The sequence below is a fragment of the Ictidomys tridecemlineatus genome, chromosome 1 (assembly GCF_052094955.1).
Source record: "Ictidomys tridecemlineatus isolate mIctTri1 chromosome 1, mIctTri1.hap1, whole genome shotgun sequence".
Lineage (NCBI taxonomy): Eukaryota > Metazoa > Chordata > Mammalia > Rodentia > Sciuridae > Ictidomys > Ictidomys tridecemlineatus.
The window spans coordinates 36,287,799-36,359,887 of NC_135477.1; the positions used below are offsets into that span (position 1 = coordinate 36,287,799).

General features: G+C 39.1%; 2 protein-coding genes across 3 annotated transcripts; both read left to right on the top strand.

The window, feature by feature from the left end:
• Positions 1-3,602: 3,602 nt before the first annotated feature.
• On the top strand, positions 3,603-37,214 carry LOC101960702 (lysosomal acid lipase/cholesteryl ester hydrolase). Of its 2 annotated transcripts, none has more exons than XM_005333750.5 (10): positions 3,603-3,761; positions 6,644-6,755; positions 8,060-8,177; positions 18,723-18,921; positions 20,919-21,028; positions 22,765-22,901; positions 27,135-27,281; positions 28,595-28,666; positions 34,790-34,861; positions 35,736-37,214. In XM_005333750.5, exons 2-10 carry the CDS (start codon positions 6,651-6,653, stop codon positions 35,967-35,969), a joined length of 1,194 nt encoding a protein of 397 aa, XP_005333807.1. In that variant the 5' UTR covers positions 3,603-3,761; positions 6,644-6,650; the 3' UTR covers positions 35,970-37,214. The 2 variants fall into 2 exon arrangements, with proteins under 2 accessions (XP_005333807.1, XP_040128225.1); XM_040272291.2 differs by lacking the exon at positions 35,736-37,214 and adding an exon at positions 35,289-35,498.
• Positions 37,215-43,073: 5,859 nt separating this feature from the next.
• On the top strand, positions 43,074-45,658 carry Ch25h (cholesterol 25-hydroxylase). Its single transcript, XM_005342995.5, has 2 exons — positions 43,074-43,879; positions 44,203-45,658. The coding sequence occupies exon 2, from the start codon at positions 44,312-44,314 to the stop codon at positions 45,158-45,160; it is 849 nt and encodes a 282-aa protein (XP_005343052.2). The 5' UTR covers positions 43,074-43,879; positions 44,203-44,311; the 3' UTR covers positions 45,161-45,658.
• Positions 45,659-72,089: the final 26,431 nt, after the last annotated feature.

Sequence of the window (72,089 nt, forward strand, 5' to 3'; positions counted from 1 at the left end):
AGTCACTAAAATTATTGAACCCCTAGAGATGGGATGCCTTTCCTGATGATTAACAATGTTGAGCATATTTCCACATGTTTGTTATTCATAAATATTATCTTCAGTATCTTCTTTGGTAAAGTGCTCAGTTTTTTTTAACTCCATCCCCAATCCTTTTTAAATTTTATTTTGGGACAGGGACTCATTAAGTTGCCCAGGCTGGCATCAAACTTGTGATCCTCCTGCCTCAACTTCCTGAGTAACTGGGATTACAGGTGTGCACCACGAAGACCAGTCCTTGACCATTTTTGATTGAGCTTTAAGTCCTATTAAATGGTAAGGAGTACATATTATCATAAGTTTTTTTAAAAAACAGCATGTTGAGATATAATCCACATACCATACAGTTCATTCATTAAAAGTGAGCAATTCAGTGTAATTTACAGAGTTGTACAACCATTGGCACAATTAATTTTAGAACATTTCATTCCCCCAAAAAGAACGCCCTCCATTCTCTAGCTGTCAATCTTTTTTATTTTTATTTTTGGTATTGGGGATTGAATCCAGGGCCACTTAACCACTGAGCCACATCCCCAGCCCTTTTTTGTATTTTATTTAGAGACAGGGTCTCACTAAGTTACTTAAAGCTTCACTAAGATCCTGAAGCTGGCTTTGAACTTGTGATTCTACTGTCTCAGCCTCCCAAGCCTCTGGGATTACAGGCATGCACCATCATACTCAGCTATCAATCCACTTTCTGCCCCTGCTTCCACCATCCCTAGGCAACTACTAATCTACTTTCCATGTATACAGATTTGCCTGGCGTGGACATTTCATATAAATGGTGTAGTAGCCTTTCGTGTCTGGATTTTTTTTTTCATTCAGCATGCTGTTTTCAAGGTTCATCCATGTAGCTTGCATCAGACTTCATTTTTTAAAATTACAGAATAATATTCCATTGTACTGACACATCAAAGCTTATCCACCCATTCTTCAGTTGATGGGTATAAGGTTGTTTTGACTTTTTTATTATGAGTTATACCCCCATGAATATTTTTACAAGTTTTTATGTGCACATAATGTTTCATTTCTCAGTGGAATTTCTGGATCATATAGCAGCTCTCTGTTTAACATTTTAAGGAACTGCCAGGCTATTTCTCAAAATAGCCACATCATTTTACATTCCCATAAGCAGTGAGGGTTCAAATATCCACTCATGGGTACCAACTCTTGCTATTATGTATCTTTTTTATTATTGCCATGTTAGTGGGTAGAATGTGGTATCTTGTAGCTATAAAGTATCCTTTGAAGTACATTTTTTGTATTTTGAAGATTTTTTTTTCTCTTATGGTTGTGCTTTTGTGTTGTATTTAAGAAATTGTGGACAAAATCCAAATTCCCTATGTATTTCTTTATTTTCTTTTTCCTGGAAGGGGTACAGTTTTAGCTCTCAAATATATGTGTGTGGTCCATTTTGAGTTGACTTTTCTATAATATATGAGGTTTTGCACATGGCTATCTAATTGTTTCAGAATCATTTATTATCTTGGTGAAAATCAAATGGAGGTTTATTCTAGTACTTTTATTTTCAAATTGTTTTAACCTAGTACAAATTTTGCTCCAATACTGAGTCAATGGCTTTGTATGTTAAAAGGTTTTCCCATTCTGGCTGATTCCTTGGGGATTTACCCCCCAAGAAAAATTCACCTTTCAAGTGAATGGTTCTTTCCCTTACCTGTAAAATGGGGCTATGGAGCTCTTGTTGAGGATTCAGTGAGACGCTCCTTGTAAAGGGCTTAGTGCAGTGTCTGACTCTTGGAATGTTGCTAATCTGATGTTCATTTCTCAGTGCTCACTCACTCAAGCTATCATTGACAATTCCCTGGGCTGATTATTTTCTTCCTTGAAATTTTTTTTTTCTGCCTAGTGTCATGTATGACACTCAATTCTCCAATTGTCTTCTGTTGAATTTCTCTGTACATATTTTGCTATTTAGACTTATTTTACAGGGGCACTCATCTAAGCTCATGGCCTAAAATTTTGTCTCTAAACTGAATATTCCCAAATTATATCTCTTGACTGGAACTTGACTTTGAATGCTGACTTGTATATCCTGGTGTCTACTTACCATCTCCATGTGAATGTTTTGCTGATCTTTGCCTTTTTTTTTTTCTCAGACTCATTCTTTTTCCTTCCCCTGCTCTATTCTGTGTCTCTGAAGGTGAAAGGGTCTGACCCTCACTGGTCCTCCTCCTCCTCTTCCTCCCCTCCTCTTCCTCCTCCTCTCCTCCTCTTCCTCCCCTCCTCTTCCTCCTCCTCCCCTCCTCCTCCTCCTCCTCCTCCTCCTCCTCCTCCTTCTTCTTCTTCTTCAACAGCCTTGCTCAATATCACAGAACAAGTTTTTTTTTTTTAGTTGTTGATATGTATTTATTTACTATATGTGGTGCTGAGAATTGAACTCAGTGCCTCACATATGTCAGGCAAGTGCGCTGCCACTAAACCACAATCCCAGCCCCTGGCTGCACTTCTTACACTCTTGCAGCAGTCAGCTTTAAGCTGTATTTGCTCTCTAGGAAAGACTAGTGGGAGATTGGTGGGTAGAAGGAAAGGAAAGCATGGTATTTCTGGCTTCCCTCTTTTGTCCTTGAGTAGTGCATCTGGCAGAGGCAGCAGCCCAACCTTTGGTTTCTAATGACAGTATCTCCTTACCCTAGTCCTTCCACTGTTGCTAATAATCTTTGCAATGCCTGCCCAAACTCTGGCTTCCCAGCCATTCCATTACCTATGTAACCATTTTCTGTGCTTGGAAAGCCTCAAGTGATTTCTTTTTCTGCTGTGGCTTCAGCTGGTAGAGTTCTCTAACAGGCATCTCAAAATCAACACATCTGAAACAAACTCTTGAATTCATTCTCAAGCTGCGCTTCTTTCATTGTGTCCATTTTAATTTATGGCACCCTACATTACTAATTGTAGTAGAGCCATCTTTGGCACTTTTCTTTTTCTCATACCAATTGCTACCCAATCCACTAGCAATCCTGTTGGCTTGACTTTATGAACATACTAGGGTTGAGCATCTCTCTTCACCTCCACTGCCATCACCACCCTTGTTTAAGCCACAATATGTGCACATCATTTTCTTCCTCTTTTAAAAACATCTTTAATAATAATAAAAATAAGATGTACAGAAAGACTACTTGGTAATCTGAGCTAATGTGGAGTGTATGATTTGTTTTTATTTATAGAGTTCATGTACTCCATCCCAGAGTGTTCTGTCCCCATCATCACGTGACTCCCAACATATTCTTTCCGGTCTGTTCTCCGATGTCACTTAATCAGAGTCCCTTATTACTGCATATAGCATCTTTTAAAATTATTATCTCTTTACCTTATTTTATTATTCTTCATGGCACTTACCACCACCTCATACATTATATAGTTATGTATTCATGGTGTTTCTTCCTATTAAGATATAGGTGGGAACTTTGGCACAGCCCGCGGGTAGAGCTGGGGATGCGGTGGGGCCTGGCCACCCACACGCGGCCGCCCCTTCTGCTCCACCTCCCACCGCGCATGCTCCTCTGGGGCCAGGCTCCTCGGCCGCTCGGAAGCGACCCGCCAGGGCTAGGGCGGAGTCGCCGGGGCACTTCCCGGTGACTGGCGGCTCTGGTTGGCTGTGCTAATAGCCTGAGCGGGTACCCGCCTTCCCACCAGGGCCGCCTTGTCCCCGGCGCCTGCAAGCAGACCCTGCGACCAGGAACAGCGGCCCGGGACGACCGCACCGGGTGAGTGCCGACCCCAGCTGTGCGGGGTGTGTGCGATTGCGGGTCCACGTGGGGGTTGGCGGCTGCCTGCGTCCACGGGCCTGGAGACGGGGTTCAACGGCCCCGGGTACTGTGTCCCCGCGCGCCTGGGTCTCCCTGTTCGGCTCTCGGTGCATCTTAACCTGAGATGTCTGCGGGTTCCTTTTCTGCGGCGGGTGACCAGAGGCATCCCCGCCCCCCCCCCCAGCACTCTGAATTAGGGGCTTTCCGGAGTGGCTCACTGGTTCTTGGGCTCGCTCCAATTTCCTGCACAGGCTGGGGTCTCCGGTCAGAGAATTTGCCCAGGTCCCCTATTCTGCAGAGACAGCTGAAATGCCTGATGGCCAGCCCTCCTTCCCTCCCCTTATCTCCCCCAGGTAGCCTGCCCTATGTCTCTCGATTTGTTAGCCAATTGAGTGGTCAAAAGCAGACTTGAGCATCAGTCCTGGTTAAAATTCCAGCGATACTGCTGTTTGACCAATGGGCACTTTGTTTCCTATGCCGGTGTGACCCGAAGTTTCCTGAAAAGTGGACTTAAGGGTACTGCCATGGGCTTGTTAACTGGCGAGGCAGCCAAAGCTCCGTTTAAGGTCTGACACACTGCAACAGCTTAGCAGTTATTGTGTTGCTGCTCTTACTAGAGAAGTAAATGACAAGTTGTATTGGGGTCTTTTCTTTTGCCGTGAACCGTTGGACCGCCACATGCCATCATTCAAAACCTATATTGTGCCTAGAATATGTGCTTGACATTTGGCTTGAGTCCTGGGGATACAAAGATAAATCAACTTTAATCTCTGCCCTCTTGCCTGGGGTGAAATGAAGGCGGGCTAGCCAGCAATTAACTGATTATTACAAAGTAAAAGGAACTGAGATAAAGGTGCTAGGAGCCCAGAGTAGCACCCTGAGTTCAATCTAGAGGGTTTTTTGTTTGTTTATTTTTTTTTCCTCTTTGAACTCAAACAATCTCTTCCTTGATTATAATTGCTCATTTAGAATGTTGAGAAATTAAGTGTTGTGGTGGGAAGAAAAGTAACTGGAAGACACTCATTGGAATAAACTTCAGCTGTCACCGTATGGAATGTCCCCTGTTCTGCTGGTCCAGATTCTTTAGAAAAGATGCTATGTGGACAGCAGCTGCTGCCAGAAATCTTCTTTATTTTAAATTCTGGTAATACTTTTTCCCCCTTCTTTTCATTCTACTCCTTATTGTGTAGTTGTAATGGAATGGGGAGGTCATATTTATGATAAAAGGTAGCCCCGGGATTAACAGCCCTTCCTAACTGCATAAAGAAAGATACACTTGTAATTAAAAGCAGTGGGCTTGTGTGTCAATGTAGACTCAAGATGTAACATTCCTTCCTAGAATTTCATGGTTCCCTATTGCTCAGAAAAATAACTCTAGGAGGAATTGCATCAGCAGAAGGGAATCAATTCACTTTTGCAATCTCCTAAGAACCAATTTCTTAAGACTTGTGGAATATTTGATTTAAACACAAGTCTTTTGAGGTATTATTGACACACAATAGCAGGGCATATTTAAATTGTAGAGTTTTTAGTTTTCACAAAGGCATTTACCTGTGATCTCATCAATAAATGGGATCTAAAATGTTCCTTGTGTACTCTCTTGGTAAAAATCCCTCCCTCCTGCCCCTGTTCTCCCCAGGTACTGATCTGCTTTCTTTCAGTACAGATTAGATTTTATTTTCCAAAATTTATATATATGGTATCAAACAATATTTATTTTCTCTCTGTCTTTTTCTTTTTCGGGCTCTTTTTTATATAGCATAATTATTTTGGCCACATTTTTGTGTATTTATTCCTTTATATTGTTAAGTAGTATTCATATTCCATAATTTGTTTATCCATTTGGAACATTTATGTTTTTCTAGTTTGGGGCTACTAACACACAAAGCTGCTGTAAACATTTATGTACAAGTTTTTGTATGGGAATCTGCGTGTAGGTCTTTGTAAGTGATTGTATTTATTTTTAAAAAATGTAGGAAACCTGGGCCAAGTCCCAACATTTCCTCTAACCATTGGGGAATCCTTAGGAGAATCAATCCCTTCACCTTTACCACCCCCTAGTCTTTGCTATGCTGTCATTTTGAGTCAGAAACTAGGATGAGCTTTGTTGATGGTTGCAGAGTTTCAGGAAAAAGAGGACCTGGCTCATTCCTTTGTTCTCTGAAGACTCTCTTGTCTTTCATTTTCACTTTTTCTCTCTTGAATGACAAATTTGAATCCTAACATAATTTGGGGGCAAGAACAGAAGTGAATAGATAATGGGAGGCAAGAGCTAATGGTGACCAAACTTAAAAACATTTAAATCACAGACAGAAAAAGGTGGAAAATTAATAGTTTCCAGAATTTTCATGGCACACCCTTTTTCTCATCCTGTCTGCTTCTAAGTTCTGTCTCTTGCTATCTCTCTCTCTAGGAACAATTTAACTTTGTGGTGAGGAGGCAAGTGACTGTGCTGGGTTCCAAAGGCCACATGTTATCTGGGGATGACATGCTGGAAGGGTTTTTTTGTTGTTGTTTATTTGTTTTTTTAAATATATTTTTTAGTTGTCAGTGGATCTTTATTTTTATTTTTTATTTATTTGCGGTGCTGAGAATCAAACCCAGCACACCACACGCGCCAGGCAAGTGCTCCACCACTGAGCCCTGTGTTTTTGTTTTTGTTTTTTGTTAAAAAGATGTCACCCTTTCTCCTTCCAGATACAGCTACAGTCATTTGCCTCATATTTATCTTTTACTTGCCCTAAACCTGGTTCAGAATGTTCTGTTGGAACCTTGATCTACCACCGCACTTTTGTGTAGTAAAATTGGGGCAAGTAACAATTAATTTTTTAAAAATACAGAGTGAAAATGCAGTTTTTGTGGTTGGTGGCCTGTTTCGTCCTTGGGATCCTGCATTCCGAGGGGCCCAGAGGGAAGGTGGCAGCTGTGGATCCTGAAGTAAACATGAATATAGTAAGTTTCTCAAAGTCACATGCTTTTTCAATGCGACTTATGGTAACTGTTATTTCTTTAAATCCAGTTACGAGAACACAACGACATGAGACCACAACTGTAATGTCTTTATAACTCATTATATTTTTCTCTGAATCTTAGATTCTGTTTGCTAGACTGTTTCCAACAGGTAATATTTAGTTATTGAACCTAATGACTGTTGAAAGTTTCACAGCACCTATTGCAAGAACATAATTTCTGAGTGCTAGTTTTAGAATATATTGAAAAAAAGATCATTGTATAGAATGTTCAGGGAACATACTTAAATACAAAAGTCAAAGTATCTGAAAAAAATTTATTAGAAGAAATAAGCAAAAATAATCCTTTGATTATTTAATGCATTTCAAAGTTTTTAATCTTAAGAAACCATCAAATCTGGAAAAGCCTCATTTTGGCATAAAATATTGGAAAAATACAGGCTAAAGTAAACAGCAACTTTAATATAGAAAATGCAGTGATCAAACTGGAGAATCAGGTAACCCTAGAGACTGAGCAAAATTCATAGTAACCAAGAGAGTATGGCCCTATGATAATAGGGTCTCAAGGTTAAGTTAAGTTCTTATCCCAATACTTTTCTTTTACTTCCCTTTCTTTTAACAAATTCCTTCTCATAAGAATAATAAAATTAAATTCTTCCAAGTACTTATGGCAGAGAGGATAATAAGTACTTTTTATTACATTAATCTGTTAATTCATCTATATTCCATTAAACTACTATGCCCTTTGCAACTTTCCTTATGGAAAAGTGAATTTGATCATAATTTTAGTTAAAAATTTTTAGTTAAAAATTCCTTGTTTTTTCAGTTTTTTCCCCCTACTGCACCTTGATACTCTAGTGTAATTTTTTAGTTCATTGATAAAATTGGATTAATTGTTTTATGCTGTATTTCCTAGGATTAGAACTCTTAAAACAAGGAGATGTTAGCTGGTGTATTTATAAAAGAAAGGCAAAGAGTATTTATCTGTACCTTGTAATCAGGATGGAAACAATGAGACCCAAAGCTATGGTAAAATTTAGATAGCTTTGTGGAGAACATGCTAGAATGATGAAACTGAAGCTGAGCCCAACACCTGTGGCCATGAGAATTTACTCTCATGATGGAATTTTGACTTTAGAGTGAGCAGACTCATATGTGGGTAACAATTGATTTCTTAAATAAAGCCTGGGATATGTCGTTGATGTATTGTCTTCTCCTTTGCCTGTTAATGTGGGGGATTGCCTCAGATTCTGTCCATAGAATGCCCTTTGTCCTTTCTCTTACCAGAGTGAAATCATCACTTACTGGGGATTCCCTGCTGAGGAACACCTTGTTGAGACAGAAGATGGGTATATTCTGTGCCTTTACAGAATCCCTCATGGGAGGAAGAATCATTTTGACAAAGGTATGGGTGTTTTCTGAAGCGAGATAGAAGAGCTCTTAAAAGTAATAACATTGCTGGAATTTGGCTTTAGTGTCAGTAACCAAGTTCAGATTTAACTGGGTGAGTTTTAGGCCAAAGTATTAAATGTATCATATTTATTGAAGGCATAAAAAATGATTTTTAAAGAAGTAAGGACGACTCAACTAATTTCATATTTTGCTTAAAGGTTCACAGATCAAAGTCCTTTGAGGATATAATGAAATGTCTCCTTTATTTGTCTTATAAGGAAGCATCTTATTTAATGAAATATTTTGAGTATTGAGTAGAATGAATTCGCAGAGTTCAAAAATCAAAGAGAATAAAAAGACACACAGTGAAATACCTCCCTCCTATCTCATTCCTCATTTCTTAATTTTTTATGTATGTTTCTGAAATCTGTTTAACATTTTCTGTTTATAAAAATTTTCTTTAGAAATGAGGGTTTAGATTAAGATAATTGGGTAACTATCTCTTCTTTGACAGAAGTTTTATGTGGGGAGGCACATTCTTTACCTCATTTTCTTCCCAAATTGTTAAAATAAACTTAAAAGCCTTTTGTGTTAACATGAGCTTTGTATCTCTATGTGCTCCGTTTATTCTTAATCTAATATTATTTACCTATTTTTTTCCTCCCATAAATTCTAGCTAGAATAAGGTATTTAATAATGCTTAAGTGACTGTGAATAAATGTAATATTCCTTTTGAAATTCAATTTCTTACTCTCAAAAATTTTTAGAGTTTGTTGCTACAGGGTATTAAGCTTTCTTTTTATAAATGTGGTAAAGACCGAGTGATGAACTGCAGTGGGGGCTTCTCATTTTCCTCTGCTTGGAACACACAAAGCATAAATTTTATGCCAGAGTGAGCATATGATCTTGGTTTTCATCCCTTTTTTATTTCCTTTTAAAGAACAATCCTCTATACTAATATTCATATCCCATATAAAGAAAATATATATGGATTTTTTCCCTGTTAAAATTATCTGACAAATATAACGTAAGTCATTGTTAAAAACTGTAGAAACTTCAGTCAAACACACTGAGAGGGGGCTGGGGATGTGGCTCAAGCGGTAGCGCGTTCGCCTGGCATGCGTGCGGCCCGGGTTCGATCCTCAGCACCACATACCAACAAAGATGTTGTTTCCGCCAATAACTAAAAAATAAATATTAAAAAAACAAAACCAAAAACACACTGAGAGAATGTATTTCCTCTTGTTTTTCTGTGTCCACCTCCTGGCTTTTCTTTCCATCCACGCAAGACTCTCTGCCCAAGGTGTATGCATCACACTTGCAGATGAAGGCGAGGTGCCCTGGAAAACAAATAAAGCAAACATGAGTCTTGATAGGAAGGAAGGAAGAAGTGTCAGGTGATCTTAGTGCCAGAGTCAGGTCTGCCCCTGACTGCTCATGTGCTTCACCTCTCTGTAACAACAGTTGATTGACAGGGATGATCTCACAGTTCCTATTTAATTGTTATCACCCTCTGGTTCTCTGGGCTATATTTTTTTACTCTTTTTTTTTTTTTGTGGGGGTAGGGGTGTTGGTAGATGGGGAAGTGGGTATTTTTGGTCTTCAGAATAGGGAACATAAGCCGAAAGTGCTCTAAGCTAAGTGTGGCCATAGCATTAGATCCCCATCTCCTTTCTCTTTTCTGATGAGGTCCCCCATCCCCAGCAAAAGATCACTGGCATGGATATCACGCTTGCTGTGAGCTAAACTCAAAAGGAACTTTTCAAGGAAATCTGTGACGAAGAACTCAGTTCTCTAAAGGAGTGTTGATCTTCCTAAGAACTGCATAGGGCAGACAAAACATGGGGCAGAGGCTCTTAGTGTCTTTCATGTCTATTCAAGAGCAGTGTTTCTAGTGTTGTTTCTTTGGTTCATTAAAAAGCAAAATAGACTAAATAAATAAATAAATAAATAAGTCTTAGACCCCAAACAGAACTCTTCTATTGCATGTGACTTCTGACTTCCTGTTAATAGCACCATTACCCTTCCAGAGACCTAGATTGGAAACTGCAGAATCATTCTCCATGACCATCCTCAAGCAGCTGTCAGGTCCTCTCTGAGCCACCCATGCTGCATCCCATCAGTTCATCACTTTCTTGCTTTCCCTGACCACACCTTAAGTTCTTGTTGCCATTTAACTGGGCACCCCTAAATAAATTCAGAAGCCAAGAGAGGCCCAAGTGACTTCCATTTTCCAGTCCCCATATATTAAAGCAAAGAAAGAATTTCAAAATGGAAATGTGGAAATTTAGTATGATTTAAGAAATGAATGCTTTTAATATACACAGAATAATGCTATACATCTGTACTATTTACAAGTAATTACAAGATATGTTAAAACATTATTCATTTTTTGGGACCCCATTCCTTGTGGCACATGAGTTTTCAGCTAAATGGTGAACATCTTTCAATTCTGTTATAGTGGACTCCTCTGGTAGTGTGCATATCCTCACCCTGTTCTCATCTATCTTACATGGCTTTATAGGATGAAGTTACTTAAAGCCCAACTATAATTATGTGTTTTGCTAAGCAACAATCTTCAGGGATCTAATGGGTGAAGACATACACCTTTCTTAATATTCTTCCTGGCTATTATCTGTAACTTTCACCTCCATCCTATGTGGTGGTGGTCCTTGGTTGGCTACTTGGAGTATTTGTGTGTTGTTTTCTACTATTTTCTATTTGCTAATTCCTTAAAGGAACTGAAATTCAGAAATTAATCATTTATGGGGAAGTGATTCTATTTTCCATCTGCTCAGCCTATTTTAGAAAGTCATGGGACTAAAAAAATCTCAGATTTCTGCTTGGGTGCTCTGATTTAGAGGTTTTAACACACTCCCCTGGTAGATCTGAACGTATCTAGACCTTTGTGTTCTAGGACAGCAACCTCACTTTGTAGAGTGAGACAGCCAGGCTCAAAGGGTAAAAGAGATTTGTCTGAGGTCAAAGGATAATCTGACTACTTCCAGTCTGACTACAAATTCAGAGTTCCTTAATTTGAGAATGAAGCCTTGTGTAATCAGTATTGAGCAAGTTGATCCCATGATAGTCATAATATGTATTTTATTTGGCTAAAACAAGTAAATGCTGGTTGGATATTCAGCTACAACCGAATATTAAGGAATATTAGACTCCTGCATTGTTTATTTTAAATTGGAGCATTAAAAATAAAATACATTAAACAGCAACAGGGACATGGGTTACTCATTTCATAATTGGGAAATCAGCCAATCAAAGAAAGCACCAGAATGGCACATGTGTCCCTGAGAAGTTATGTATCTGATGGCCCAGTGGGTAAAGTGGCATTCTGGACACTAAGGATCTGGAATAACTACGGCAGCATGCAGGAACAGGCCTCTCAACTATGGCCTATGCAGAATCTTCAGGGGTTGTCCATTGAGCTTTTTGAGTCATCCATGAAAATTCACAGCATGGCTTATGAGTTAAGTTTTTGGAAGGGAAGGCCATCACCCTGTGTTTTGCTTTGCTTGTTTATTTTAGGATGTTGGATGGTTTCTGGATTTTTTCCTTCCTTGCAGAAACTCTTCCCTCCTAAAGAATCCATTTTTTTAAAATAAACTCTCTAATAAACTACATGTAGGCCTTGATTATCTGGTGTGTAATTCCTTGCCTGCAGGGGCATTGAACAGATGTGAGTTCATTAATCAGTGCCTGAGCTTGGTGACTAGAGTTGAGCTCATGCCCAGGCTCGCCAGGGCCTCTGATATGCATTGGATAGGGACGTGAATTCAAATCTTTTGCCTAATGGGGAAATATACCTCAGTGTCAGCTGCACTGTTTGTCTCATATATCCAGGTTGGAGCTGGAATAGCAGAGGGTCAGGGTAGAACAGAAGACTGTATGCTCCTCCCTCCCCCAACCCTCTTCTTCTTCCTGGCCAAGTGCTAAATGTCACTTGTCAGGAGGATTTCCCCAGCTGCTCAAACCAAGTCAAGCCCTTGGGCTACATATTCTGAGTTCTCTGTGTTTCTTTCATATTAGTTAAGACAATAAACTCAACTTAGATAGGCAATCAATAAAGTCTATAATCTTTGTCTTCCCTAATAGACTATGAGCTCGTGGAGGCTGAAGTCTTTTCTGACTAATTTGCTTGTTAATTGGTCCAACCCAAGGCCTCATCTGTGCATGAACCCTCCTGCAGCCTTCCTGGGTTTGGATAGAACAAAGTATTGAGACTTCATAGTATCATTGCTTTAGGCCACATTTGGATTAAGGATTCCCTACCTCTAAGCTCCAAATAATTTATGGGTTTATTATGGTGAATAAAACTGGGGAAGCTATATTGCCTCATGGTTAAGTATGAGTACATTAAAACTTGCCAAGGTCTCGGCTTGGCACCAGAATCACGAGGCACTCACAGCTTCGTAGGTTCAAACAGCAATTCTTTATTCCCGCTCTCACACCGCCTCCACACCGCCTCCACACAGGTCCAGGGGCAATCCCGTTCTGCCGTCTGCCCGCACAATTCACCTACTCCACGAGGCTATCTCCAAATCCCATTTTAATCTCACCGAGAACTCAACGGGAACAAGCAGCAGGAACACCCTAATCCCAGCAATAATCTTCAACCTCCAACTTCCCTAAAACCCATTATCTTAAACTGGCAACGCCTTAAACTCAAGGAGCTGGTTACTTCCTCAAACCTGATCAGCTCTAAACCCGGGTCCGCCTTGGTCCTTGAGCAAGGTCACCTTATTAAAGCATGCATGCAATGTCCCATCGAATGTCCTCTAAGCAGCATGGGGTACGCTTGGCAAGGAAATTTCGATGCATCATTCCTACTTGGTAATGGCCCTCAGCAAAAACTTATTAAATTAATATGAGTACATTAAAACTGCCAGCCCTTGGCTTGAATTTTGCTTCTACTACCTTAACTAGCTGTGTGACTTAGTAGCTCCTTACTTTGGGTTAATGAAAGTCTATTCTTCCCCCACTTTTTTTGTGGTGCTGGAGAACTAATCAAGAGCCTCATGCCTTCTAGGCATATCTTATACCTGTCAGAGTGGCCCAGGGACTTGGGGTTGGTCCAGGGAATTGGGGTTGGTCTGAGGGTCTATCTTGCTGGGTGTTAAACTTTTCTGAATTGCTTAGTGGTATGGACCATCCTGGGAAGTATAAAATGAGGGACAATACTGATTTTGCATCACTCAGTATGAAGTAGTGGGAATGTGTGTATACCTTATCCAAAGTTCTTGTTGCCATTTTTTTCTAGAACTTGCCATTGCAGAGAATGAAGGCTCTCTCTCGTGAGATATGCAGTCTTCTCTCAAATTAACAAGGAGCTAGGCTGACCCTCTGGGGTGGGGGAACCAGTAAGCCTTGGCTGTCAGGCTGGGGAGAGCCTTATGGTCCTGGGGCAAGGCAAAGACTTAGCTCCTCAGACACACCCAAGAAATCAACTTGAAAGGTAGAATTCTGGGCCTTATTTGAGAACCTTAGGGATGGACCTCAGGGAACTGAATGGTTTACAATCTCCCCAGGAAAGTTTGATGAGTAGCCAGGTTTAGGAGTCACTGGGTAGACCCTGAATAAATGCATATCCATAAAATACTGCAAGCAATTTCATAAAGGAGTTTGGGGATTCTCTGAAACCCATACATGGGCATGTTAGAACTTAAGAACTCTAAGGTAGATGGAAGCAAGGCTAAAAGGATTCTTGAAATTAATCTTGAAAATAATCATATCCCTCCTAGCCTCACCTTCCCCAAGGAGTCGATCAGTGAGTGGTGCAAGTCAAGCACGGGAGCCTTGCTGCTTTCTGTGGTATCCTGGCTCCCCTATTGCTGACCCTGGGGCTGTGGCCAGCTTCCTTAGCTGCACTGTGCCTCAGAGTCCTCATATGAAAAATGAGGATAAGGGCTAGTTGCTGACTACATTAGAGTTCTGTGACTGCTTTAACAAATTACCACTAACAGTGTGGCTTAAAACGACAGTCCCCACCCCACCCACCCCACCCCTGCCCCCAGTGTGGAGATTGAATGCTGGTGTGCTTTACCATTGAGCTACTTTCCCAGCCCTTTTTATTTTTTTATTTTTTAGTTTGAGACAGAGTCTCCCTAAGTTGTGAGATTCTTGCTAATTTTTTGGCCAGGCTGGTCATGAACTTGAAATCCCCTCCTGAGTAACTGGGACTTCAGCCATGTGCCACTGTGCCTGGTATCAGGTTTTTGTTTTTGTTTGTTTGTTTTAGTCTACAGTTCTAAAGGTCAGGGTATTGGCAGGGTGCTGTTTCTTCTGGAGCCTCCAGAGGAAGATGGGTTTTCATTGCCTTCTCCAGCTTCCAGAGGCTGCCTGCATTCCTTGGCTCCTAGGCCCTTGCTCCATCTTCAAAGCCAGAAGTCTGCACCTTCCAATCCCTCTTTCCTTCCAGCCCTGTCTCCCTTTGATAAGGATCCTTGTGGTTACATGGGGCCTACCTGGATAATACATGGAGATAGCCCCATCTCAAGATCCTTACCATATCTGCAAAATCCCTTTTGCCTTCTAAGGGAATATATTCTCATGTTTGGGGAATTAGGATGTGGCCATCTTTGGGGGGGTCCATGATTCTACTCATATCAACTCAGCTGTTAGGTGACTTATGTGAGATAATGCATATAAAGTGACTTATCTGAGATAATGCAAATAAAGATAATACTTATGACACATGATTGACCCTTGCTGTAATTACGATTATATCTCCACTTCATCTTATCTTTCCTCACTGTGCTTGTGTTCTAATGATGTTTACTTCATTTATGTATTTTTATTATCAGGGACTATTATTTCTTGAGCTTTTCCATGAATACCCATACTTCAGAGAAGTTAAGGAAGTCTTATTAGGGTTTCATGGCTGGTGAGGACCAAGGGCTGATTCATGCTAACACCCTCAACTTTGGCCTCCTTCCTCCTTGTTCTGGGTTCTTCCCCAGGCCAGGCTGTTTTTTCACAAATGTTTTAGAGGGAAGTGGAGTCCATCAGGACTCAGCGTCAAGGCAGAGAAGGTCATTGCCTTGGAGGGGAGAGGAACTTCCCTACTCACCAGGTCATCTTCCTCCTGTGGGACCACACTCAGTTTCAGAGTCCACGTAATCCTTACTTCCATCCATGTCACAGCCTCATCAAATGAGCAGCACTGTGATGAATCACTAGCGTGCTGCTTCTCTTAGGCACCCTGGTGCTGCTTAGGTAACCATGTTGAAATCACTGGCCCCAGCTCTCCTCACTTTAATGATGAGTGAATTTTTGTGATTGTTATTGTCACTTATTTAGAAGTTCGTAATTTCAAAATACCTTCTTTCTCCCCTCTCTCTCTCTCTCTCTCTCTCTCTCTCTCTCTCTCTTCCCTACACTGGATTTGGGTCTTCCTCACTGAAGGCAGGGAGCCTGCCCATAAGATTCCGTGTCCACCACAGTGCTTTGAGGATAGAACTTTCATAGCAAACTTCATCTTATTAATGTAGCATTAAGATGAACGTTTAAAGGGAAAGAAAGAAATAAAGCAACTGTTTTATTTGCTTTCTATTGTCTTCACCCAGGAAGAATGTCAGATGTGCGGACCTGAGAGTGCAGAGGCCTGCAATTTTGTGATTAGTAAATCTTAGGAGTCATTTGGAATGTTAGTTTGGAGTCCTATCATTTTAACTACACGGGGGAGTAGCACCCCTGTGCTATCACAGATCCAGGGCATGCCGTTGATGTTGTCATGGATGTGAACAATGCTTCCTGGAGCTGACTGCCAAGACCACCTTATATCAAAGGAACTATCATTTAAAAATAATTTATTAATTGCCAAATACTGTTGGCCTTCCATATTTGTAGGGTTTGCATCCTGGATTCAGCCAAACAAAGATTGTGTCTATACTTAACACAATTATTTTTCATTATTCCCTAAACAATACAACGAAACAACTATTTACAAAATATTTACATTGCATTAGGTATTATAACTTATCTAGAGCTAATTTAAAGTGTATGGGAAGATATATGTGTACCCTGTGCTATTGTATATAAGGGACTTAAATGTCCACAGTTTTTGGCATCTGCCCAAGGAGTCCTGGATCCAATATGCAGTAGACACCCAGGAACCACAATATATATTAAGACATGAGCAGAAGTAAAAATGTGCCAAGTCACTTTCAGTCTTGTCATCCTTACGAATCATCCTTCCTATTTTTCCTTGACATTTTAAACTCCTTCTCATAGACCTATATAATTTTTGCATTGCTGTAGTTAGTCTGTAATTTTGTATCTTTTTTATATCTTGTCTTTTTTTTTCTTTTAATGTTGTTATAAGCTTCTCTGTGCCATCACAGTCCCTGTCACCCTGTCATTGTTGATGGCTTAATGATTGCACCATGTGGATTGCAATTAATTATTCAACTGCTTGACAATTAGCTTATCTCCAGTGATTCACTGTTATAAAAGATGAGCAGAAGCAAAGGGAGCTCCCATTTGTTCATTTTGACCTCTGTGTCAGTCCCTGTGCTTGACAATGACCTCATTTATTCCTGTTAATTATTTATGGAACATAGACTGGTTAAGCAGATTAGTAATATGAACTGATGTATTTGAACTCTTTACTGTGTGTCAGACACTTTGCTAAGAACTTCTCATATAATATCTACATCTCATTACTCCCTACAAGGTACATATTAACATTTCCAGTTGGCAGGAATGACCTAAGTTTCAAGGAACGTTTAAATACCTTGCCTAATGTACCACATTAGAACTGGGAAAGGACAGATTTGAACCCAGGTTTGTTTGATTCTAAAATTCACAATCAATTCTGTGAGGTTGCTGTTTTCCCCCCTCCTCTTTTATTCTCTGCTGTGTCCCCAGTGCTAGTACATGGTTGGTGATGAAAAAAACTTTGTATGAGGAGTGACTGAATGGTTTCAGCACCATAAACGGGTTGAAGTCAGGTTTCTTTTGCTCCCAAGACTGTGCTGGCTCAGTTACCAATAAGTAGAAAATAAATTCATATGAGCCCACATTTATGAATTGATATGCATGTGTTTTTTTCCTACTTAACTCTTTTATTCATTTTACTTAAAAAAATTTTGTATTGGATTTTTTAATAGTTTTAGAAAAGTTTTAGGTTCACCACAAAATTAAGTAGTAGAATGCTATAACCAAGGACATTTGGTTACTTCCAAATTTTGGAAACTATGAACAAAATTATTATAAACAGCAATATTCAGAGACTTCCCATTGCCTCCTGCTCCCATACATGCCTAGCCTGCCTTTTTATGAATATCCCCCAATTGAATATTTGTTACAGTTGATGAGCCTATATTGTTGCATCGTTATTACCCAAAGTCCATAGTTTACATTAGGTGCTCTCTTGGAGTTGTACATTCCAAGGGGCTGGACAAATGTATAATGACATTTATCTACTACTATAGTATTATTCAGAGTTTCACTGTTCCCCCAATTCTTTGTTCTGCTTATTCATCCCTCACTTCCCTCCCCCAACACTTGTGAGCCACATCTCCAGGCCTTTTTTGTATTTTATTTAGAGAATTGCTTATGACCTTGTTGAGTTGCTGAGGCTGGCTTTGAATTCCGGATCCCTGGCCTCAGCCTCTGGAGCCACTGGGGTGACAGAGTTCATTTCCTTTTAGGAATGGTTAAGATTTCACTGTCCATATACAACACGTTTGCATCTGCTTACTGAAGGACATCTTGGTGACTTTCAAATTTTAGCAACTATGAATAAAGCTACTGTAAACATCCACGTGCAGAATTTTGGGTGGAAATAAGTTTTCAGATCCCTTGGGTAAAATCCCAAGAACCATGACTGCAGAGTTGCAAGGTAAGGGCTGGGGTTGTGGCTCAGTGGCAGAGTGCTTGCCTAGCACATGTGAGGCACTCAGTTCAATCCTCAGCACCACATAAAAATTAAGTAAATAAAATGAAGGTATTGTGTCCATGTCCAACTAAAAAAAAATATTTTTTAAAAACGAATTGTATAGTAAGTTATATTTAGCTTTTGTAATACACTGCCAAACTCATTTCCCATGTGGTTGTACCATTTTACATTTCTACCAGCAATGATGAGAGTTCTTGTTCCTCCACATTTGTACCAGCAATTGGTATTATCAGGGTTTTCAGATCTTGGCCATTCTAATAGGTGTACAGTGGTATCTCATTGTTGACAGTGTGATTTTTTTTTCTCTTGCTTTATTTTGTTAGCTATCATTGTGAGAAACATAAATTACTGCAGCAAACTGTAGAAACATTTTGTATGTTCCTAAAAATGTATTCAAATTCTCTTTGATAATTAAGTCAGTGTGCTTTGTTACCAGACTTTCGAGAAATAGTCCCTTTTGCTGCTACCTTGTCAGCCCTATATATTTTTTTAAATCCTTATTAATGTTATATAAGAGTACATTAATACTTCAGTGTTTTAATTTCTTTATTTGATTTGGGATCTTTCAGCAATTACCTGTTTGGCAAGGTATTGTGTTTGTTTTGAAGTTGGGGCTACTACTTCTTAAAAATGAATGTCTTTCAGGTCCAAAACCAGTTGTGTTTCTGCAGCATGGCTTGCTGGCAGAAGCCAGTAATTGGATCACAAACCTTGCTGACAACAGCCTGGGCTTCATTCTTGCTGATGCTGGTTTTGACGTGTGGATGGGGAACAGCAGGGGAAACACCTGGTCTCGGAAACACAAGACTCTTTCACCATCTCAGGATGAATTCTGGGCCTTCAGGTATGTTTGAGTTGATTTTGACGTGGGTCTCTTCCCTTCAGGTTCTTATAGAAAATGCACAGGAAACTCAGCAGAAGAGCCTGATAGATGAGTAACTCTGAAATTGTATGAGAGGGAACACTGATGTCTCTTGAAAGGTTTTAGACCTTGCCAGGAATTTAATAAGTAGCAGTAAGGTAAAGTATAAGTAAATGATTATGTTAAGCATTCAGTTCATGGCTCAGGAGGCTGAGGCAGGAGGATCTCGAGTTCAAAGCCAGCCTCAGCAAAAATAAGGTACTAAACAACTCAATGAGACCCTGTCTCCAAATAAAATACAAAAAAAAGGGCTGGGGATGGGGCTCAGTGGTTGAATGCCCTGGGGTTCAATCTCTAGTATAAGCCCCCCCCCCCTAAATAAATAAATAAACAAACAAACAGATAGATAGATAAATAAATAAGAATTTGATTCATTTAGGAATTCTGAAGTTATTTTGGCATTCTTGGTGGTGTGGGAACTGCTGGGTAAATGTCTCCCCATAACCTTTCTCTATTCTGTATAAACACATACCCCAGATGTTTCCTGTCTTCAGAAATCCTCCTCTTCTCTCTCTTACTTCCAGCTCTACTAATTAGTTGCTGTATGACACTGGGTATGTTGCAAGATCTCTCTATGACTGCTTCCTTATTTGTAAAATTGGGATAATAAATACCTATCTCATAAAGTTATTGTGGGCTTAAAGGAGAGCATACCAGGAAGGAACCCTCCACGGGGCCTGGCACATTGTTATGTCTGTGGTAGCAGTTGGCCCATCTATCCCTGACATGCATGCACACACACATACCTCATCTTCAGGTTCAGGGATATCTTGATGTATCAGGTTAAGAGAAAGATTGCACTCTGGATATCTTCAGACTTGCTTTCCATTTCAAAAACTGGAGCGTCCTTAAGGACATGAAACATAAGAATGAGAGCTTTTACCCAAAGTTATATATACATATGCTTATTGTGATACTTTTTGTAATAGTGAAAAATTGAAAACTACTTGCATGCATGTCATCAGTAGTGAATGGAATGACTGAACAAATAGAGTGTGGTATACTAACATAATAGGATAAGATTAAATAAATGAAACTCTAGGCACCAATGTGGATGAAGCCAGCTACAGAAGAGTAAATACGACATAATCTCATGTTTAGAAAAAGTCTACAATGGGTGCAACAAACTTGTGGTGTGTGGGAGACCAATCTTGTACATGACTGAGCCACTCCCTGGCTGGGTGATTGAGGCTTCAGGCTGCAAATGCCGCTAGATGCCCTGCCCTTCTTGGTTCAAGGGAGTGTGCCTTCTTACAGCCCCATGGGTGTAGCTATGCTCACCTGTTCCTTTGTAATATTACCCCTTGCCCTGTTTAGGATAGAATGTTCCATGGAAACACCCTTTTGTGTGTCCCCTTATCTTACTGTGCCCTTAGGTATAGCCTGCCTACTGACAGCAGACATCATGAAGATAGACTCAGCCCCCTGAAACCTGACCCCTTGCCTCATTTGAATAGCTTCTCCTCAATAAAAGGGGTCAGCACTTTTGTGTGTGTGTGTGTGTGTGTGTGTGTGTGTGTGTGTATGTGTTCTCTCGCGCTCTCTCTCTCTTTCTGCGGACCCTTAAGGTCAGAGGAGCCGTCACAGCAACCCCAAAGAAAAAGGTATTTCTGTCTCTTGTGTGGTTATTTCGCGCAGCCCAGTTAGCCCAGTTCCCCTGGAGTGACCCCTGAGTGTTTTAGCCATGAACAAATCCCGGCAGTGTTGTGAAATATTAGGATAATAGTAATCTTTGGAGGCACTAATGGAGGGGAGTCCAAGGGGGCTCTGTGGTCCTGGTGATGGTCAGTTTCCTGAACTCAGTGCTTGTTTACCTAGCTGTATTCAGTTTGTGATATTTCCTCAAACTTCATGTTTACTTGGGTGCTGATCTATTTTATGTACTTTTTCAATGTAAGAATTTCTATTTTGGATTATAGTTTCGATGAGATGGCAAAATATGACCTACCAGCTTCAATTAACTTCATTCTGAATAAAACCGGCCAAGAAAGTGTGTATTATGTGGGTCATTCTCAAGGCACCACAATGGGTATGTATATAATAAAGATTAGAAATGGATATATCTTTATTATAAGACATTTACATTTACATATTTATGTTTGTTTTTAAACATGAAATATAAAAGTAATATAATAATAAATATAAAAGTAATAAATATAATTATAATAAATATTAAAAATATATTTGTCATGTTTATTTATTATATCATAATAAATATATCAATTATATTTATAATAAATATATAAATTATATTTATAATAATAACAATAAATATAAAAGTAATGTTGGTTTAAATGCACTTGTTTTTTTTTTTTTTTTTTTTTTTTAATGCCAAGCAGAAATCATGAATAGGGCAAGGGATTTGGGTAATATTCTATGGAAATTCAGACTTTAATATAAATCACCAAATATAGTATATTAATCTGTTAAAATAAAAAAAATTAATGCAAGCCACATCCTATTATGTTAAGCAATATAGAATGTGAAAGGGTAGGAAAAAGAAAGTTTCCTAAGGTTAGAGACTTCAAAAAGTAATCAAGAAAATATGCTAACTTTTAAAGTTAATTGAAGGGCTGGGGGCTAGCTCAGTGATAGAGAGGTTCCCTAGCATGTGCAAGGCCCTGTGCTCAGCCCCCAGCACTGCATAAATATGTAAATAGATAGATAAATAAATAAATAAATAAGGAATATAACTACCTACAAGGGTGACAGGATATACTTCAGAAATAAGCAGTTTTAAAAGCCATATGCATCTTTTATTTATGCTGACTCTAAAAGTAATAAGATTTATTATAAAGAAAAATTAAAAATTTTACAAAGTTGAAAGAAGATACAGATTACCCATAATTGTAACAGGTTAATTTCCCTAATAAGGGCCTAAGGTCCTATCCCATAATTTATTTAGTTGTCCCTTTTAGTGTGCACTGTGACTAATACCTTTGTGTTCACATCACATGGTCTCCTTAGGATACACTCCTGGGAGGAGAATTACTATTTGGAAGGTATGAATACTTTTAACATGTCACTGTATATGGTTCAGTCATCTCACTCTCAGAAAAATGGAGCTTCACATTCTTTGTTTTATTTCTACTTTTATGACTAATTTACTTATATCCTGTGCCCTGCTATTTTCTTGTTCTTTTTTTAGAGAGAGAGAGAGAGAATTTTTTAATATTTATTTTTTAGTTTTCGGTGGACACAACATCTTTGTTGGTATGTAGTGCTGAGGATTGAACCCAGGCCTCACGCATGCCAGGCGAGCGCGCTACCGCTTGAGCCACATCCCCAGCCCCAGTACCCTGTGCTATTTTCTAAAGTGACATTTGGGGGCCAAGTGGCAAGAGGTGACCTGAGACAGCGCTAAAAGATATCTTAAAACTAAGGAAATCTAGATGTTTGTGCTCCTTTCGAGTCACCCTCCGTGTCTTTAATGTGGCTGTGAATTGGGGATGGAGGGAGGTGGTGGGGAATGGAGGTGGCGGATGGAACCGTACAAATAGTCTTCTAGTTCATATGTTTAAAGGGAGAGGGAAGATCGTCCATTCTTCTAGCCTGGATTTCTTCCCATGCATGTCCAGGTTGAGATTTGAAACAAGCACTTAAAAATGCTGTATTTCTAGTTTAATGGAATTCAGCCCTGACCACACAAAGGCTTTTTGCCTCCTGAGGGCAGACTTGCTTGCAGGGGCCCCGTGAATCCTTCTTGTCTTTCCTGAGAAGGAAGTCCCAGAAGGTAAACTTCCTCTCTTCCTTTTGTTCCAACAGGTTTTATAGCATTTTCACAGAACCCTGAACTGGCCAAAAGGATTAAAGTGTTTTTTGCATTGGCTCCTGTGGTCTTAACTCATTTCTGTGAGAGCCCTCTAACCTTATTAGGAAAATTGCCAGATGTTCTCTTTAAGGTAATTGGGCCCCCTCCCCCACAGATTTCCTCTTCAGAGTTGAAGAATGCTGCCCCTGGAGGGGCCGTGTGTGCCACCCTCCTCTGTGCTTGTTATTTGAGAAGTGGGCTTTTCTCTCTCCCTTCACCCCTACCTCCCAGGAAGGGGAGCCCAGGGAGGTATGTCATTGACTGTGCTCCTGGTTAGCAGATTAGCAAGCCCTAGGTAGGTACACTTGATGACATTTTTGCAGTGACGAAAACTGCCCGATGACTATACTCAAAAGACCTAAAAAACGTCATACTACAGGGACACAGCCACATCCCACATCAGTGTTTATAGCAGCACAATTCACAATAGCTGAACTGTGGAGCCAACCTAGATGGATGAATGAATAAAAAAAAAAAATGTGGCATTTATACACAATGGAATATTACTCAGCACTAAAAAATAACAAGATCATGGCATTTGCAGGGAAATGGATGGCATTAGAGCAGATTATGCTAAGTGAAGTTAGCCAATCCCAAAAAAACAAATGCTGAATGTCTTTTCTGATATAAGGGAGGTGACTCAAAATGGGGTAGAGAGGAAGAGCATGAGAAGAAAATTACCTCTAGATAGGGAAGAGAGATGGGAGGGAAGGGGAGGGAGAAGGGGAATTGAATGGAAGAGGGAAGGAGACCTCCTTTGTTATACAGAATTCAGGTATGACGATGTGAGGGGAAAAAAAAAGAAGTGTCATATTAGATTGGGTAGAGAGATGTGATGGGAGGAGAGGGGAGGGGAGGGGGGGGATAGGAAGGACAGCAGAATAAAATAGACATTATTATTGCTGTGGGTATATACGTGACTTTATGACCAATGTGATTCTGCAACCTGTACACTCAGAAAAATGAGAAATTATATCCCATCTGATTCAAATGTATGATATGTCAAGATCATTGTACTGTCATGTGTAACTAATTAAAACAAATTTAAAAGAAAGAACTTGTGTCATATTAAAAACTGTGTCCATGAAAAAAAACAAAAAAACAAAACTGCCCGATGGCACAGTTCTCAGGACGTATTGTTAAGTGACACATGACTGTACTTAAAATCTATTGTAACATAGCTCACAGGCCATTTAAGACTTTCACAGGGAATACAGGCTATATTCTGATCTCAAAACCCAATACTAACACTGCATCATGATTATGCAGATGAGATGCTGCCCCCCTGACCAAATTTGCATTTAGTGCCTTGGGTAGTTGAAGCTTTGATTTTCTTTAAAAGCAGTTCAGAAGTTACATGTAAAGAGCTCCTCAATTACTAAACCTTCTCCATGTGCCTTCCTCAGAATTAAGTAAAATCCTCTCTGAAGGCCTTGTCCTATAGACTTCACATGTAAAGTTGTACACATAAGAGATGTGCCAAGAGAGATATATGGCTGTTTTAAGGTAAATGGTATCCAACTATATAGATTGTTCTGCATGTAATATGTTCCCCCCTTGGAGAGCTATTATGTTAAATCACTTTCTTTTTAACTGCTGCATAATATGTTTTGGATTAAAGGGAACTGTTTATTTTGCTGGACTTCCGTGGTAGACGTAATTTGCTATTGTCAAATCTTTTTGCCGTTTCTTGGGAACATCCACAGAGTGAATTTGGAGAAATGAAATTGCCGTGTCATAGGAGTATATGTTTTTAATTTAATTTAATCTTTGGAGATTATGATTTAGTAATTTTGTGAAAATACAAACTCATTCCCCTTTGTAACCCCCATCTCACCTTGGAGATGGTGTTTTGTAAAATCTGGAGCAGGACTCAGGGTTCACTATTTTTATAAACACCTTCTATGATTCCTGATGCAAGCTAAATGGTCTAATAACCACTGTTTTAAACAGTACTGCTTTATATTATACTGAGAGAGTAAAAAATGAATGAATAGATATACAAAAACCTTTGAATAAAACCTATGAATTAGCTGTTCTGAAAAATACAAGTTGCTTTCATGAAAGTAGAGTAATCCTTTATCAAATATAAAGGATAAATTATAAAGATATCAAATTGATACAAGCAGGTCTACAAATGTATAAAGGAACATTTTTTTTTCTTTATCTGCATATACTTCCTGTAGGCATATAATTTTCAGTGAAGTCTGCCACAGTATTATTTAGATTATACTTCTGAAGTGCCTGGTCCTTTGTCAATTAAAAGGAAAGCTGGGTTTGTATGATTTAGGTCAGTGATGAATCACCCTGTTAACTTATGATTAGTAGAGACTTTCAAAAATATGTGCAATTGTTGCATGTGACCATTATGTGGACTTAAAGCCAGGAGTTTAAAAAATTATGGCATTTCACACCTCATGACAGTGAAGTCTCTATATGTGGTGTTTACTTCTTGTTACCCCCCCAGTTAATTCCTATGTCGTTAGTCTGGAGAAGGGGAATATTCACAAAGACCTGATACCTGTCTTCACATATTGGTTATCTTATAGAAGACTAACTTGACAGATCATAGGCTGTCAATCCTTGATCAAATTTGCTAGAAGAAGAGTTGAATATGGCCCCATAAAATGTTATAAATTTAAATTAGTGAGATATTCACATAGCAATCTTGATAACTGATTCTTTTTTTTTTTTAAAGGGGATGAAAAAAGGAAGCTGTTCTCCACACTCCCCTATGGATTAGTGAAAAGTCAGAAAAAGTAGTGGCTACAAGTAGCAGGGAGGTTGAGCCTAAGTGCTCCACAGTCCTCAACATTCCCTACTCTTCAACTCTCAGGCCCTTTTTCATTGACAGTTTCCCTCACTTGTATTGGCATGCATTGCCTGTACTCCGTTGCTAGGTCTATGAGGATGAATCTGTTCTGGGCCTCCTCTAGTGTTAATTTGCTGGCCATCCTTAGCATTCCTTGGCTTGAAGAAGCAGCATCCCAATTTCTGCTTCTGTCTCCATTTGGCATTTTCTCTGCGTGCATGTCTACCTCTGTCTGTGTCCAGATTGCCCCTTTCTGTAAAGAACACCAGTCATATTGCATTCAGGCCTACCTTAACAACCTCATTTTAACTCGACTCCTCTATCAAGACCCTTTCTCCAAATAAGGTCGTTCTGAGATACTGACCATTACGACTTCAACATCTGCCCTTTAGGGAAACATAATTCAACCCTTAAAATCGCCTCTGGAGGCATATGAGTTTCCCATTCCTATGAGCTTCTCCAACTGGCACACACAGATTCCAGTTCAATATAAGGAAGATCTTTTTCCTGTTTCCTGTTTTCTGTATATGAAGATCTGCCTTGAGAATGTCATGACTGCTCTGTTGGAATTTGTACAGATTCGGTGACCTTTGGAGACAATTGATTAGAGGATTTGTCACTATTTAAGTTATAATATTTATAAGTTATTCTAATGATTCCTTTCTCTTTGAAAACACAATAGGCATGGGGCTGGGGTTATAGCTTAGGGGTTGGCAAACTTCTTTTGCAAAGAGACAGATTGTAAATATATTTGGCTTTGTGGGCAATATGGTGTTTGTTGTAAACCCTACACTGCTGTTGTATTGAGAAAGCAGCCAGAAACAGTACATAAAGAAACATTGTGCTTGTGTGACAATAAAACTTTACTTATAAAAACAGGCAATGCTGGGGAAAGGTGTAAGGGGAAGTAATTGTTTAATGGGAAGAGAGTTTCAGACTAGGAAACACTTTCAAAAATTCTGGAGATGGACAGTAATGATAGTTGTATAGTAATGTGAATGTAGTTAATGCCATTGAACTGAACATTTAAAATGATTAAAATTATATATATAAAATTAAAATATTTAAAAAAAACCCAACAAGCTGTGGACTGGATTTGGCCCATATCAGATTAGATAAACGCATACCTAGCAGACATTGCTTGATCAACTACAGCCTCAACTATTTCTCAGAGGTCACCAAGGATCCATCAGAGACAATGAAACCCATTTGGGGGTAGTCTTAGATGACTGGCCAAAGCCCTTTTACCTTTGTAAAAGTCTGTTGTAAATTTATTTAACTTCTGCCTCTGGGTTTCGCTTTGAGAATTTAAGTGCACATCTGTAACACATCTGGTTTTGGCTAGGCAACTTTTTGCATAAATACCCTGGTTTGAATGTCAGCTGGTTACCATTTTGCTCCTGAGACCACATGAAAGGATTGCAATGTGTCTGTACTTTCTGAGTTGGGTTGTGGAAGCTTGCATACCAGATAAAATGCTAAGATATTCTTGGGTTTCTTTTTATTTTGTAGGAAATATTTGGACACAAAGAATTTCTTCCCCAGAATGAAGTTTTGAAGTGGCTGGGTATCCACGTTTGCACCCATGTCATTTTGAAGGAGCTTTGTGGAAATATCTTTTTTCTTCTGTGTGGATTTAATGAGAAGAATTTGAATATGGTATGTTATGTCGATGATAAAACTTGCGTTAAATTTTCAGTGATGGTATCTGACTGTGCTCATTTGTATTAAGTAATGTGGAAGATGCAGGAATGACCTCAGCAGCTCTGAAGTATCTTTGGTATAAGAGGCATCAGAATCAGATTCCACAAGTGCCAATAGTATTGCTGCTGTCCTCAGGCCAGCTGTCATATGGAGACTATTGAATAGAGGATTTGTCACTATTAAAGTTATGATATTTATAAGTTATTCTAATGATTCATTTCTCTTTAAAAACATAATAGGCATGGGGCTGAGGTTATAGCTCAATGGTAGAGCGCTTGCCTTGTACACGAAAGGCACTGGGTTCGATCCTCAGCACCACATTAAAATAAATAAAGTAAAGGTATTGTGTCCATCTTTTTTTTTTTTTTTTAAGATAGAGAGAGAAGGAGAGAGAATTTTTATTATTTATTTTTTAGTATTCAATGGATACAGCATCTTTATTTTATTTTTATGTGGTGCTGAGAATTGAACCCAGCGCCCTGCCATGCCAGAAGAGCGCGTTACCGCTTGAGCCACATCCCCAGCCCCAATATTGTGTCCATCTTTAAAAATATCTTTAAAAAAACCCCACAATAGGCATTCTTAAATTTGGAGTGTTCAGGGACTGGGATTGTAGCTCAGCGGTAGAGTGCTCACCTAGCATGTGCAAGGCCTGGGTTCGATCCTCAGCACCACATAAAAGTAAATAAATAAAGGTATTGTGTTCAAGTACAACTAAAAAAATAAATATTTTTTAAAAAATTTAGAGTGTTCATTTCCAAGCACACAGTGCACACATTCATTCACATATTCGTGTATGTATATATTTATTCACTTGTTTCATAAAATATAAACTCTTGGCCAGCAATATACTGGTGTTTTTAAATATGTTTTATAGTTTTTAATGTTGCATTCTGAAAATAGTTTTAAAATTTCTAAAATGAAAGCTCTAGGGAATTTTTAAAAGTGATTTTGATTTTTGTTTTTCTGACTAAAGAAAAATGATTGTTGTTTAAAATCTTGGAAATTCAGGAAAGCATGAAGAAAAAAGTAAAACGACCTATGATCTCCACTTGCACAGCTTCACACTTACTCTATTATTGTATTTTGTTTGTGAATAATCTGTGTATGTGGTTGATCAAATGGGACTTATTTACACTCAAAATTTTTTCCATATATTTGAGATTATGGATTTGTAATTTTTAATGCTTTGAGGAGAAAAATATGTTCATTATCAATGTTGCCTTGATGCTATTTTTATTCTTTAATTCATCTTTTATATTTTGCAGTCAAGAGTGGATGTGTATACAGCACACAATCCCGCTGGAACTTCTGTGCAGAACATGTTACACTGGGGCCAGGTAAGCATTCCAGGAGAGCAGGTTGGGTCATGTGAAGTTAGTTTTGGAAAGGCTGGGGATTCCTGGAAGCATCTCTCTGCAAACCTTTCTCAAAGACAAAAACCACCTGCTTACAAATCTGATCTGGTATCCTTGCCCACGGTCGCAGGGCCTTGCTATTCTATTGGTGTTGCTTGTGTTAGCCTCTGTGAGACAGATCATATTATGTAGTGATTTCCCAAACAGCTTTTGGAGTTGACTTTTTTCTTTTTTCCTCCCATTCCTTTCCCTGTTGTTTATTTGCATCTCAGATTTATGTATTTTCTTCTTTCCTTCTTCCTCCTTCTTCTCTTCATTTGTTTTTCATTGAGTCTAAGATTTATTGTATTTCTGCATTACTTCATAAAACATAATAGTAGGGCAGCTTTGGAGATAGACACTGCAATTTCAACATTGACCTAAGGACACAATATGACTTCCGTGGAAAAACCAGAGTTAAGACAATCATGGATGTGTGTGGAGGCCATTAACTTTAAAGATAAAGTTTTGATCATTTTATTGCATAAGTAATACATATGTGTTCTAGAAAATTTAGAAACTGTATTTAAACAAAAAATAAAAATTATCTTGAAAATAGACTTATTACATAACCCCACTCAGATAAGAAAAATTCATTTAGAGATGTGAAATGTCTCTGCATTCTGCTCTATACCTCTTGCTGCATATCATTTCTAAAAGAAGAAGTTAGAAATAGTAAAAGTAGAAATAGATTTTCTCCTTAGTATTTTACAATTTGCTCTTCTTTTTCTATCTGACAATATGTTAGGGACTCATTTCCACCTCTGGATATATTTTTTTCCCCAGGTAACTTTTTTAAAAATATGGAACAATTTATTGTTTAAGCTCTAAACCCAGATGCTGTAAATGATGATAATTTCCAAGCACCTTAAGTAATTTCCAAGCACCTGGTAGTCACTGCTTGCATTGGAATTGCTGAATTGTTTTAAAAAGTACACCTTTTATTTTTATTTGTTCATTTATATATTTATTTGAGACAGGGTCTCAGTATGTTGCCAGGTTTTTCTTGAACTCATGTGTGCAACTGATCTTCCCTCTTTAGTCTCCCAAGCAGTTGGAACTACAGGCACTGCTGGCCTAGCTAGACATAGACCTCTTAATAAAATATGGCTTAAAGAAGTAACAAGACTTGGGTTTGTAGAACTGGCTACAATTTAGGCTTAAAAAAAAAACAGAAAGATTCTTGTGTTCCATCCCCAGGGATTCTAATTCATTTGGACTGCAGAATCTGCACTTACATTTTATTTTAACAGCTTTATTGAGGTACAAGTGACAGCATATTTAAAGGGTGCCCTTTGATACATTTCGGCATAGGTACACACCTGTGAAGTCATCACCTTCATCAAGATAGTGAACTGCAAATGTTGCCTCACAAAAGTCCCCTCAGGCTATTTTAGTCAGCCTTTTGTTGCTGTGACCCAAAGACCTGACCAGAACTAAAAGTGGAGGAAACAAGAGGAGAATAAGAGAGAAAAAGTTTGTTTTGGCTCATGATTTCACAGGTTCAGTCCACGGAGGGCGGGCTCCACAGCTCTGGGCACAAGGTGAGGCGGAATATCATGGTGGGAGGCTGTGGCAGAAGGAAGCAGCTCAGGACCTGGCAAACGGGAAGCAGAGAGAGAGAGCTCTACCCACCAGGGACAAAATATATACCCTAAAGGCACACTCGCCAGTGACCTCCTTCTCCAGCCACATCCTACCTACCTGCCTACAGTTACCACCCAGTTAATTCATATTGGTGAGATTATTAATTACTATTATTATTAATTATTTGGAGATTTGCCCACGTTGTGTTTATCAGTAGGTCATTTCTTTTTTATTCTGGAGGCTCAGTAGGCCAGCCCTTTTTATTTCTGAGTATCAGCATTTTTTCAAACTCTGCCTGGCAGATTCTTCTCCCCAACCAGGTTTGGGAGTCGCTGACTGGGGACATTACCGATGCTTTAGCCTCCTTCCTCAGTTGTCCCAGGAGCCCTGTCTGTTGGGAGTATGTTTTTAAACACTTATTAACATGAACACCCCACCTCCACTCCCGCCTCATCTCTAAAGGTCTAGGACCTGGCCTGAGGCTCTTTCTAGTGACTGGAGGCTGACTGTTACAGGTCAGAGTTGGCCATGGCTTAGAAGAGGGTCCCCCAGGATGCATGTCGTCCCTGCTGGCAGCACACCTATATCACGTAAGCAATGCCCTAGATCTTCAAAAGCCCTCCAGTTCACAGCTGATCTTCGTTCGGGCCCCTGCTCTCCTCCTTAGTCACATTTCTGTTTATAACCACTTTTTTTCCTTCACATATATTGACACCAAAATTCCCTTACATTTTCAAACATTATTACGTATCCATTATTAATGGATGCACCTCAAAAAGTCCCAGTTTTTGTCACCTGAGGAGTTAGTGTGCTCCTTGAGATGCATGGAGGGTGACTGAGCCCAGCTGAAGGCAGGTCTGAGCTACTTCCCAGCTTAGTGACTGCCAGGAGCCCACATGCGATATGCCGCATGGCTCAGCAAAGTCGGTGACCACCAGACCCTGGCTTTTAGGGGTCCTTGGAACGTGGAAACCACAGCCGTCCCAAGACAGCTCTGTGTATACAACACGGTGGCCTGGCTTCACCTTCTGTGTCCCAGGCCTTTTGCGGTTAGTGTGGTTGGATTGGCTATAATCAGGCTTCTGCTCTTGTCCCCAGGCCCTTTTACTAAGCAGCCAGTCCAGGTCAAAGGCTGTGGGCTGAGGTCCACCACACTGCACGCAGGCCCGGTTGTGACCTTGTTGTGGCTTTCAGTTTAAACTTCACTGGAGCATGCCTCTAGAACATTTCCAAACTCCAGGTTCATTGCAGAAGGCAGCCTGGCCCTCTGCCTTCTGCTCACTCTGCCCTTGTCAGGACAAGAGCTGCTTTGTACAGCTGTTTCATAGTGATCTCTCCTTAGTCCCCTGTCCTCCAGGCTGTTGGCCAGAGGCAGCCTTGGTGCCTGCTGGGTGAGGCTTCACTTGTTAAATCTAGTTTACAGTTCTTCCTGTTTTCTTCTTAATCCTGATGAATTTCAGAGATCATCTAAGCCAAGCCTCTTGTTATTATCTTCCCCTCTCCTATCAGTCCAGAGCCCAGGTATTTGCTTGTTGGAAGAAGGCCAGCCCTAACTTATCTTAAAAGTATTGGTAACAACTTATTCAGGATGCCAATAAAAATGCAGATTCTGGGGCCTATCCTAGACCTGTTGAGAATCTGAATTTTTTAAGATGTGCCCCTGGGATCTTCATTTTAATAAATACCTTAGACCATTTTGATGTTCTCTATTGTTTGAAACATTGCATAAAAAGAAGAAAAGCCAAAGTGTACATTTGATTGGCTTTTTAATACCACCAGAAACATTTAGTATACTTTTTATTTATTCTATAAGCAACATATATTTTATGAAATTTAGAACATACATGAGTATGAGAAAAAAATTGTATTTCTACTACCAAGCAGTAGCCACTCCTAATATTTTGATATAATCATAGTTTTTTTTTTAAAAAAAATAATCATTTTCATTACAAAAGCAGAATCATACTGGATGTGCTTTTTAGTTATTTTCATTTAGTTAAAATAGCATTGTATTTGTTAGATACAGGCTTAATTGCTTCATCAGAAACCTTAATATATAGCCGGAAATGAATAGTTTGTTTTTTCTCATAATACAATTCAAAGAACAAGGGACAGGCTGGGGGAGGGAGGTGTGTGTATCTCCCTGAGGTCATGCAGATCCTGTCTGCAGCTTTGCTACCCTCAGGATACAAACCTTCTCTGTGGGTTGAAGATGAATCACTGCCATGTCTGTCCCAGCCCACAGGGAGGTGGGAGACAGGAGGCTCAGGGCAGGTGGCTCTGTCTGAAGGAGATTGCTGAGAAGTGAGAGGCTCAGCCACCGTGTGGCTGTTCACGGGGGATGCAGACGTGGTTTCTAACCTGGCTGCCATATGCTTCAAGAAATCTTTAGGGATTCCATTACTGAAAGGAAGAAGACGAGAATGGGTACTGGGGAAAAATTAGTCTCTTCTATAATTAAAAATGCCTTTCCAGATCATAACTGATTTTAAAAGTATTTGTAATGGACAGTTTTCTGTTGTGTGAATTTTATTTTTTGCCATGGTAGTATTTTTGCAATAGTGAAACATACTGGGAGGAATATTCTTGTATTGTATATGAATCTATTTTATTCATCAGGAATTTTATTTTTTTTAGGATGACACATTCATAGGAGTAGACTGGGTGGTGGGAAGGTACACATTTCTTTAAGATTTCTGATATGTGGTATACTTTAGAAAAGTTTAGCCAATTTAAAATTTTCATTATCAATTAAGAACTAAAACTCATTTTTACATGTCATTTTAAAGCTGTTTTAATACTATAAATATTGTGAACATTTCCTTCTGATTTTTATCTACATGGGATTATCACAGAAGTACGACCATAGCGTGTAATCAATTTTAAGACTTTTTCCTCTTAGTATTATTTATGGAATTTGTTTATAAGCTGTTTTCTGTTTGTATTTTTTATACTTGTGGCATTACATACTGTTTTTGAAGTTTGATGTAACATATATCTATAATTGAGCTTTACTTTATTTCCAGGTTGTTTGTTACTGTAAGTAATCTTCACACTTCCCTCCTTTGGAGTTGCCTTTTCAAGTGGTTAACTTGAAGTGCTTAGTGATTCTGAGGACAAAAGTCAGGTTTAGAAGGTCAGTCAGAGCTATGAGCAAGTTTTCCCTCTGTATTTTATACTCACACTTGGTGCTGTGTACAAATGCTGAAAGACATGTGTGAGGAGGTGGTAAACTGCTGTCTTGAGCACCATGGCAGAACAGTTTGCATTGCTGAATCAGAGACAGGGGATAGATGCATTCCCAGGACTACAAATCCATAAAATATGCCACAGTTATTTAGTGTCTGTCATTTTAAATAGCAAAATTCAAATGATAACCATTTCTCATGTAGCAATCCCCTGTAGTATCCAGACTCACACTCTTTTATTACATCAAGCAATACAATTTTTTTTTTTTTACAATTGATAAGAACTGAAGCTTCACATAAATCAAAAGCATTTCTGACAAAGAATGTCTGCATTTTTTTTTGCTGGGCGCCACCATGTGGCCAAAACTTGTAGTTTCCAATTTATTTAACTTGGAAATTTTGGCTTTAATTCAGTAGGAAGTATGAATTTTGTATTCATTCAAACTTCATAAATAAATGACTTTTTAATTAATATCTATCATGCCTTTCTAAATATGCATACATTAAATTTCATATAAATTATTATTTCATAGTTGTAGAATTCCCCAACTCAGAATCACACTGGCATATGTTATCATTTTGTGATTATAGTGGTACCAGATATTAGGAAAAAGCCCTAAGTCAATAATATTATTAAAATATTAAGTATTTTATATATACTTAATATTTTAAGTATATTATATTTTAAAATATAATAGACAAGTAGGGTAGATATACATGCAGAAAATAGGATTTTCTTTGTATGTATACAAGCAGGCATCTCTTTAACAGGTATACATGCATTCTGAAAAATGTATCATTGCACAATTTCATCATTGTGCAAGCATCATAGAGTGTACTTACACAAACCAACATGGTTATAATGTAACTTGGTGATAGAATCTTATAGGAGTACCATCATATGCAGCCCATGATTAAAATAGCATTATGTGAAGTAAAATCATGAACTTTTTGAAAAAGTCCAAGATACAAATTTCAGTGGAAAGCATTCATATAAATAAAAGTTCAACTAACAGGAACAGCTGTCTTTCCCGAGTAATCCGCAGCATACGTGTACAACTGCTTTCTCGTGTCATGTAGCAGCTATTTTCCAACATTGAGTGGGAAACTGAGTCATGTAGTAAATAGAACAAAACGGTTCCATTTTGTTTCAAAGAACAATTTAGAAGTGAAGAGTGAATCTGGATTTTGGTATAAAATTGTTTCTGAGGACATAAGGTTAACTCTAGCAACCTATAATGTTTTCTCAAACTGTTACGTGAGATAATTGTTTTTCCAAATTCTCTTTTAGTTTGTTAAATTCCAAAAGTTTCAAGCCTTTGACTGGGGAAGCAGTGCCAAGAATTATCTTCATTACAACCAGGTAAAGTTTTCAGTTTTTTAATTGAAATGGGCCCTGAAGACTCGTCTGGGAAGCCAGCCTGTGTTACTAGATTCTGGTTGGCTTGGGTGCCATAGGTCATGCCCAGGAGAGATGACATTTGTCTTCCTTCAGACCACTCCAGAGTGACCCAGGCTTTACAGTTGGGCTTTTTCTCATTGTCCTTTCGCTGGCTCTAAACAAGAACCATCACTGCCATGTGTTATTCACAGTGGCCATGAACACAGAGCAGAGAGCAAGATTCCCAGGTCCATTACCTGTTAGCTGTAGGGCTTCGGCCATATTAGATTGCTATGTCTCCTCCCTGGATTAATATAATTCCTATTTTTTTTAAATGCTAAATGTACCAGTATTAAAGTGTACGATGTTTTACCTGTGTTTTTCATATTTGATTCTCATAACAACTTAGTGACATAGACATGATGGTATCTGACTTAAAGATGAAGAAACTGAGGCTTAGAGAATTTCTATGATTCATTCCACACCAAAAAGGAGAAAGGAGGAGGATATGACTCCAAAGCTCTTTCAGAACCAGTTGGTTCTCCTGCTTCACATCTACTCCCTGCGGAAAATAATACCTTCCTCAGTGAGAATTAAAGTCATTACTGTGCTCAAGGTCCACATCTTGTATTCTTTCATGGTGGGTTGAATTTGTTGTTGTTGTTGTTCGGATAATGGCCACCTGAAAAGTATACTGAAAGTGATTTTCAAAATCTGGTTTCTTATACTCAGATCAGACTTAGTAGATAGAGTTTAATGGAGATGGTTTATTGTGAATTTGAAAATGATCACAAAATAATAAAGCACTCCATGGTTCTGTTTTGTTTCATTTTTCTTTTTTTTTTTTTCATTGTAGAGTTATCCTCCCTTGTACAATGTAAAAGACATGCTTGTGCCCACTGCAGTGTGGAGCGGGGGTCAGGACTGGCTTGCAGACGACAAAGATGTCAAAATCTTACTGACTCAGATCACCAACTTGGTGTACCACAAGCGCATTCCAGAGTGGGAACATCTTGACTTTATCTGGGGCCTGGATGCCCCTTGGCAGATGTATAGTGAAATTATCAATCTGATGAGGAAGTACCAGTGAAATGCAGACTTGAGATGTGTGTCATTGAGTCTCGAGAAAATGTGTTTGCTTCATTGCTTAAAATACTGGTTTTCCTTTCTCAGGTCTTTTATATTTTTATATGCAAGACAATTATTACTCTGAAGATGCTCAATTCTCTCAAGTTAAGAATAAAATACCCTGAGTATATTTTGTTTAATTATGGCTGAACCTGAAGCAAGTGTCTCAACCCTAGTGTTGTCTTTTTTTTTTTTTTTTTTTTTACAAATATCACTGACATATGAAAAGAAACCATTCTGTTTCTCCTTACAGTTTAAAATCTATTATGTTTTTATTCTTATTCAGGACAAATTAACACATATGTTTGGAAATTTTAAACTGTATTGGTTGATGTTAAATAATCTGTCATTGATTTAAACGCAGGTGTGAAAGCATCCAGTTTTCATCTTCTTGCCTTAAAGTGCTCTCCAGTCCAATGGGCTTGTATTGGGGGAATCCAAATGACACTTTTTCATTTTTTTTAATGCATTAGGTACCTAGTCAAACCCAGTGATATCGCCGCTGTGCCAGTAATAAATATTCCATAATAAGTTTCATCCAACATAAATGACAAATGTTTAGATTGTTCAGCTCAAGCAAAAATAGTTGGCCAGAACCTTCAGAAACAGATTGCACTGTTTTAAAAGCCTGTGTTATGAATAGCTTGAAGACTGGAACACTCAAATGTTTTTGTTCATGAACTCCTGATGATGTGGCAGGCCATAATTCTACTTGTCAAGGAAGGAAAGTCCTGTGAAGAGGCATGACCACTACTTTTTCCCGACATGAACCAACTCTGAACCAACTGCTGCAGCTCAGTGAGGACATCCCGTCTGTGTGAAGCTGGAGTCCTGTGGCCTCTGCAGGAAATATCCTCATTCATTTTCACTCAAGTGAAAAGTTAACGTGGACATTTTCAGTTTCAAGTTCAGCTCAGGAATTCACTTCGCTTGTTGAGTTTTGTTTGTGTAATAATCATTTGTAATAAGCCTGTTCTGCATCACAGTGTCAGGAAGCCCCTATGTGTCGTCTTTGCTTTGTTTCCTTATCATACTGTGGGATGGACAGGACGGGCTTGCAGATGTTCTGATATAGTCACAGTAGCTACAGTAACAATTCTTGCTGTGTTGGCTGATACATACAGGCAGACTAATACTGCTTGTAACATTTACAGGGTCCTCTTTGAACTTTTCAATAAAACTCAGTGAGCCTCATGGGCCTGAAGGATTTTGTGTGTGTCATGTGTTTCCCTTTATTTAATGGCCATTCTATTCTTCTCCTTTCTTTGGCCAGGATTCACGCTTTTCTTTCTCATCTCCCCATCCTCTGTCCCCTTCGTGAATGTCACTGATATAGTCCGTGAATGTTTGTTCCTCTCCATGGGGAGGAGAAAGGGATCTCCAGCCTAAGGAGGCTTAGAAGATGGTCTGGAAACATTGGCTCAGATGTTGTCCTGTGTGGTCCCTGTTAATGAGGCTGTGTTTTAGTCAGCTTTTCTGTTGCTGTGGCTAAAACATCTGATAAAAAATTATTACATTATTTTGACTTACAGTTTCAGAGGTTCAGTCCATGATCCTCCAACTCCATAAACTCTGGGCTGAAGGTGAGGAAGAACATTATGGTAGAATGGCGTGGCAGACAAAACCTGCTCAGGACATGGCCAATAAAAAGCAGAAAGAGCTCTGCTCAGCAGGGACAAATTATATACCCTAAAGCCATGCTCCAGTGACCTACCTTTTCTAGCCACTCCGCACCTACCTATGGTTACCACCCAGTTAATCCAGATCCATGGATTAATCCATTGATTAGGTCACAACTCTTCGAATCCAACTATTCCACCTCTGAACAATTCTTACGTTGTCTCACACATGGGCTTCTGGAGGACACCTCGTATCTAAACCATCATAGGCTGTGAGTGGAGAGTAGGCAGTGTGAACTCCATCTGCAGGCAGTGGCTGGCTGCAGGTAGCACTGTGGATTCTAGGACTGTCTACCCAATGCTCTCCTTGAACAGATGAGGCAACAGAGGCCGGTAGAGACAGCTCACACCCTAGGACCCCCAAAACACAGATTCAAGGCCCAGTGAAATCTCCACTACTCCGTGAACCTGGGGGCAGAACATATATCTTACTCATCTCTGTACTCAGAGTCCAACAAAGAGCCCAGAGTATAAGAGTCAATAGATGCATGTGTACTGACAAGTGTGTGGAAACAGAGGACTTCTTCATTTAGCCAAGTTGAGTTAGATGTGCAAGTGACACCCGAAAGGGTCTAAGGACTGACACAAAATTATTGTGTTTTTTTATGGCAGCCACACAAGAGTGGGCATCCCCAGGAGGATGCCACCTGCCTTGCTGGCCACGAATCTCTCCAGCAGCCCTTCTTTCTTCTTTAGCCAAACCAACTGATTTGGCCAATGATATAGAGTTTCCCTACCTGGGTAGAGATGAAAAGAAGGGGCCAGTGACTGGGTGTTGTTGTTTTCTGTTTTCACCAGTTAGTGGGGATAGCTTTCCAGAATGGCTTTAGTTCATGGATGACTTGGTTTCTCTAGCACTGGTTGCCACCATGGGGTGCGGGTGGGGCTCCCAGAGATTCCCTTGAGAATTGTGATCAATCAAGTTCTCCCATAATGACAGACTGAGGAATGAACAGGGATGCATTCCAAAGCCTGCTCTTCACCTTTTTTTTTTTTTTCATCTTCTTTCCAAACTTTGCATTGGAATTTTCCCAAAGCAGAGTAGCTGGACCAGTCTAAAGGTGATGATGGCACAGCTGTTCTTGCTCCGTATGGGTTACAATGCTCATTTGCTTTTGTCAATTGCCTCTTACCCTGGATGTGGTGACATGAACCCTTTGTGGCCTTCTCATCCTGGCCACATTCATATAGTTTTGTTTCGTCATTAGCTCAGATTTGTATCATCAACCACCAGGAGTTCTGTGATAGTTTGGTGGGGGTTCCAGTTCTGTTCTTTGTCAACTAGCTTTGATGCACCTTCTGTTGAGCAGAACACAAACATCTGCCCCGCCTCTAGGCCAAGGAAAAGACGGGTTAATATTCTGCCAACTGAAACCCTTTCTAAGGTACCGTGTACACATGGGAAAATGAACAGATTCCAAGGGAATCAGAATTGAGAATAGGAAAAAAAAAAAAAAAAACCCAACATTTTTTTATTGGCCACAAGATGGCACTCTTGGCTTATCTCACATATCTTTCCAAACCCCCAACCCCTGCTCCACTTTACACCTTTGCAGCTTTAGGAGGTCGGTAATTTGATGTTGGGTAAAGCCAGCTACAACTGTGGTCATTTCTACTCAGGATTATGACTACTTTATGCCTAGTGGAGAACATCTGAAAAATATTCTCAAGGAATAACTGTCCTCCAAATGTGAACTGAAAATAAAAATATGCCTATTAAGTGAATAAGTGGTCAGAATGTTAGACTTGAGTAGTGGGTGGATGGCAGTGGAGGAGGCTTTAACCTAGCCTAACACTTATTAAGCACTAAAATTTAGTGTATTATTTTCAAGTAATGAAGATTATTTCGTGTTTGTGGCTATTAAAGGCATTAATTTGTTAAATGCAAACTTTTAAAACTGTATGGTAATTGAATCTTTTGCCACTGACTTATTTATTCATTTATTTATTTTTACACTTGGAGAGATTTCCAAAAGTGGAGCCATTATGATCTCTTGTGGCACCTGAAAGGCAACACTGGGTTTGTAATTATTCCAATGAAAAGAAAAAATTGCCAGTTGTTCATTCAAGAATATTTATTGAAATGTGCTAGGTGCAGTTGTCAAGTTCAATTCTAAACTGAGCTAGTAAAACTTTTTTTCTGCCAAGTTCTTCTAGAATTATTAAAAATAAAAGTTTGTATTTTATGGTATGCCTTCACTTTTTAAAGCCTTCGCATAAGGCTTTGATCACTGTAACAACCCCTTGGATGTATGGAATGAGTGCTGTTTTCTCTATAGACTATGGTAATGCTTTTTATTAGGGATGATTTTTTATGTTTTAAATGTTTTTGAGAGGTTGATGAGAGTTCCAAGAATATCAGTGCAAGTCCCAACTTATATGCCACATGATTGATCAGTTCTGTGCATCAATACCCAGCTAAATAAGAACATCAAGCAGCATCTCAAGGGAGTTGGCATTCCTTATGTTCTTCATCAACATACTTACTGTTTTTTGTATGGCTCACTAATGTTTTCTGAATCTTTTGTAAATTGACAAATAAAAGTAACTTTGGTGTCTCCTTCCAACACCAGACTCCTCCTGTAGAGATACTTAGCTTAGAACTGACACCAACTTCCACTTCCACTCTTGATTTGGCTGTAATTTACTATTAACCCTATCAAGTTTTGACTTTTCTGAGACTGGGTCTTAATCTTTAGCCTTTAAAATTCAGGATTAGACTTTGATCTTTGAGGTTAGTCTACCTATGTAAGTCTAACATTACTACATATTTCTGATATTAAGGAATATTGTTTTAGTTACATAGCTGCCAAAACAGTCTCACTTCATTTTGGGAGGAAAAAAATCATAAATGTCATTAAAAAAAGAGATAATGTGACTGATAACAGGGTTTTCTGACTTTGTGTTCTTTATTTGTTGCGTGTGTATGTGTGTGTGTGTGGGGGGGAGGACACTATACAAAGTTTTTTGGAGAGTTGGAAAAAATATCTTTGAGATTGTGTTAAATATGCATAGGTTTGATTGCTGTACTATCAGAAAAGTGTTTGACACCTATGGTAACTAGAGAAGAAAGGATTCCTGTTTCCCAACCCCAACAGAGAGTGCATGCCAAGATAAAAATAATACACAGAAAGTAATGATCAACTAGAGAATTACAATAAATAGTGTTGCCAAAGTCCTTATGGTATCTGAATTTAAAAAACACCCTTTTGTGTGGAAAACTGCCCTGTAGGTGAACAGACCCAAATTACATCAACACTCTGAAAAAGAATGATTCTACTTTTTTAGCCTCAATTTTGAATGGATATCTTTAAAAATGTGCTCTTAGTACCTTTTGAACATCCATTACATAGAAGATACAGTGTTTGCAGCTGAGGGTAAAGCTCAGCGGCAGAGTACTTGCTTAACATATATCAGGCCCTGATTCAGCATCCCTCGCCCCATACACAAAGATAAGATTGGCATTGTGGGGGAAAAGTCCTAGAAGATATATCCTGGGCTCTAAAAAGACCTGTTCCCTTAGCAATCTATTAAATTTTTGTGCAAATAGAGAATGATTAAAGCTACAAGCTTGCCAAATTCAAGAGTGCTTTAGTCAGCCCTATAAATGTATCAGTTTTATTCTGGTCCATTACAACTAATTGCTTTTGATCACCTGACATATTATGCCTATTTTTTTCAGCATCCTTCACAACATGAGTAGACAGCTATTACAGCTATTTTACCTGATCAATTTCCCTGAGATGATTGCTTCTGTATACTACACACAAACTTCTGTCCTGGTGGGCTGTATGTGTAGGCACAGCTGCTATGCTTCAAAGCGCCACAAGGTAAGGTGGGTGAGTTGGGACATAGCAGTCTGAAGCCCTGGCTTCCAGGTCTTGTTTTGGAGGGCTTAATATAATCTGCACTTGTAGAGTATTTTAATAGGGACAGAGGACAGAACCACCAAAGCAGGAAAGGAATGGGATGGTTTGAGCTGGGGCTCAAAGGAGATGTCCTGACAGCAAATTTAAAAACTTAATTCAAATTAAGCAGACCTGCCAATGCCATCCATCTTAAAAAATCTGCAAGGGCATCTGAAGCATCCAAGCATGGTAGATGGGACTACAAGAAAAGAACAAGGTGTGCTAAAAGGAAATTTGAGGGTAATTTTAGATGAGGATAAATCTGAGTGATATTTACAATTCATTTGTAATTCTGAGAAAGTGATCGGTGGTAGTCCCGTTGGGGCACTGAAGGGCACAGGAATGAAGAAAAAAAAGGTTCTTCCTTTGAATTGCTGCATCAAGGGCAGGACCATGGAATGAAAAAAGAGAAAAGTTCCTAAATTGGCTTTGAAGTGAATGGGGAAGGGGTATATGGAGAAGAAGTCTATCAGCATTTAATTGGAAGAAATCCGGCAGCAGGGAGGCCAGAAGCCTGCCTTCAACTTGTTTTCTGCTACCATCTAGACCTCAGAACAGCATCAGAAAATCTGTCCTCATTCCTTTTTGCATTGGCTGTCAAGAAACTCAGAGCTGCTTCTGAGACTATCAATGGCAAAAAAAAAAAAAAAAAAAAAAATGCAAGCAGGATATAATAATAGTCTCACGGGCACTCTGGACTTTAAAACAAAACAAAAGAACAAAAATTAAAAAAAAAAAAAAGGTTACTGAAGAGTCAGAGTCTACTGTCTAGGGGCTCTAGAGAGTGGGTATCTAAGGACCGCCATATTCCATCAGTAGAATTTCTGAGATATGTGCTTCTTGGAAGGTTTTGAATTATGAATTGATCTATTATAAATATATATGTCCTATGTACAAAAATATATTAAAAGGCCTATTCTTTGTCATATGTATATATAAATTGTCTATATTATAGATCTAAGGCTCGTTTGTTGGTCTATATGTTCATACCACTTATTATTTGCTCATAACAAATGGCTTTATATATATTTATTTCTCTTTCTGTAATCTTACTTGATTTTAATTTCAAACATCTCAATTATTCTTTAGGTAAAATGTAGAGTACAAATTTAATATGTGACTTATTTTGTGTGTTTACTGTATGTTAGCACTGTGGTTTTGCTGCTATAAACCCACAAAAATAATATTGCCTACTTCTTGGAAGAAGGGGAGCCCAGCTCTTGAGGATTGAATGAACTCATTTCTAGTAAAACACTTAGCCAATATCAAGCATCTAGTAGGCGAACGTTACATGGTAGACATTATTATTTTTCCATTTAACGCTCACAATAGGCTGCAAAGATGACAGCTATTATTATTTCCCTTTCGGGCGGATAAGAAAACGCAAGCTTCGGCCCCAAACATATTGATAAAAGAAGGAAAAACCGGAATGGGGAGTGGTTTTTGTCCAAAAGTTCTATCCACTAGGGGTCCCTTGTGTCTGGAGTAAGTCACCTAAATTAAACGCGAAGGTTGGTTTCTATACTGTTCCCAGAGTCTCTGCAGAACTCTCCTAGTACCGACCTCCTGCTCAGTTCCTGGCCCTGAGACTCCAGTTCGTGGCTGAGAAACCCACGGGATAGAGACGAGTCGGTAGTTTGCTTTCTGGGCGCGGAGTGATTTGGAGAAGGGCGGTGCGGGGCTGCGGGAAAGTTGGTGCAGAGGATCCAGCCAATGGAAGAGCAGGGGAGGAAAGGGATCCTCTGTACTTTCCGCAGCCTTCCCGGGAAGCTTCAGGATCTCGCAAAGAATTCCCTTGCAAATCAAAGTAGGTGGTTCACTTTTTCAATAACTTCTGCCCCATACTGGGATGCAATGGCATCTTAGCCCGATCTGTGCAGGCTCTGGGTGTTAAACCAAGCATCCCCCCACCGCCTGCTCCCCCGCCTCCCAACGCAAGTGAAGGCTTGCAGTCGCAGCCCTCGCTCTAGACTGCTATGCTTCCTGCTCCCGGTCACTGGTCTTGGATGCGCTGGACGCGGCGCCACGAGTGTCTGCACTTGCAAGCTCAGAATCTTCCCGGCAAGTCTGCATACGGTGGGTTGAGCCGGGAGGGAAAGTTCCTTTCGGGAGTCGCTGGAATCAACGGAATTTCCCATCCCTCCACGTGTCCTATATGATATCCAGCGTCAGTTACCCGCGAACAGCCAAGAATGCGAGGCCCCCTCTACATAGCAATTCTTTTGCCTTTCGCTGCTGTGTAGACCGTTATAGAGCGAGCACACAGAAGACTCGGACGGCGCAAGGTACGACTCTTTTAAAGAGTTTCTTTTTCTTTTTTAAATGAAGTTATGCTTGCGTCTTGATGGAAACATATATGCAGTTTTATATATGCATTAAAAATACAAGTTGAGTGGCCAAAAATTCATGGAAACTCAACGCCGTAGGTTAGATTTGTACATTATGTTGAGTGTAAGTTGCATGCCAATTGAAAAAAAATGAATGAGAACATAATTCTTCATGCATATTAAAAGTTTCTGACTTACATGCATGTATAAAAGCCATTAGAGGCAGCTGTGCTTGGGTGTATTTGTAGCAACTAAGCATCTCTGCGGGTTCTTTATTCAAGTTCCGTGCAGCCTGGAAAAGGAGTGAAAAGGCTGCTGACATCACTCGGGGCGGGGCCGCCAGTCTTTAAGAAAAGTCGCGCGGCTGCAGCTGCCAGGCACAGCTTCATCATGAGCTGCTACAACAGCTCCGAACTCCAGGTGCTTTGCAGCTCCAGCCAGCTATTCCTGCAGCCGCTCTGGGACCGCCTGAAGACCTGGGAGGCTTTCATCCAGTCGCCCTTCTTCCCCGTCCTCTTCTCAGTCATCACCTATGTGGGCTTCTGCCTCCCCTTCGTGGTGCTGGACGTCCTGAACCCCTGGGTTCCATCTCTGCGCCGCTACAAGATTCATCCCGATTTTTCGCCATCAGCCCGGCAGTTGCTGCCCTGCCTGCGACAGACTCTCTACCAGCACGTGGTGTACGTGTTCCCCTTAACGCTGCTACACTGGGTCCACAGCCCCAAGCTCCTGCCACCCGAAGCCCCCCAGCTGCTTGAGCTAGTGAGCCACATCGTGTTCTGCCTGTTGCTCTTCGATGGTGAATTCTTTGTGTGGCACGTGCTGCACCACAGAGTGCCCTGGCTGTACCGCACCTTTCACAAGGTGCACCACCAGAACTCGTCCTCGTTCGCTCTGGCCACGCAGTACATGAGCGTTTGGGAGTTGTTTTCCTTGGGCTTCTTTGACTTGGTGAACATCAAGCTCCTCAAGTGCCACCCGCTCACCGTCCTCATCTTCCATGTGGTCAACATCTGGCTGTCAGTGGAGGACCACTCAGGCTACGACTTTCCGTGGTCCACTCACAGACTAGTGCCTTTCGGGTGGTATGGAGGCGTGGCGCATCACGATCTGCATCACTCTCAGTTCAATTGCAACTTTGCCCCTTACTTCACACACTGGGACAAATTACTTGGTACCTTTCGCCCTGCACCTCTGCCAGCTTGGTGGAATTGTGGCTGTGGTGGGTGCCCCTCCTAACCGTGACTGCTCTGCATTTCCCACTCGAATCGGAAGCAATATACCTGAGCTATTTAAAAAAAAAAAGACTTAACTTATTAACTGATGAAAACTGTTATAGACAAAATCTGATGTATTTTTGCAATCTGACAAAATAATTTATATAATATATGTATATAATACAATTGAATTCTTGGTGTCAAATTCTAGCTCACTTCAATAACCTTGATTGCTGACATAAATTTAGACAGTTATCACAGGCATATTTAAAGCATCTCTAAAAGGATTTGTTTATGGAACAAGGACTTATGTTTAAAAGTGTCTTAGAATTGGGATAGAGTTGCATCTTTGTGGAGTATCTAAATTCTGACTCTATTCATAAACATGTACCTGCTGGACAGTGACTTAAGATTATAGTACTTTTTTGTATTTTTAATAGAATTGTATATTTATATTGAAAGAAATGTTATTTGTGCTTAAAAAGTGAGAAAGAAATAAGTAAATCAAATAAGTACTGGGCTTCTGTTCACTGACATTTTGATGAAAAATAACTAAACAGGGAAGGGAGAGCTGGGATGACAAATGCTTCAGAGCTTACCATGGAAAGAGAGGAACCTGGTGGTGGGGTGTTTTGTGGGGAAGGGGGTTAGAAGAAAGAAGGAAACAGGAGAAGGGGGGGCTCTCTGTTTTGATCTAGATATTTCACAGAAAGAAAAACACTCATTCTGAATATTTTCCAGGCAATTTCTGCACAGCAGGCAAACAATACAATTACTCTATAAAGTTTTACAGAGCAATCAACACTGGGCAATCATTGATTTATTTCAAGTTGGGTGTGTAGAAGGACTTACAGCATTAGAAGAGTGCTTTTCTTTGCAAAATTGGTAGTGTATTACGTTCATTAGAGTAGCTGATCCATCCAACAAGGGATTTTGAGTAAGCCCTCCTTTTCAGGAATCCATTCTTAGCTAGTGCATTGTTATAATAATCATCAAAACATTGCCTCTGCAATCTGGAATTTTTGCATTTTCCTTTTATTAGATTAAGGCAGACGTGCAAAACCAGAGCTCTGTCTTAAAAAAAGATCCTTGAGATCTTTGGTTTCTCATCTGTAAAAAGAAGATGGTGTTCCAGATGTTCTAGCAGATTACTTGTGTTAGCAATTGTCCCTGTTTCTGGTCACATACCTGTCACCAATCAAGCAACCCATCTTGATGCTGCTTAATTATTTTAATGTTAATTTTGAACTATAGTTCATAAAAGGTAAAGTTAAAAACAAAGATAATTTAAACAGAAATCCATAAAGAAGGGTAACTTTTCATGTAATTCTTGACTCATTATATGTGAACTGAACTATTGTATATAAAGGTTTAAAAAAATCCATCTAAAGACCGGATTTCCACAATCTGCCAATGAGATTCCTGAGAAATCTTCTAAATGAATGGCAGTGTGCAGCTGGAATATACCTGGCCTCTCTGTTGACATTCTCATGTTTCCTCAAGTGTGTTCCCTTGTTTTCTTGACCAAAGCTACCTCCTCCTCAGGACCATGCTTGAACTAAAAGATGACATGATTTAGAAAAGTGAAATCTGCAGAAAGAGGAAGTGAGAAGTGAGGGGTAAATGTTACACTGGAGGTAGTACATTGTGAATGGAGAAAGAAACAGGCAGGAGTGGAATATGTGGTGCAACTAGTTATTGTGAACACCCAAAAGCTGCTCCATAAATCTTGGAAAATGACAGTTGGTCACAACTCACTCTCAGTGAACTTTTAAAAATGTCCCATGCTGCCTTACCATATAAGGAAACTTTAGATTTGAGGCAAATTGGACACATGGAAAGTATTAGGATTTCAAAAAACTTTCTCAAAATTGTTTCTCAAAATTGTGTTCAATGGTCAATGCCTTGTAAGGTGGAACTGGGGAAGTTGGAGAATGAGCAATTTTTTTTTCAGATAATCTGAGAGCCTAATAGTAATTATAAATAGTTCATATTGGCTTGTACTTTAACCAATTTCTTTACTTGCTCTTTGAAGTATAACCAGAAGGGATGAAGGATAGTTAATATCATCCCCAAATCATCACTACCATCATCATCAATGTCATCCTCATCAATGTTATGGATGAAATATTGATACCTGCATATGTCACATTCCTTTTCTAAGTAATCCTAGGAGTTGGAGCCAATTCTCCCAAACTTAGGTCTCATAATGTTTACTATGTCTCTCTTCTGATGTGTATAAGACTTTTCACAACTTCCAGAGAGATGCAAACCCTGCAATGCCAACAAATGGCCTCTTTCTGCTCTTCCTTCTTGGTCACTACTGCTAAAACACAGTGTTCCCCTGGCCCACTACTATGATGCTGGTGCAGGCCTGGGGGGTTGCAGGAGAAACTGGGAAAGGTAGATATAGGTCAGTCTGAGCAGGAAAAAGGTCAAGGACTCCATCTTCGGCAATCCTCATTGATCCTGGGTCAAGAGCACAAATATTGAAGCCAGATTACTTGGGAGGAATCTGGGTTCTGAAACTTACTAGCTGAGTGACTTTGGACATTTATTTAACCTTTCTGCACCTCAGTTTCAGTAAAATTTCATCAGTACAATGTGGATTATCATAGGATGTCTCTCACAGAGTTGATGTGAGGGGTTTTTGAGCAATTCGATGTCAAGGGGTGGGTGGAGGTCTTGGCTGTAGTGTTTGCTGTGATTGAAACTACACCATGTAACAGAACTGCCGCAAAATGAGACTTTCTGCCCACAAACACGCTTGTGCTCTCCCATCTCATAGGGAGCCAAATGAAGTTGAGGTTTTGATCCTGCTTCCACCCCAAGCCGTTTCTCTAGTTATCCTTTCAAGGCAAAGGTTTTGGAAAGAGACAGAAGTCTATGTTTGTCTCATTCTATTTCCTCATTTCTGAGTCATCCCATCCCCACCTCTTCCTGAAACTCTTACTCTGGGTTCACTATCTATATTCCTAATTATCAGATCCGGGGATTTTTTTCCCCTTTTAGTTTTCCATCTCCTGTTTTTTTTTTTTTTTTGTGTGTGTGTGTGTTTTTGTAAACGAGCCTGATTTTTTCCATAATTTTTTATTGGTGCATTGTAATTATACATGATAGTGGGATTTGTTGTTATGTATTCATACATGCACACAATATAACAATATGATCTCTCTTCTTTTTAAAATATTATTTTAGTTGTTGATAGACTTTTATTTTATGTATTTATATGTGGTGCTGAGAATCTAACCCAGTGCCTCATGCATGCCAGGCAAGCGTGCTACCGTCGGGCCCCAGTCCCCACTGGTCTCCCTTCTATTTTCATGAGATCCTCCCCCACCTTTTCCCCCCTTTTTCCTCTCTAGCTTCCACATATGAGGGAAAACATATGACCCTTTACTTTCAAAGTTCAACTTATTTCACTTAATAACCAGCCTCGTCTTAGAATGTGGTTCTTGCTTGGTTTCAGTGAGGTTTCTCTAAATCTTTTCCTTCCTAATTCTCCAGAAGCTGCTTCTTTTTCTTCTTCTTTTTTTATGGTGGTTCTATGGATTGAACCTAGGGATCATGCATGCTAGGTAAATGCTCTACCACTGAGCTGTATCCCCTGCCATGTTTCCTCTCCCTTTGATGGCTCCTCATTCAACATAACAGGAAGACAAGCCTTAAGGTACTAGTCTTTTTATTTTTTAAAAAAATCTGTATTGTGTGTCATGTGTGTTCTTCCAACCACCTCTTAATGTACTATGTAATCTCCCATTGCATTGCATTAGAGTATGTATGCAAAATGTGGGCACACATAATATGTACACAAACCATGCATATGTGCATATATACATGACATATGTATAATATTATATATACGATATATACACACACTGTGCAGAAAAACTGTATGGATGTCTGCACACTGTTATATACATATTTATATGCTATATGTATGCATATTATACATATATACAGGCAGTTTATATGTATACATGTACACTCCTATATGCACACTATATATGTTATGTGTAGATATTATATATTGTCTATATATTGTGTATATATGCACATGGTACATTGTTTCATAAATTTTGGAAGCATTAGAAACAAAGCTTCACTGTTAATCATATCTTCCTTCATTTCTTGTTCATCTCCATCCACCATCACTAATCCATCCCAGTTTTCTACTCAGGCTATGCTCACAACTTATAATCTTTATTCTAGGGAAGGTAACAGTCTCCTGGGAAAGAAAGCCAGGAAAGCAAATCATCTAATCTAACATTACTGACCAGTGCTGTGATGGGGATGTTAATAGTTATTATAAAAGCCCAAAGAAAGATGGGCCATTGGAGCTAAGTCATGAAGGATTTCCCTGGGTTCACCAGGTAAGACAAAGGCACACCTGGAAAAGCTAGAGCATGGCTAAATCAGAGACAGAAGGAAAAACTTGGTATTCTTGAAATCTGAGAGTAAGCTCAGAGCACTGAAGGAACCAGAAAGGAATTTCAGGGCACATGTCCAGCGAGGCAGTGAGGGCCTGGGTTTGGGTCCCAGCTATAATAAGCATTGGTTGTCTTGCCTCTTGACAAATCATTGAAACTCCCTGGGACTCTGTGCTCTCCTGCCTATGTCATAGGGGTTTCGAGAGACCATATGTAAACAGGTTTGAAGTAAACATTCGAGCTTGCTATAATTTGTTGATTTTTTAAAGAATAGGTGAATGAGTGTGTAGAAAATGGAATTTGAATAATGGAGATGGCGGCAGGTGCTGCGCAAGCTTTAAGCAAAGGAGTAAAGTGATTATATCTAGTTTAAGACAATAACTGGCAACAGAAAGTAGTGAATGTTATTTCTGTTCATAGGCCATGGCAAGTTCTGTCTGGATTTTAAGCTGGCTCCACTGCTTATTAACTTTATGACTTCGAGCAAGTCACTTAATCCCTCTAAGTTTCCTCATCTGTAGAGGGAATCATAGTACCTACCCTTAGAATTGTAGTGAGGAATAGGGAAAACAACATTTAAAGAACTTGGCACAATGCCTTACATATGACAAGCTCCTGTGGAGACTAGCTCTTTGTTACAAGTTGTTAGAAAAGTGTTATGATTACAGATAGAGGTAATGAGCCTGTCACTGAGCAAGTGTGGTTAGGGTGGAGAGGAAGGATTGGATTTATCCTCTATTATAAAAGGTTTTTTTTTATTATGAAAGTAATGTATGCACATGGTAAGATGTTAAACACTAGAAAACAATGAAAAGTAAAAAGTTAGCTTCCATTCACATTCTATTAACTTAGTTCCACTGCAGATACGATCCCTCAACCCTTTCTTGGGTATCAAACCAAAAAAAGTCCAGTTTCTCTCTCTTCTCCTTTCAAGCTGTCATGTATTAAATGGTTTTTAAATTAAAAAAAAAACTAGTGTGAATGAAATTGTTTACGTGAAACCTCACAGGCATTTTTACCCTCTAAATATTTTTACTCACTTCCTTTTTCTATACCTCTTGATCACTGTGTGAACCCAGAGGCTGCGGGGTTCCCTCTCTTCCTTGGCTTCCGCAGCAGGCTTGCTGGCTCTGAATCTGAAATGGCAGCCAAAGGAAAAGCAAGGCTTTCCTTGCTCCTTTTAGCTGGAGTTTTTCCTTATGTTCTTCTGCTGCTGATGGCCCTTCATTGGTGGCTTTTACAGTAACTTTATACCCTGCTTTCCACTGAAGCAATGACGTTTATTACTGGAGAGCAATTCTCTAAAAGAGGCATGCCTGATAAATCTTGGATTCCTTCAAGGATGTCACACTTGGAAAGTGCTCCATAAGTGTCTCTGGAGTGCACACCCTCGGATTGAGCCTGAATAGCTTGGGGTTGAGCTATTTGATGACCTGTTTGCAGGGAATCATTGTATGGCTCTGAATATTCTCTACGAGATGGGTGGAGGGTGGTATAACCATAACTGGATGTACCTACTTCCTAATGCTGCTACAGATCCAGTGAGGCAGATCAGTAGGAAGCTGAATGGATGAAAGTAGGCTCTGTGTGCTGATTGTGACAAGGTGGACCTTAAGCACTTTTGAACAGAGGAAGGTGCTCCAGCTCATCTCTCACTCCACCCTTGCCATAAGGATGCTTTACTACTTTCTGTCCAACTGGCTCCATTCCAGCCTCCTTTTATTGTATTCCCTGGCCATTTCTTCCCTGCTGAATCTCAGGAGAGTCTGGAAGGTGGACTTGCACTAATGGAAGTGGGGGCAGCACATCAGAGGGACTAGAGTTAGAGGAAGCTGGGCCCAGGTAGCACACAGCCTGAAGAAGTACACTGTGCTGTAGTTTTATCCAAGTCGAACTCAGCGTCAGCCTGAGACTCACCAGCAGGGGGCTCTTCTCTCTTTCTATGGCAAGGACCAACTCCAAGCCAAGAGCAGCAGCTGACTAGATAAATAGAATCTGACAGCAAAGAGTTTCTGAAAGAAGAAGCCTCCTTGGAGTTGGATGCTATCTCTAAAATATCACTCTGCACTATGCAGTTTACTGTTAGCTGGAGAAAGGAAGGAGCTGCTCATCCTTGGTCATGGGTTGGATGCTCTTCAGACCCTGCATTGCTGAAAGAAGACAGCTCACTTGCTAACACTGTTGAGTTAGGAGATTCCACCAATGCTAAGCCTGAGACATCATTGTATAGTTTCCCTCTTTCATAAATAAGGAAATTGAGGTTCAGAGATGAGAAGTGACTTTCCCTGGGTCAAACAGCTGGGCTAGGACTCAAAGACCTATGCTCTTCCTGTTCCTCCTTGTTGCTTCCCTCCCATCTTCTGAGTCCTAAGAGCCATTGTGCCGTCTCTTGTTGCATGTCAAAAATGCAGTTAGGGAACACTACTTAGACATTGTTGTGGTCTACATTCTTTGCTAATCATTTGCATAAACTGCTCTGCCAATTCCTAGGAACTTGAGCTAAATGTTGCACATTCTGCTAAAAATCTATCCTGTCACATTCTTGATGAGTAAGTGATGTGAACTTTTAATCCTGAAAAACTCCATTTAAAAAATATCTAGGAAATAAATTTTTAAAAAACCTAAGAAAACATCCATACAATGGGATACAACTAAGCAGTGAACAGGAATGAATTATAAAATACATGCAACACTAAAAATGAATCTTAAAAAAATCTGACCAAGCAGTACATGTTATGTGATGTCATTTATATAAAATTCCAGAAAAATCTAAACAAAGCCATGGTGACAAAAAGTAGATCAGAGCCAGGTGCAGTGGCGCACACCTGGAATCCCAGTGGCTCCGGAGGCTGAGGCAGGAGGTTAGAGAGTTCAAAGCCAGTCTCAGCAAAAGTGAGGCATGAAGCAACTCCGTGAGACCCTGTCTCTAAATAAAATACAAAATAGGGTTGGGAATGTGGCTCAGTGGTTGAGTTCAATCCTTGGTACCCCACCAAAAAAGAAATAGATCAGTAGTTGTTTGGGGAGGGTCGGAAAACACAGATTTCCAGGGGCACAGGAAGTGTTTAGGGATGATGGATGTGCATGCTATCTTGATTGTGGTGATGGCTTCTCTGAGGACACCCTGCCCTGCCACACATAGATTGGGTCCCAGCTACCGTGACTACTATTTGATGCTTCTGTTGCAGCCACAGCTTTCTGAACCTGGATTGAAAATATGATCCACAAGGGAATAATTAGATTATCTCCTGAGAATTTAGGATACATATACAAGGGAGGCAAGGTGACGGTTTGTGGGTAACACCCATTCCACGTGAATGGGAATGCAAAGATTGCTCATTTGTGGTACCAAAGGAGCATGAACAGGTTTTCAGGGAGGAGAAATGAGAGGTCAACTTCCCTGGCAGGAAAGCGAGGGAGAGTTCTGAGATCAGTTGGCTGCCTTGGTCTCTGGAAACTCAAGGCCCAAGTTCCAGGCCCTAAACCTGTTGTCTTTTCTGCCTTCAGGTTTTATGACTTTCCTCAATAAATTCACCTTCTTGCTGGTCAAATGTCTTCTTGGATCTTGCTTCCCAGAGAAAATTGTTTAAAACACGAAGGCTCTGTGGTGTCTTTGTGCCTTCATGTTGAAGGAGGAAACCCTTTTGGTGCAAACAAGTCTAGAAGGTCTTGGATGGTCAACAACAGTGGACAGCCAATAACCGTGTCCTCAGTGCTGGCCACAGGCTGTGCTGTGGTGCCCCACAGGCCAGGTAAGCAAACTGACTACATGTGATTGTTAGGGCCAACGTGAAGCACAAAGTGAGTGCTCTGATATTCTTTAGTGGCAGTAAACTCCATCTTGACCATCTAATCCCCACCGTGGGCAAGAGCTGCTCTTTGATAGAAACCTGAATCCAGAATTGATTTCATATTTTTGCTAAGGCATCCCGCATTCCATCAAAATGACTTTGAATCAAAGCCTGCTTGGAAGCTCAAATCTTACCCAAATCCCATTCTTCTCACAGAGGACACATCTCTAACTCCCTAACAGACATTTTATGGGTGATGGGTCCTGCAGTGTTTTGGTTCTCCATGGGTTTGAGTTCTCAGTTAATGTTAGTAACTTGGTAACACAGCCTGATGGCCTCTGTGGGCAAATTTTCCATTCGATGTATCATGATGCTTGTTTCTGTCTCTTGCTGTGTCTCTTTTGCCACTTTTCCTTTCATTTTTGCTTTGTCCTGTTCTGTGGATGACATGTATCTACTATGTACCAGATTCCAACTCATTTGACTGGCTTTTTCTTTGTTTCTCCTGCAAGGAAAAGATGAGTTTTTACAAGCAGGGGTGACACTTCATAAAAGGAAGCTGTAGACACATTCAATGGGGTATTCCATAGGCAGCTATTTCCATAGAGCTGATTCTGGGCTTGCTCAGGGGAATGTTTTGAGATAGATGAGGGAGGGGGGGTATCACCCCAGCTAGCATTCACTGATGGAAGTGAGCATAGGGTCACAAATGAAATAAGTTTGCAAAGAAAGTTCTGTGCTTGGTACAGACATGGCATACATTATTCTGGTGGGGTGAGTGGGGGGGCCTCCTGAGGGGCAATGAAGAGGGAATTGAAAAAGGCCCAAGGTAAGAGTCCCAAGAGTGAGTCCTGGTAGCTGAGCAGCCAGCCAGAAACTACGGGCTGGTTGTCTAGAGTCAGGGCTTCTTTCTAGTTTGACCCTCTAGTTTGGCCTCCAGTGGAGGTTTTTCTTTGACCAAGTCACCTGCATGTGACTAGCACATTGGGCCACCTGGAACTACTCTGTTGCCTCCGTGTCCTAATGCCTAACACTTCAATTCAGCCCAAACTTTAATAAGCACTTATAATGTGATCATAAAGAACAAAGGTGATAATAGTCATGGTTATTATATACTAATTGCTCATTGTGGCCCAGGCACAATGCCAAATGCTTGGCACAGGTGATTTCTTTTCCTTCTAAAAACAACCCCCTTTTTAGAACCAACAAACTGCTTGGCTTAAGTAATATTTTTATCAACTAATCTCAAAGATGCACCCCAAACATTAAACGAATGAACTGATTAATTTCAGATTACGTTAATGCTATGAAGAAAATGAGACAGAATTATATGGAGGTAGGAAGAGGGTTTCTGAAGATGGGGGATAATATTGGCAAATAAGACTTGAAGGACAAGAGGGTATCCGCCAGGTGTTATACTGTGTCCTTATTTCCATTCCATATACAAGAATGAAACATTAAGTAAATTGCCCAAGATCAAATAGCTCTATGGGAAGAGCCGGGACCCATGCTAGCCTTACCTGTTGCTGATGCCCTTTCTCCGGGCCTGTCATGCTGTTTTTAGCTGCCACTCCTTCATCTAAGAGCTCTCCCTTGCTTCTGCAATTCCAGCCCTCTCCTCTTACCCATTTCTCTCTGTCCTCTGATTTTCCCAGTTAAGCTCATTTAGCTGGTTGTTAAGGCAGGTTTTATCCTTAGCTAAAGATCATTTGCTAAAATAAATATGGCCTTAGCAGTTACCACGAGGCTGCGTGCCACTGCAGTTTGTCTGCAGGATGTCCTTGAGATTTAAAAGTGTCCATCCTTTTGAAGACCCCAGCCAGCAGAATAATGACGAAAGTCAAACTCTGACCGGCTGGAATCCAGAGTGAAGAAAAATGCAGATAAAGAAGGTGCACAAGTCAAAGTTTTACCTCTTTCTTTTCAACCTAGTTCCCTTTTATTCCTTTCGCTTTCTTTCTTGCTCCAGCTGGAAGGCTAGAACTCTCCAGTGAAATATTAAATGGATATAATGGGAGACTATCCTTGCTTTATTCTAGATCTTAAAGGGAAAGCATTTATTATGTCAACATTAACTATAATATTGTTTCTGAATTTTGTGTGTATCCCTTTCATCAGATTGAAATTCACCTTTATTCTAGAGTCTTAGGGCCTTATTTGAAACATGATATACAGATATTCTCTTCAATTCTGTGGGCTGTCTTTTCACTTTTCTGATAGTGTCTGTTGATGCACAAAATCTTTAATCTTTGTTGTAATTCTAGTTATCTATTTTTTTTCCTTTTGTTGCTGGTACTTCTTATGTCATATTTCAGAGCCATTACCTAATATAATTCATAAGGATTTATCTGTTTATTTTCTTCTGGGGGTTTTATAACTTAAGTTCTTATATATACATGCCTTTGATACTTTTGAGTTATTTTTTTTGTGTATGGGCTGAGGTAAGGGTCTATCTTCATCCTTTTGCATGTGAGTATCCAGTGATCCAGCAGAATCTGTATAAAAGACTTCTTTTCCCCATTGACTGATCTTGGAATTCTTGTCAAAATCAACTGACCATTGCCATGAAAATTTGCTTCCAGAATCTTAATTGTGTTACACTGATCTAGATGTCCATCCATATTTAAGTACCACAATATTTTAAATACTGTATCTTTGTAGCAAATTTTGAAATCGGGAATTGTGAGTCTCACAGCTTTGTTACTCTTTTTCAAGACTGTTTTTCCTATTCAGGATTCCTTGAAATTCCATATGAATTTAAGGTTTGGCCTCTACATTTCTACAAAAGAAATTGTTGGAATTTGGAAAGGAATTGATTTGAATATGTTGATCAGTTTAGAGTATTTCCATCTTAACAGTATTAAAACTTCAAACCCAGGAACACAATATGTCATTCCACCTGTTTAAGGTTTTCTTTTAACTTCTTTCTGCAGTGTTTCGTTTTTGTACTGGGAATTGAATACAGGGGCGCTTTACCTTTGAGCTGTATTCCCAGTTCTTTATATTTTTCTCTTGAGACAGGATCGCACTAAGTTGCTTAGGGTCTTGCTAAATTGCCAAGACTGGCCTTGAACTTGCAATCCTCCTGTTTCAGCCTCCTGAGTTGCTGGTATTATAGGTGTGAGCCACCACACTCAGGTTTTGTAGTCCTCAATGTACAACCTTGCACTTTCTTGGTTAAATTTATTCCTAATGGGGCTGAGGTTGTAGCTCAGTGGTAGAGCACTTGTTTACCATGTGTGAGGAACTGGGTTTGATCATCAACACTACATAAAAATAAATAAATAAAATAAAGGTATTGTGTCCATCTACAAATGAAAAAAATATGTTAAAATTATTTCTAATTTTTTATTTTTATGCAATTATGAATTGAATTGTTCCATAATTTCATTTGGCATTGTTCATTGCTTGTATATTGGAATGCAAATAATTTTTGCATAGTGATCTTTCAGCTTTGCTGAATTCAATTATTACCTCTAATTTTGTGTGTGTGTGTATGGGTGTGTGCAGATTCTTTAAGGTTTCCTGTTGATCTTGTTATCTGTGAATACTTACTTCTTTCCTAACCTCAGTGCCCTTATTTCTTGCCTATTTCCCTGGCTGAGACTTCAACTACAATGTTGAACAGAAGTGATGAGAGCTGAGATTCTTGTCTTTACCCAGACACGAGGGAACAAGCTTTCGGTCTTTCATCATTACAGTGATGTTGTCTATAGATTTCCATGCTCTTTATCAAATTGAAGAAGATTCCACTCTTCCTAATTTGTTGAGTGTTTTATCATGAAAGGGTAGTCGATTATTGTCAAGTATTTCTCTGCATTTTCATTTTATGATGACCATGTGGGCTGGGCAGTATAGTGTATGCCTGTAATCCCAGAGACTCGGGAGGCTGAGTCAGGAGGATCAAGATTTAGAAACTAATACCTCTAGATAGGGAAGAGGGGTGGGAGGGAAAGGGAGGGAGAAGGGGAATTTCGTGGATGGTGGAAGGAGACTCTCATCATTGTACAAAATACATGTATGAAGATGTGAATTTGGTGTCAACATATCTTGTATACAGAGATATGATAACTTTTTGTGGTATAAAGGTGTATTAATAATTGTAATGCAAATAATAATAATAATGATAGAGCTCATGTAAAAATAAATAAATAAATAAACAACAACAACAACAATAAAGATTTAGAAGCTAACCTCAGCAACTTAGCAAGGTACTTAGCAACTCAGCAAGACCCTGTATCTAAATAAAATACAAAAAAGTGCTGTGACCCAGTGGTTAAGTGTCCCTGAGTTCAATCTTCCATACCAAAAATAAATAAATAAATAAGATCATGCAGGGTTTTTTGCCCCTTTATTCCATTAATGTGGAATATTACATTGATTGATCTTGATTTATATAGGAATTAAAACAACTTGGTGATGGTACATTATGTTTTTAATATAATGCTGGATTTAGTTTATCAGCATTTTGTTATGGATAGTCACATATTCATAAAGGATATTGATCTGCATTTTTCTTTTTCTGTATTGTTTTTATGTTGCTTTGATTACAGGGTAATAATGTTGCCTAAAAATGCAGTCAGGAAGCATTCCCTCCTCATCCATCTTTTTGGAAGTTTGAGAGGGATTTGTGTCAATTTTTGAAATGGTTGGTAGAATTCACCTATAAAGCTGTTTCCACTTGGGCTTTTCTTGTTGGGAGACTTTTTTTGGATTAGCAATTCATTATCTGTATTTGCTAAAGATATATTCAGACTTTATTTCTTTTTGAGTTATTTTTGGCAGTTTGTGTGTTTTGGGAATTTTTCCATTTCTCTTTTTTTTTAAAGACAATTATTTTGCTTTGTTTATTTATTTTTTTAAAGAGTGAGTGAGAGAGAGAGAGAGAGAGAGAGAGAGAGAGAGAGAGAGAGAATTTTTCAATATTTATTTTCTAGTTTTTGGCGGACACAACATCTTCGTTTGTATGTGGTGCTGAGGATCGAACCCAGGTCACACGCATGCCAGGCGAGCGCGCTACCGCTTGAGCTACATCCCCACCCAGAATTTTTCCATTTCATCTAGGTTATTTAACATGCTGCTTTACAATTGTCTATAGTATTCTACAAGGTTCATATATTCTGTAAGGTTGGTTATAATGTCTCAATTGTCATTTTTTATTTTACTTGCATTCTCTCTCTCTCTCTCTCTCTCTGTCAGTTTACCTCATAATGTTTTGATTTTATGGATATTTTCAATCTATTTTTGGTTTTATTTATTTTCTCTATCATTTTTTATTCCTTTGTCTCCATTCTAGTATTTCTTATTTCTTTCCTTCCGTCAGATTTTTGTCTTTCTCTAGAGTCTGAAGACGATGTTAAGTTATTGATTTGAAACCTTTCTTCTTTTAAAACACAGGCATTTACAGTTCTAAATTTTCCTCTGAGCACTCTTTTGCTGTATTATATAAATTTTGTCATGTTGTTTTTGTTTTTAATCATCTCAAATAATATTTAAATTCCATATGATCTCTTCTTTGACCTATTAATTATTTAGAAACATGTTATTTAATTTTCACATATTTGTGAATTTTCTCATTTTCTTTTTGTTATTGGTTTCTAATATAATTTATTTATGGACAGAAAAGATACTTTGTATAATTTTAAGATTTTTTTTCCTCCCCTGCAGTACTAGGAATGGAACCCAGAGGTTATCTGGTTTTGTTTGCTTTTTTGCTGCTCTGACTAAAACACCTGAGGAGGTCTGGCTTTTTTTTTGGATACTGCCTTTAAATCGGATGGTTTAATGCATTAGAGGAGGATAAGTTTATTTGGGGGCTCATGGTTCTAGAAATCTTAGCCCATAGATGGTTCACTCCATCTCTCTGAGCCTGAGATAAAGCAAAACATCATGGAGAAAATGTGTGGCAGAGGAAAGCAGCTGGGGACATGATTCTAGGAAGGAGAGAGAGAGAGAGAGAGAGAGAGAGAGAGAGAGAGAGAGAGAGAGAGAGAGAGAGAGAGAGAGAGAGAGCGCTCCACTCAACAAGGACAAAATATACACTCCAAAGGCACACCCCTAGGGACCACCTCCTCCAGCCACATCCTACCTGCCTATAGCTACCACCTAGTTAACTCCTATCAGGGGATTAATGCATTGAGTAGGTTAAGGCTCTCAAAACCCAATCATCTCACCTCTAAACTTTCCTGCTTTGTCTCATACATGAGCTTTTGGGGTCACCTAATATTGAAACTATAACATGATCTCTCACAAAGCTACAATCCCAGCTTTTTTAATTTTTTGAGAGACGGTCTCACTGTTACCCAGGCTGGACTCAAACTTGTGATCCTCCTGCCTCAGCCTCCTAAGTAGCTGGAATTATAGTTGTGCACTACAACACCTGGCAATTTCGGTCTTCTGAGGTTCATTGAAAAATGTTTCATGTTCTAAATCTGGCCTATACTAAAGAGTATTCCCTGCATTTTTGAGAAGAATTTAATTTTCTTAAAGGAAGTATTCTATAGAAGCCTTGTAACTCTATTTGTTTTTTAATTCCATTTTTTCTTCTTTTATTTATTTATGTGTGTGTGTGTGTGTGTGTGTGTGTGTGTGTGTGTGTGTGTGTTACTGGGGATTGGATCTAGGGCTTCATGCATGCTAGGCAACTGCTCTACCACTGAACTAAACCCCCAGCCCTTTTCCTTCTTTCTTTTTAAATTATTTTTTATTTTGGTGTAGGTTCTTGCTAAATTGCTCAGACTGGCCTTGAACTTGCAATCCTCCTGTCTCAGTCTCCTGAATAGCTGGCATTATAGGTGTGTGCTGCCAGCATCCAGCTAGTAGTTCCTCCTCCTCCTCCTCCTCCTCCTCCTCCTCCTCCTCCACCTCCTCCTCCTCCACCTCCTCCTCCTCTTCTCCTTCTTCTCCTTCCCCCCACCTCCTCCTCCTCTTCCTTCTTCTTCTTCTTCTCTGTTATTTTCTTGCTGATCTTATCCCTGTTTTGTCCACTATTCAAAGTGGGGTATTGAAATGTTTCTTCCTTCAGTTTTGTCTGTTTTTGCTTCATGCATAGCAAAGCTGTGTGTTAGAGTAACATATGTTAATCATATGTTAATAATCACTGTATCTTTTTGATGGATTGATCTCTATCATATAATATTTTACAATATTTTCTTAATGTCTGTTTTGTTTGACATTAGTTTATCCTCTTTGGCTCTCTTTTGGATACTGATTACATGGAATATCTTTTTTCATCCTTTCACTTTCAACCTATTTGTGTCTTTGAATCTAAAGTGAGTTTCTTGTATGTAGCATATAGTTGGATTGTTTTTAAAATCCATTCTGCCTATTTCTGCCTTTTAATCAGATGGTTTAATTCATTAACATTTAATGTTACTGCTAATATGGAACCATTTACTTCTGAAATTTGCTATTTTTTCACTTGCTATGTATTTATTTCTGGTCATCAGTGTCTCCATTACTACTTTTTTTGTGTGAAATATTTCTAATATGTTCTTTAAATTTCCTTCCATTTATTTTACTATACAAATTTGAGAGTTTTTTTCCTTAGAATTTGTTTGTAGGTTTTGGATCATTTTAAATTAATGGATACTGTTTTATGGAATAGGATACCATCTATCTTGGAAAATGTTTCATAGTACTTACATTAGTCAGCTTGTGCTGATCTTACAAAATACCATAGACTAGGTTGTGGCTCAGTGGTAGAGCGCTTGCCTAGCACATGCAAGGCCCTGGGTTCGACCCTCAACACCACATATACATAAATAAAATAAAGGTATTGTGTCCAACTACAACTAAAAAATAAATATTAAAAAAATACCACAGACTAGATGGCATTTATTTTTCATAATTATGGTGGATGAAAATTTTAAAATCAAGGTGCTGGCCAATTCAGTTCCTATTGAAGGGTCTCTTTCTTCCCACATGGTAAAGACAGGACCAACTGGTCTCTCTTCCTTTTCTTATAAGGACATTATTCTCATAAGAGCCCCACCCTTACAATCTCATCTAAACCTAATTACCTTCCAAAGGTCCACCTCTAAACACTAACCACACTGGGGGATCGGGCTTCAAAGTGGGGGCCCTGCAAACATTCAGCTCATAACAGTACTTTAAAAGGACATGTAGTCTCTTGTTAGGTGGAGTGTTCTGTTGTCAGTTATGTCAAGCTGATTGAAGTGTTATCTGTGTCTCCTGTACCTTTAGTTATTTTATTTCTTCTTGTCCTATCAAATATTAAAAGTGGGCTTTTGAAATCTCTGATTATAGTTGTTAATGTGTCTGTTTCTCCGTTTAGCTCCACTGGTTTTTGCTTTATGCATTTGAATTCTGTTTTAAGGTGTTGGGAGTCAACCCGGCTCTGAAGACTAACTTCCCCATCCCCCCCCCAGAAGAGCCGCCCAATGGTGAGCCCTGCTGGCTCACATGATCCTTACCCACCAATCAGACTAGCCCTGCTGGCTCACATGATCCTTACCCACCAATCAGAAAGCTCCCCATGCCAACTGTCAAACCTTTCAACCATTAAACTGTCATAACTGTCAAACTACCCCCGGCTCTATAAATATGCAGAGCTGTTCCTCAATAAACGGGCATTTTCTCTGACAGCGAGCCTTGTTTGTTCTTTCATAAGGTATATAAACATTTAGGATTATTTGTACCCCTTATTTACTGAGTAACTACTATGTAACTCTGTTTTAAGGTATATAAATATTTAGGATTATTTGTACCCCTTATTTACTGAGTAACTACTATGTAACTCTGTTTTAAGGTATATAAATATTTAGGATTATTTGTACCCCTTATTTACTGAGTAACTACTATGTAACTACCTGCTTTCCAAACATAAACTTCATTCTTAGATGAATGGATAAAGAGAAAAATGGAATATGTACACAATGGAGTTTTATTTAGTCATAAAGAATGAATTTATGTCATTTTCAGTAAAATAAATGAAACTTGAGTATATTATGTTAAGCAAAATAAGTCAAACTCAGAATGTCAAGGGTTGTATGCTTTCTTTCCTGTGTAGAGGGGTTGAGGAAAAAAAAAGGGAAAGAGAGGTGTGTATGTAGAGGAGGGATCTTATGAAAATTAAAGGGAGACCCGTAGAGAAAAGGGATCAGGGGAAGGTGGGAGGGAAGGAAAGGGGACATGTTGGGGAATAATATTGGCCAATTTATACTGTTATATTGTGTGCATGGATGAATATATAACAACAAATCTCACCATATGTACTTACATAATTATAATGTAGCAATAAAAATATGGAAAACAAACAAATAAACTCCTTCAATTGAAAAGCTTATTCAATAATTTCTATTTCATTCTTAGAGAGGAGAAACAACTGAAGCACATTTGTCTGTTTTTTCGTTGTAGATGAACACAATACTTTTATTTTATTTATTTCTTTTTATGAGGTGCTGAGGATCAAACCCAGTGCCTCACTCACGCTAGGCAAGTCCTCTGCCTCTGAGCTATAACCATAGCCTTGAAGCACAGGTTTTTATAACAGGTTAGAAATCCAATCGGTCAGATTGTAGTGTCCTCAATTTTAATTAATGAGTTATTTTAGGTGTGGAGGACAAATCTGAACTTGGGGCAGGGTTAGGGATGAGAAATTCAGTCAGACTGCATGCTCCCTTAATAATTTGGCCTTTTGATTTAGTAGTTGATGAACTGGTTCAAATCATGGCATTCCATGCTGTTATGGTTTAGATGTAGGTGTCCCCCAAAAGCTCACGTGTGAGACAATGCAAGAAAGTTTAGAGGTGAAATGATTGGGTTGTGAGAACCTTAACCTAATCAGTGAATTAATCCCCTAGTGCGGATTAACTAGATGGTAACTGCAGGCAGGTAGGATGTGGCTGGAGGAGGTGGGCACTGGGGGCGGGTCTTTGGGTGTGTATTTTGTTCGTGGTGAGTGGAGAATGTCTCTCTCTGCTTTCTGGTGTGATGTGTTGAGGTGCTTTCCTCCACCACACTCTTCCACCATGACGTCCTGCCTCACCTTGATCCCTGAGGAATGGAGCCGAGTCTCCGTGGACTGGCACCTCTGAATCTGTGAGTCCCAAAATAAACTTTTCTTCCTTAAATTGTTCTTGTCAGGTCTTTTAGTCACAGCAGCAAAACACCTTAATAAAACACATACACACCTAATTATCAGATGGAAATGAACACCTTTTCTCTCAAGATAGAGGCAATTCAGGTTTGGGGGATATTATTTAAATGACATTTCTTTTTCTCTTTCCTGGTAGGTCTGTTGACTTGAGATTCAATTTCGCTTTCTGTATCCCTGGGTTGTAGAAAAGCAGTTCCACAGTGGCTGATGAGAAAAAAAAAATGTGTCTTAAATAGACTTCACTGTGTCTGTGAAATCCATTGCCAAGGAGGCTTAGTTGTTAACCCCCATTGGCCAATGGAGCTTAATTTCCATGCTTTCCCCAACCCAGACATGGGGCATCAGACTTATATTCAAAGAAATGGATTTGAGTTCTGGCTTTTCCACTTACTAATTCTGTAACTGTGAGGAACTTACATAATTAACATGTAAAATGAATTTCTAATAATACCATTGAAAATCTCATTTTGATGTTAATACATGAAACATTAATTAAATGTTTATGTTAAATGTGGAACCTTGTTATTATTATTTCTATCTTTTAAAAAAATTTCTAGTTGTAAATAGACACAATACTTTTATTTGTTTAGCAGAACGAACCCAGTGCCTCACACATGCTAGGCAATTGCTCTACCACTGAGCCCTAGCCTCAGGCCCCATTATTTCTCTTTAAGAATAAAGGACACCTGCTTCCATCTATACTGCTTGGTAGCCCTGGTGTGTCTGAGGTTTATTCATGGAATCTGGAAGATTTTGCTGCCAACCACACTCTCACCCCAGCATTCCTCTTTTCAGTCATTCTTGAAGGTGTTTTCCATGCTTTTGTAATTCTGAGTAATGACCTGGGAGAATCTGGCCACATCACCTCTCAGCAAGTGGCATGACTTTCTTGGCATGTTGGTGATAGCTATGCCTGCGTTTTTTACTGTTCTTCAAGTATTTACCTCCCACATGCTCCTGCATGTCTGACATCTCCAAAAAATCTCTATAAAAGAAATGGCCTAGCTGGATTTGGCAGTCTGATGCCAAAACACAGGTAACAAGTGAGCTACTCTCTGAGTTCAACTTGGGAGATTGTCTTTATGTACCAGGGTTCGTTCAAATCACTACAAGTCTTAGGGTCAGTCTCCCATGAAATAAACCTTTTCATGTTTCATTCCCCAGAAACTGCAACTTAATATTACTCTGTGCCTTTAGCTGTGAGACATGTGTTTTTATATCTATGACAGGAAATATGAATTTAGGGATAAGTTGGAGGAAATGAGTGGTTTTCTATTGTGTATGTTGCCCTCCTCTCAAGACCAGCTTCCTAAATGTTATGGTTCATACAGAACTTTCCCTCCAGGTAACTAGTGCAAGGTGTTCATCAAAGGAAGGTGGAGGCAATAGGAACACTGTCAGTGGATCTGAGAAGGGTCTAGGATCTGGATTGTCCCCAGTGAATGATCTTAACAATCTTCCAACTTCATTAACCGTTACAAAAATAGTAATATATTTCTCTTATATTTGCAAAGGACTTTACAAAATGCTTTCACAGTCAGGCACTTTCATATGTTATAACCTTGTGAAGTTGGATGGATAGATACTTTTATGTCTTACAAAAGAGAGATCTGAAATCTAAGGATAGAGATATTGAACAAGATGTCCAAGCTCACAAAACAAGACAGTGAACTCCCTTTGAACTTTTTCTTCAAGGATGCCTAGAGCAGCTGTGTGTCCATTTGGAGGTCATCGAGGCTTAGATCTTTTGCTTTCTCAAGTCCTAAACCTAGAAATTCCCTATAACAATGTGGAGAACATTTAAAACGTCTCCAAATTATTGTCAGGATTTTAGACTAATTTGAGGTGAGTGACTATTCCAGAAAAATAAACCTATGACTCCGTAAGCAGCTGTAGCCTGAAATAGCCCTTTCTATAACTCTTTATCTCAGCTACAAGGGCAGCACAAACAGCAAATGGACAAAACACCTTTTGTTGTCTATTAAGAACTGTTTCAACAAGAACTACCCCCCACGGCTGGGGCCTTGGCACAGGGGTTGAGCACTTGCCTAGCATCTGTGAGGCACTGGGTTCAATCCGTAACTTCACATAAAAATAAATAAAATAAAGGCATTTTGTCCATCTACAACTACGAAGAAAAAAAAAAAAGAACTACCCACCAAAACAAGCAGATGAACACACTCCACACTCCAATGTAAACGTGTGGACCCAGGGTTACAGGGAACTAGAATGCAAACCGCCTAGGATAATGAATGTCACTCAGCCAGATTAAGTTGATGTATTTCTCCTCAGGCACTTGGACATGACTACCTTCTGGGGGAAATCTGTGCTTACAACCCCTTCCATCAAGTGGTCTCCATTACTTCAGTCTTAATATGTGGTTTTCCAGGGAGCACAGGTCTTTTGAATGTGTCTATGTGTGGGTTGATAGAAGCATTTGTATTAAAATACATGACTAATTGTTGATAAAAAAAAGTCCTTCTCAATCTGTTTTAATACCTAGGTTCTTGAGAACAATTGAGCAAATTTGGAGCTCAACCCTTCATGTGAAGGACAAATGCTTGTTTTTTTTTCTTTTTAATTCAGTAGAGGTTGTTACTGATCCACAGCTCAATGGAAATTAAGCAGAGAAATCAGCCTAGAATAAGATAGGAGCAGGTTGGAACAAGAGAGCTCAGGAAATAGAGAATTAAAGTTTGCGGCTTCAAATACCCATTTTGTGGCTTGATATGGTTCCAAAACAATTTCTTTTAAGTGCAACTCCAGGACAGTAGTTCTTTTAAAAGTTAATGATTCTACCGCCTCCAGCTCCCTCGAGGGCAAACATCTTTATCAAAGCTTAGCTAGTGGGAAAAGAGTTTATATCAAGTAAGCACCAATTTGAGGCATTGTCTCTGATTTATCCAAACAGAAAAAGAAGACAAGAAGGGGAGAGTTGAACTAATAGCAGTATGATAGAATTATATGTACTTACTTATGAATACTTAATTTTCTTACACTGTAAACATTACATTTGTTGCCTGACTCAAAACAAATGTAATTTAATTACAGTTTGTGTAGTATTTTTGTCTTGGGAATGTATCTTAATTAAGCTCTATGTACTTTTTGAGTTGTCCAAACTTCTTTATTATAAGGCGATGCTTCTTCTATCTTTTAGAATAAATAGTAGTGTACTACCAAAATAATGGGGCCTATGACTTGAGTGGATAGAAATGAATAAGCTGGGTTTTGTGTTTTCAAAATGGAAGTATTTTAGGTTTTCTCTCCCCACACATGAATGACTTTAAATCATTCATAACCAGTGACAATTTTTAAAAAAAAATTTAATATTTTGGTGTGTTTTGCAGTGCTGGGATGTACCCAAGGCCTCATGTTTGCTAGTCGAGCACTCTACCACTGAGCTACACCCAGCACTTTTTATTTTATTTGATTATTATTATTATTTTAATATATTTTTGGTTGTAGATGGATACCTATAAATGCCTTTATTTTCCTTATTTATATGTGGTGCTGAGGATCGAACCAGTGCCTCACATCTACTAGACACAAGCATTCTACCTCCAAGCTATAATCTCGGCCCCTTTATTTTTATTTATTTATTTGTATTTTACTTTATTTATTTATTTTGGTAGCAGGTATTGAACTCAGGGGCCCTCAACCACTGAGCCACATCCCCAGCCCTATTTTGTATTTTATTTAGAGACAGGGTGTCACTGAGTTGCTTAGCGCCTTGCCATTGCTGAGGCTGGCTTTGAACTCAGTGATCCTCTTATCTCAGCTACAGGGAGAGCTGCTGGGACACAGGATCTTGCTATTACCAGGCTGATCTTGAATTTGTGATCCTCAGTCCCAGCCTCCCAAGTAGCTGGGATTACAGGCATGGGCGACTGTGCCCTGCTAAACATTTTTTTTTTTTTAATAAAAGAGCAAGGAAAATGGTGGTTTCTGTATTATATGTGTAAATAAATGTGTAAAGTAATAACCGGTATTGGAATTATTCGTTTTAACTTTTATAATTATTAAATCGTATTATGTTTCTTTGTGTGTACAACTTTAATAAGAAATGGTTGAGATGTTCACAGTGTTCTTTGAAAGAATATCTAAAATGTTTATAAATGTTTGAAATATCACACAAAGACTGATTCTTAAAAATTAATAATAAAGTTTGTTTTTAAAAGAGTTGGAAGCTCTTTGTTTGAGATAAACATTTGAAAACATGTCTATTCTAGTTTGTTGTTTTATAAACTTTATTTCTTGTCTTCTCTGAAATCTTATGTGGAAATGTAATGAAACATAAGTAGAGAAAATGATCTGTATGTATGGGTGAATGGGAGGTAGCTGTGAAGAGCCTTACCTGATCCGTACCTGATCTGTTACTTAGGTAACAGACAAACAAAGCTAAAAAGAGAACAACACCAGACTTGGAAATTTCTAGGATTCCTCTGTAGCAATTGCAAGGGGATACTGGGAAGAAAAGATTAAGAATTAAAATGACTTTTTTTGGGGAAAACATCCTATTCATCCCAATATTATTGATGACAAGTATAAAACCTGGTTCACAGGGGGTGCTAATTAATATTTGTTGAATGAACAATGTACTTTTAAAAATCTGCTTTTGAGTCAGTGCAGTGGGTGGCACATACCTGTAATCCTTGCTGTTCGGGAGGCTAAGAAAGGAGGATCCAGAGTTCAAAGTCATTCTCAGCAATTTAGCAAGGCCCTAAGCAACTTAGCGAAACCCTGTATCTAAATAAAATATATTTTAAAAAGGGCTGGGGGGGCCTTGTGCTGTAGCTTAGTGGCAGAGTGCTTGCCTTGGACATGAAAGGCACTGGGTTCGATCCTCAGGACCACACTAAAAAAATACACAAAGAAAATAAAGGCATGCTGTCCATCTACAACTACAAGAAAAAAAAAAAAGAAAAAAAAACTTAAAAAGAGCTAATAAATGAATTCAGCAAAGTGGCAGGATATAAAATCAACACGCATAAATCAAAGGCATTCCTGTATATCAGCGACAAATCCTCTGAAATGGAAATGAGGACAACCACTCCATTCACAATATCCTCAAAAAACAATAAAATACTTGGGAATCAACCTAACAAAAGAGGTGAAAGACTTATATAATGAAAACTACAGAACCCTAAAGAGAGAAATTGAAGAGGATCTTAGAAGATGGAAAAATATACCCTGTTCATGGATAGGCAGAACTAACATCATCAAAATGGCAATATTACCAAAAGTTCTCTATAGGTTTAATGCAATGCCAATCAAAATCCCAACGGCATTTCTTGTAGAAATAGAGAAAGCAAATATGAAATTCATGTGGAAAAATAAAAGACCCAGAATAGCAAAAACAATGCTAAGCAGGAAGTATGAATCAGGTGGTATAGCAATACCAGACTTCAAACTATACTACAGAGCAATAGTAACAAAAACAGCCTGGTACTGGTACCAAAACAGGCAGGTGGACCAATGGTACAGAATAGAGGACACAGAAACCAACCCACAAAACTACAACTTTCTTATATTTGATAAAGGGGCTAAAAGCATGCAATGGAGGAAGGATAGCATCTTCAACAAATGGTGCTGGGAAAACTGGAAATCCATATGCAACAAAATGAAACTGAATCCCTTTCTCTCACCATGCACAAAAGTTAACTCAAAATGGATCAAGGAGCTTGATATCAAATCAGAGACACGGCATCTGATAGAAGAAAAAGTTGGCTACGACCTACATACTGTGGGGTCTGGCTCCAAATTCCTCAATAGGACACCCATAGCACAAGAGTTAATAACTAGAATCAACAAATGGGACTTACTCAAACTAAAAAGTTTTTTCTCAGCAAAAGAAACAATAAGAGAGGTAATTAGGGAGCCTACATCTTGGGAACAAATCTTTACTCCTCACACTTCAGATAGAGCCCTAATATCCAGAGTATACAAAGAACTCAAAAAATTAGACAATAGGATAACAAATCACCCAATCAACAAATGGGCCAAGGACCTGAACAGACACTTCTCAGAGGAGGACATACAATCAATCAATAAGTACATGAAAAAATGCTCACCATCTCTAGCAGTCAGAGAAATGCAAATCAAAACCACCCTAAGGTACCATCTCACTCCAGTAAGATTGGCAGCCATTCTGAAGTCAAACAACAACAAGTGCTGGCAAGGATGTGGGGAAAAGGGTACACTTGTACACTGTTGGTGGGACTGCAAATTGGTGCAGTCAATTTGGAAAGCAGTATGGAGATTTCTTGGAAAGCTGGGAATGGAACCACCATTTGACCCAGCTATTCCCCTTCTCGGTCAATTCCCTGAAGACCTAAACAGAGCATGCTACAGGGACACTGCTACATCGATGTTCATAGCAGCACAATTCACAATAGAAAGACTGTGGAAGCAACCTAAATGCCCTTCAATAGACAAATGGAAAAAAAATGTGGCATTTATACACAATGGAGTATTACTCTGCATTAAAAAATCACAAAATCATAGAATTTGGAGGGAAATGGATGGCATTAGAGCAGATTATGCTAAGTGAAGCTAGCCAATCCCTAAAAAACAAATGCCAAATGTCTCTTTGATATAAGGAGAGTAACTAAGAACAGAGTAGGGAAGAAGAGCATGAGAAGAAGTCTAACATTAAACAGGGATGAGAGGTGAGAGGGAAAGGGAGAGAGAAGGGAAATTGCATGGAAATGGAAGGAGACCCTCAGGGTTATACAAAATTACATACAAGAGGAAGTGAGGGGAAAGGGAAAAATAATACAAGGGGGAGAAATGAATTACAGTAGAGGGGGTAGAGAGAGAAGAGGGGAGGGGAGGGGAGGGGAGGGGCGATAGTAGAGGATAGGAAAGGCAGCAGAATACAACAGACATGAGTATGGCAATGTATGTAAATCAATGGAAGTGTAACTGATGTGATTCTGCAATCTGCAATCTGGGGTAAAAATCGGAGTTCATAACCCACTTGAATCAAAGTGTGAAATATGATATATCAAGAACTATGTAATGTTTTGAACAACCAACAATAAAAAAAAAGAAAAGAAAAGGGGGTGCTGGGGATGTAGCTCAGTGGTAAGCACTACTGGGCTCAATCCCCAGTACCAAATTAATAATAATAATAATAATAATAAAAATATATTGAAATAAAAATATGATTGACCTAAATTGTCTAGAAGTGAAGGATCATGAGACCATAAGTCTATTTAAAGGAATGAATGTGAGTCTGACCTGTTGTCTTCATAATTTTTCTGGAGAGAAACTCCATTTGTTCTTTTTTTAAAATTACTTTTTTGTTTTAGTTGTAGATGGACACAATACCTTCATTTTATTTATTTTTATGAGGATTGAACCCAGTGCCTCACACGTGCTAGGGAAGTACTCTACCACTGATCTATAACCCCAGCCCTCCATTTGTTCTTGATGAGGAATGAAATAGATCACATCAATGAATCTTTCAATGAAATGAAGCTTACCCTGGTACATCACCAGGTCTACTTTATATTGTACCCTACAAGTTTAACTTCAGAAATTCTCCCAAACCATGGTTCTCAAATTTTGGAATGTATAAGAATCCTGGTGGAAATCGTAAAAAGCATAGGTTCACAGGTTTTCCTGCAGAATTTCTGATTTAGTAGCTCTGATTTAGTAGGTCTTTAATAGGGATCAGAAGTTTTCATGTAAATGATTCATGAGTAGTCTGAGAAACTCCAATGTACAAAGGTACAGATGAAAGGTGCCTGCTGTTCTTTGAAGTGACAGGAGCACTTCCAGATTTGTGAACACTAGGGAAACCAGGAAACCCAGCATCAATCTCCAGGACATTCCCGTAGAGATTTCCAGAAAGGATGCTTACCTTTTGCAGACTCCCAGCTCACACCTTATGGTGGGGCTCACTGGGGAGGAGGCTCAGGAAGATGACCCTAATTGTAGCTGTAGCCCAGGTTTGCATTTTTGATACATTTCTTTTTTTAATAATTTTATTTTATTTATTCATTTATTTTTATGTGGGTGCTGAGGATCGAACCCAGGGCCTTGGATGTGTGAGGCGAGCACTCTACCGCTGAGCCATAACCCCAGTCCCATTTTTGGTATATTTCTATTAGAAGATTTGAACAGTAACCCCAAAGTATCAAGACATAATTGGAATGAAGTAAAAATAATATGGAAATGAAGACAGAACAACTCTTTCATAACAACATTCTTAGAGAAAGCCATCTCACTAGAAGAATCTATTCACATCTATTAGCAAGACATAATGGAAAAATGAAATTCCTTTGTGATTATGATATTTTCCTAGTTATTAAATATTATGACTACAAAGGCATGACCCCTTAGATGATCATAACAACTTATATTGTATATAATAAGTGTTTACAAAAAGCTATTCTTATCAATTAGTTCACAAAGAAGCTTTGAAAGTAGATAAATCAGATTTTGATTTTAGAATATTAATTTTTTAAAAACAAAGAAATATCATCTTAAATGGTACTGTTTACATAATCAGTTCCAGATTCAAAACATTTTTTTTAATATATTGGAAGACTGTTGAAATAATATGTAGCAGACAAAAGCTTCTGAATGTAGTTTTGAAAGAGA

Coding starts and splice junctions, on each gene's coding strand:
- LOC101960702 (XM_005333750.5), top strand. CDS start 6,651: ATGCAGTTTTTGTGGTTGGTGGCCTGTTTCGTCCTTGGGATCCTGCAT. Junction 8,178..18,722: donor GAAGAATCATTTTGACAAAG/GTATGGGTGTTT, acceptor AATGTCTTTCAG/GTCCAAAACCAGTTGTGTTT. Junction 34,862..35,735: donor ATTATCTTCATTACAACCAG/GTAAAGTTTTCA, acceptor TTTTCATTGTAG/AGTTATCCTCCCTTGTACAA.
- Ch25h (XM_005342995.5), top strand. CDS start 44,312: ATGAGCTGCTACAACAGCTCCGAACTCCAGGTGCTTTGCAGCTCCAGC.